The sequence below is a fragment of the Parasteatoda tepidariorum genome, chromosome 2 (assembly GCF_982258835.1).
Source record: "Parasteatoda tepidariorum strain Cologne lab strain chromosome 2, Ptep-v5.0, whole genome shotgun sequence".
Taxonomy (NCBI): Eukaryota; Metazoa; Arthropoda; class Arachnida; order Araneae; family Theridiidae; genus Parasteatoda; species Parasteatoda tepidariorum.
The window spans coordinates 122,843,753-122,915,841 of NC_141756.1; the positions used below are offsets into that span (position 1 = coordinate 122,843,753).

Consider the following 72,089-nt stretch of genomic DNA (forward strand, 5'->3'; position numbering starts at 1 on the left):
CTGCCGAGAAACATTAAGATAATGAATGACAGATACATAAAAATACAAATTTAATCAAAAATATAACTTTTAGAAGTTACAAAACTTTTTAATAAAATATATTTCTTGAGAATCCCACTACCTTATGTTTTTTTAGTTTTATTACCAGCCAGTCATAACATTTATAACAGCAATTCTTAAGACTTAACTAATATCAAGAAACAAGAATAAAATTGGAATAGTTATCAAGTTGTAAAATAAAAAATAAATAAAATGCTACCATTAATGTTCATTGAATTTATCTGACATAGTGTCACAGTGTTGGGTGACAATTTTTTTAATGTCACTAATTTAATTTAATTTAATCTTTCATCGCAGATAGTATATTTGTACTTTTCCAATTTTATTCCTCTTTTCAAGTTTACCCCGTATTCTTCGATGAGAAACGGAAATGCTTCTTTTTCTTTCGCATTAGTAACACATTTTTTTGTCATCTTTTGCAATTCAAGGTCGCCTGACCCCACTGTCCTTCTCAAGGACGACATTCTTTTCCCTCACATTCTAATTTACGTCACAACTTAACCATCTTTTCCCCATCACTTTCATGTAACCTTCAGTTTTGCACATGGTGATTCTGGTTCCAGCCGGATTTTTCGAATTTCCTAGAAATTGGGGTGTTCACGCCTTCTTTGGGGACTTCTTCCCTTTGGTACCCTATTTGGTATGATGTGGGAGTACTAATTTACACTGATTGGTGTTAACGTAACCGTGTGGTAATTCCCCCATCCAATGAGTCGTTCTCTCTCCTGCTTTACAACTCGTACTTTCCCGCGCTGAAGGGACGTGTTGCACACTTCTCTCTGGGATTGCGGCGCGGCTAGTGAACTGACCTCCGTGGTCAGCTAGCCATGCCAAACCGCCCCAAGTAATAGTTTTTTTTTTGCAAACGTAGCCATTTTCTTTGGCACTTTACTTTTCAGTATTTATGACTGAGAGTTACGGTTACATCCCTGACTTGATTTTATACGAAATGGACAATTTTACTAAATAACTCAATTTTATGTTTTGCCCCTTGTTATTTTAATCTGCTGCAAATGCTGGTGGTTAATTTGGTCTTACTCCCCGGCAATCTCTTTCTAACCCACCTGAGGGACCGCCCAGTCCACTCCAACCCCTGTAAAGATGATGAATGTAAATAAAGCAATGTGAATGTGAAAATCTTGTTCTTTTTTTTTCTCGACGTTATTGTCTTTCCTCGAAGACAACTCAAAGACGTCTTCATGTTTGTTCATCGAGGGGAGTAACTCTTTTTTTTTTTGTATTTATTTGACTAGAGGGTAGTTACCACTCATTTATTGTTGTGTATAATTTTATAGATGTTATTCAGTCATCCTTTAACTTTACCTTGACCACGAGCCCTTGCTGTTGGGTTAATTCAAGTGGCACTTTAGCAATGTTTCCCTCCACTATTTTCGATCACTTTTGGCCTTTCTTTACATTAATTAATGATGATCCAAAATTATTATCAAAATTCATTATTTAATTAATCTCTTTTAATTTCTATGTCTGTTTTAAACTTTATCGACTGAATACCACTATCAAATTTTATAACCCATTTCTCTGTATATATTATAATTGTAACAACCCCTTAATTTAATTTAATTTTCACTCATTTCATAATAAACCTTTTTTTTAATTATTTAACTTTGGTACACATAGCAATTAAAACAATAGTTAAATATTAATGTACTAGCAATAAACTTTCCTTTTTTTTTTAACAATTAGACCTATAAGTTAAAAAATATCACTACTGATGTCATCTTTAAAATATTTGAAAATTTTTCATTAAATTTAAAACAATGGGTAATTCTTAACCAATCAGAAAATTCTATTTCATTTTTTTGCTCATTCTGCTTGAACAGTTTGCCATAGATTGTTTGAATAATGACAGTGACCTTCTTCATGCTCCAAATTATTGATATGGCAAATGTCATAGCTTTCAGATGGCTGATTTATGAATCTTTAAAAGACACATAGACATTCATTTATATATAGAGAGAATTTCTTTTTCTAATGATATTAACTATAAGGATCAGACCATAGCTAATGAAATGTAAAATAACTTTTATGTTTGGAAAAATGAGTACTTACATAATATTACCTCGTTTAATCACAAAACAAGGGAACTAGTTAAACTAGGGAACAAAGCTAGGGATCTAGGAACATTCTTTCAAAATAGAAGAACATGAAAATATTTAGAGGAAACCAGTTCATTGTTACAAAATCCGTATTTTAAAGAAAAATGCAGATATTTTAAGTTAGTTTTGCCACTATCTTAAGTTTACAGAAGTCAGAGTAGTGCAAAACTTAAATTTTGCTATCTAGACAAAGTAATTATTGTTTCTAATGAATTCGTTCATGTTAAATTGAAAAAAAGAAATCAAATCCCAATCGATAGAACTAAAAGTTTAGAAGTTAATGTGGTTTATTGAAAAAACAATGCAAATTTAGACTTTTAAATATTTAAGCATCTGACATTGCTGCCTGAGCAAGTGAGGTATTATCTGGTATGTTACATTTATTTTATTCTAAATAGAACATGATCAAAAGAAAATAAATAATTAAAATAGTTGTTCTAAATCCAAACCAAGTTGCTAGAGTTAGACCAAAATTTGAAAATATTCAAAAATTCAATGATGAAATAAAAAAATTCTCAAAAGAAATCCAAACAGTCCAAAATGTGTTCAGCAGAAGACAAGAGTTTTAACGGCTTTATGTTTTGATTTAAACTTTTTAATGCATAGCGGTCTAGGGAAGTGGTTTTGAAAAGCAAAAAAGACAATACCCAAAATACAGATTTTATAATTTAGAATGAAAAACATAATTGTACCAATTTATGAGTTCAAAATTGCAATTTAAACATGTGAGATATTATATTCTGCATATTGCTTTATTCTGAATGTGATTTTTTAAAAAAAGAGCCAAGAATACAAAACTAGGAGATTGACCTGTAAAAATTCTTAAATTACTATTCAAATAAAAAAATTAATTAATATACATCACGCATTGCTATCAAATATGCTGTTGAATTCTGAATGCTTCATAGTTTGGAAGTTAAAAGGGTTTTTATGTGCAAATAAGTTTAACTCATTATTTAAACCTTTTATACATGATAACCCTTATAAATACTAAATTGTTTATCCTATTCATTTAGGTTTTGATTTAATTTGATTTGGCATAAAAAAAAAGCCATAGTTAATTTGCTAGATAATGTTTAAGTTCCCTCCACACCTTCCAGCTTACATATTATGCAACTTTTTATGACTTATTAAGATAATATTTCTTTATAATACAAATTTTTTTTTTTTGATGTTTGGTTTTTACTAAATTTTTTTCAGCAATCTTTACAGTACTATGGTCATTATAAGTACTCAAGGAGCTTTTCTTTTGTGTTCTTTCAAATGCACAAATTTTTCAAAATTATTATTATCATCATCATTACTTTTTCCCATATCTTGTACCACTGTCAAGATAGGAACACAAATCTCCAGCTGGCATTTTAAGTAATATAATCATGTAGTACATAGCTATTTTACAATACATAAACAATCTAACAGCTGCAGGATCCCTTAAATGGCTGCAGCTGTTTGAAAACAAAAGTTAAAAGAGTGCACAGGCACTTGAACTTTACTGAGCACCATGTATTTATACTGTATTAAGTTATTGCTTTATACAGAAACTCCCCTGATTTTGATACACTTCAATTAAAAAAATAAACATATGTAAGATACATGAATAAATAAAAATAACCTATAATTTAAATGGTTTTATAATACCTGGCATAAATCATTATGTAATAAAAACCATCTACTTAAGTTAATGTTTGAATATGGATATTTAAGTTTAGAAGTCTAACAAAAAGTTTTTCTAATAAAAATGAAGGGTTAGTCAATGTTCAAAAAAACTTTAAGAGAGAAAAAAAAAGAAGAAAACTCTGCTTACAAACTCCCATTATTGCACCACATTCTTTTCTTTTAAAGATTGATCTTTTCACAAAATAAGCTTATTTCACGAGTAAAATTTTTTTTTTTACTTGTTATGATGAGCATCTTTATTGTCCTTTTTCCTCAGATCTCTGCAATCAACTCTGCTATCTTCTGAAACGATTATACACTTCCCCTCATTGTTTCTGTCAGCAATTATTCAGTACTGACAATCCAGGTTATAAACCACTGGTTAATTGGTTCTGGCTCCAGCCACAGTCTATAATATTTCAAAACATAAAACACAATTCAATTTAAAAACAAAACAATAATATTTCTAAGTTCTTCATTTACATGTTATGGTTAGAGTTATTGAAATGAAAACTAAGGAGGAAAAAAGAGACAATGATTAACTTAAAAATTAAACTTAACAAATTTATTGAAGAAAGAAAATAAGCATAACAGCGACATCAATAGCACAGAGTTGCAGATCAAAGACTGACTCAAATAGATAGTTCTACAGAAAAAATAGACAGTTAATAAAGAATTTTGGGACTTTTCCCTAAATATGTTAGATATCAAAAATGTAAGCTTACGTGTTTTACCCTTATCACAGCCCCCACCCCACTTTGCATCGCTGTCAGACAATCAAACATACTTTAAGTTCAACTTTGGAAGTTCTCTCATGAACTACTTTTCATTGTTGCCAATAATTTTCAAACAGGAATGAAATGGAGATTATCGGCTAGAAAGTAAAACTGGAAAGTTTGGTACCATTAAAGCTCACTCAGTATCAGAAACTCTAGGACAACTGGTTCCAAGGCAATTCAAACAATCACACAATTAACTTATTATTTTAACTGTGTCAACATTGGAATGGACAAAACAATGCTGAAGGAGTTTCTTATATACACAATTTTTTTATAACTTTCATTAATTTAAAAATTTATTTCTTTTTTAGTACATATTTTATTATGTTTAATCCATTTTTTCATTAATAATTTTTTTTTTTTTTTAAATAGTAACTTTTTAAATAATGTAAACTGCTGTTTGTAGAAAATGCAACACCATGAAAGAATCATCAGAATCAAATGAAATTTAATGCAGAAACGACTTGTACTGATACAAATAAATGATGAAATTTTCAAAACAAAAGAAACAAATTAAGCGTCCGAAATCAGTATTTGGTGCAGCCACCACGCGCTGCAATAAGTGCTGCTATACGACGTGGCATGGAGTCAAACAGATGTTGAATATCTGCTTGAGGAAGAGAATTCCATATCGCTTGTATGCGCAACCAAAGTTCGTCTTTGGAAACTGCAGGACGCGGATCACGAGTGAGACGCCGACCAACCATATCCCACACGTGCTCAATAGGCGACATATCCGGCGAATAAGCAGGCCAAGGAAGAAGTTGCATGCGTTGTGCTGAACAGAAGTCTCTAACAGTCCGCGCAACATGTGGGCGTGCATTATCCTGCTGAAAGATAGCTCCAGGGATGCCTTGAAGGAAAGGAACGACTTCGGGCTGTAGCACTTCACGGACGTATCTGTTGCTATTGAGATTACCCTCAATTCGTATCAAATTGGATCGTCCATGATACGAAATCGCACCCCAGACCATAACTCCGGGTGTTCGACCACTATGTCGTTCAATAATACACTCAGGAAGGCAGCGTTGACCGGCATAACGTCTAACACGAACACGGCCATCATGGGTCCACAAATTGAAGCGTGATTCATCTGAAAAGACAACTTGGTGCCAATCAGCTCGCCAGTCTCTGTGCTCAAGAGCCCACTGCCGACGCAGCCGTCGATGATCCGCCGTGAGGGGAATCCTGTATAATGGCACCCTTGCACGCAATCCACGGCGCAGCAGACGACGAATTGACGAAGCCGACAATTGTACACCTGTAGCAGTAGACCAATGTGCTGCCAGCTGCCTGGAGGAAGCTGTGCGATCATTCACCGCCATGCGGAGCAGGTGTCGATCATCGCGCTCTGACGTCACCTTCTGTCGTCCAGTGCCTGTTTTTCGAGTTGTTCGGTGCTCGTCGGTCCACTGCTTCCAAACTCGCATCACTGTGGAACTGTTCCGCTGCATACGAGCTGCTATTGCGCGATAGGAAAATCCTCCTTCTCGAAGGCCGATTATCCTCCCTCGTTCAAACTCCGTAAGTTGCTTGAATTTCTTATTCTTCCGTCGTGGAGGCATACTCAGGTCTCACTAAACGTTTGCCACTAACAAATAATCATAGACTATTTTCAACGTCCCGCTACAGCACTTTATTTATACGCTTTCAGCATCAATTCAGAGGGCGCTGCGCGCGCCACGCACGCGCGATGGCTCTGAAACTTTATTAATTTGCATAATATCCTATAATTGACATTTGCTGCGAATTTCATTTGATTCTGATGATTCCTTCATGGTGTTGCATTTTCTACAAACAGCAGTTTATAAAATTTTCACACTTAAAATAATACAAAATGCAGCAAGATTATTTCATTACACATGCTTTTAATCCATAACTAATAAACAGAGAGAAATCAACATGCTATTTAGATAGATGTGTTCTTTTAAAGTTAATTAATTGTATTCCAGAAAATTTCATTAGTTTTCTTTTTTTTAATTATATTATCATTGAAAAAGTGAATGAGTACTTTGAAACATTTCGAAAATGCATTTTTGAAATTACAAAATATTTACAATTGTGAATTTAGATATTTTTTTGCCAATAGTGATATCTCTAAATATCTTCAATGAAATTGAAGATATATAGAGATTATGATATATAGATTTGTTTAAAAATGTTTCTTGAGTTATGAAAAATCAATTTATATTTTTTCACACAAAATACCTATATATAAGTATAATTTAAGGAGTTTACTTCTGCAGGTTTTATCACTTTTCTTACAAAATTAAAAAAAAAAAAAAGATTTTTCATAAGGTGCAATATATGAAATAAAAGGAAACATTTTGGAGTAACTAGGGGATTTTCCTTGTTATTTCAAAGTAAACCAAAAATGAGTTTAAAATTCAGAAATTCTAACAGCACTAAGATTTTATATACACAACATACATGCAGACAATTTTCTCTTAGATAGAAGAAACAAAAAATTTGCTTACTCTAATAAAGTGGTATTCTAAATCTTTTGCTTCAAAAATGCATCTGAATGCTTGATTACTAAAACTCAACTGAGTGAAAATGTAATGTAGAATTTGTAGTAATATTTAAAATTAAAATTTATTTTGATATTGTTAAAAAAAATAATTCAGAAGTTTGTAAGGCTTGAATATTTTCTATGAGCATAAAAGATTTCCCCAAAAGTTAGGAATCTTCCAATCTTTTCATAAAAGCTGGCAGCTATGCAGTTTAATTTTTTTTTTACCTAGAGTTATTACGAAACATACAATGACTATTACCATACCTACATACATGGATATCAGAATAGGATTTCTGTTTTTTCCATTCAGCCATTCTTTAGCTGTAAGTGATGGAGTAGGTGCAGCAGTGTCAGGAACAAGTCTTCTTGAAATTGCTCAGACTAATTAAAAATAAGTTTTGAATATAATTTATAAGTAAATATATAAAATCAGTTACGATATATTTCTGATACTTAATGAATAAAATCAAGAAATACCATTACGACAAGCGACAATTACTATAAGACATCATGACATGAATACATTGCCAGGCAAAAGGTGAAACAGTAACTAGAATCAAAAAAGGAATTCTCTGTTTTAAAGTAAAACTTAAGAGAATTTCCAAGGGCAGTTACGAAGTTAGTTATACCTAAATATGTTGATTACAATATTTTTTATTCTTTTGTGTTTATCATTTCCCACATGAACGAAAAACGTAAAAATATCAAAGTTTTTTCATATGAAAAAAAAAGGAAACACTGTCAAACCTCATTAATGCAAATCACTTAGGGTGAAATATTGCTTTACATGAAATATATGTTTGGTTTCGAGAGTCAGCAATAAATTATTATTGCGTTTTACATAATATTTAACAGGAAAATTTCTTGCTGATTATCGCTTTAGATGAAAGGTCACAACACAGATAAGAAGCATGTGCATAATGCGCCAATTATTCATTTTGAGGAATGCTATTTCTATTATCCACGTTTGTTACATAATATTTAACATGAAAATTTCTTGCTGATTATCGCTTTAGATGAAAGGTCACAACACAGATAAGAAGCATGTGCATAATGCGCCAATTATTCATTTTGAGGAATGCTATTTCTATTATCCACGTTTGTTAGGAGTAGCCGATGGGAAAATAAATAAAATAGTCAAATAAAGTTATTAAAATTTTTAAGCTTATTTTAATTTGTTTGGTACACAAGCATAGTATATGATATGTATTAACAGTAAGTAATAAATTGTGTTCATAATATATCGGATAAGATGAAATCTAGTTAACATAAATAATTATGATAGTCTCGCAAATTTCATGTTAATGAGATTCAGAAGGAAATTTCGAGGAAGGAAATCTCAAAGTCAGAGGAAGAAAGTTTTTTCGTTACCAGTTTTTAAAATTATTAAATGTTTTCTTTTAAGAAACAAAAGCATCCTTAGTAGTTAATGCGATATTTTACAAAAGGTATTTCAGCACTTCTACCGTCCAAGCACTACAGCCTGTTGTACATCAACCCTTCATTTTCTTCACCTGACATTAATCGAACACTATGAATCACCATCTGTTTTAGATCTGTCTATCTTGTGGGTAACCTTCGTTTCTTTCCACTGCTTTCCTTACTAAGTAGTTGGAGAAATTTGGTTTAGTAAAGTGATCAACCTTGTGCTAAACTCCAAAGTCATCTTTGTACAGTATCTTCCCTCTGACCTGGGTTACTCTGCCTTAGCTACCCTAAGATAACGCCTCAGCAACCCCAAAAACATTTTATAATGAAATGAAGGCCAAGAAACTTCATTGATTTTATAATATGCAATAAATTAGACATCATATGCATATTTTTTAGTTAAAATTTCTTTTGATTATTATTAAATAAAATAATAAAAATTAATAAATACTCACTAAGTATTATTATTTGAATGTTCTTATCTATGGCTAAAATCGAAAGCATTCTTCATTCTCTCCCTGGTTGTTTCATGATTACTGAAGTTGATTAAGGTTTTCCAGCAGTTGAATTATTGCAAGAAGCAACACAGTGAAGATGAGACCTACAAGTAATTAATATTATGATAAAAAGATTGATAAGTATAAAAGATTTAAAGAAATCAAAATAAATTAGAATAATGAAAATAATGCACAAGCTTCAAAGCTACAATAAAGCATTTATAATTAGGCAGATTTGAATATTTCCCATTATTTCTAACGTACGTTTTTTTTTGTAATGTTTTCTGTATTAAATATGTTCTAATGTAAATGTATACAATTGTGTACTCCCAATGAAATTTATATAATTTGCAATATGTAGTTTGGATTTTTTTATGTTCCATATTTTACTTAGTTATATCATTTACTAGCATGATTCAATGCAAGTTTACAAGGTTAATGAAAAGTTTTACAGTGAAATAAACATGATATTAAATAACTAAATATCCAAACAAATGTAACACAGTTAAAAAATGACATTGAGTTTTTTGTTTGCAGTGTTCACACCCCTCTCCGAAAAGTATTATGAGAAATAAAAATTATAAAAACAAAATAAATAAAAATAAACAACCAAATAAATAATAATCTTTTTAGGATTTTTCAATGACTTTGAAGGACCTACTCAGTAACAGTCAGTATGGTAAAATACATGCCAACAAGATTTTATAACATTGAAGCATTTATTGTAGCATCAATTTTACATTGTTTAATAGTTCTTACAATTTTTTAATATGTGTTGATCACATCTACCAATGCAAATGATTTGACAGTTGCACTGTGGTTTAATTAAGTTTGAAGATTAACAAAAAATCTCTAATTGACATTAGCATATATGCAAACTTTTAAAGACTGGAACCACTAGGACTTTTCATTAAAAATTTATGATGCATATTAGAATATGAATACTAATATTTAGCATATCTGTTTCAATTTTAAAAACACAATACCTTAGAATATCAGTAAAGCATTTTGGACATAGTAAAATTCTTTATAATAGAATATTTTGACAGATAACAAACTTAAGATTTACAAAACTATAGTTTCCTTAAAATAGATCATAAATTGAAAAACGTGATTGCTTAAATTTTTAGATTATAATTCACTATCCCTGGTTTTTTAAAGCATGCATATATAAATTGTATAATATGATGTCTGTAAATAAAATGACTTGAAACATAAAGCAAGTCTTACAGATCATGTAAATTATGAACAACATATGACTTGCAAATTGAAATGCAACGTATGTTCCGTAAATTGAAGCATATATGAATAGCAAATGATAAAGTTTGAAAAATGCACAAAGTAATAAGTCATAAATAGCAATGAAAGATTAATAAATCACCACAGCGAGAACTTTGTCACATGATTCTTTAATTACTTAGAGCAAAACACAATGCGTGATTTGCTAATGATTTTTACGCAAAAGATTGTCTAATAATTTTTACCAGATTATGCAAAAATTTATGCATAATCTGGTAATCATTGCAATTCAATAGGAGATTCATAAATCACTCTGATGAAAATTGCCAACAGTAATTTTTAAATCCCTTTAATGCTATTCGCAATAGGCAAATTTTAAATCCTTCTAACACGAATCTCAGTGTGTGATTCGTAAATCACTTGAATAAGAATTGTGATTCGGAAAACACTTAATAGATGGGCTTCCATACGATACTCTAGTGTCCATGCTCCACGCTTAGAATAAAGTTATTTATTTTTCTTTCTGCTCCTTTTTGAGATGTTAATTTAATAGTTTGCTATACGCTTTTATCTCACCCCGTATGAACTTTGACTTCCAAAAAAATTGAAAAGTCACAGAAAACGAGTAAGCTAAAAGCGTAGAAATATTTTCGTACAAATTGAAAAATATTTTTAGATAATCATTGAACCTCATCTTTAAACAGTCACTAACTTTTATTATTCACTAATGCTCTTTCGGTTATACTTAATTTTTTAGATTTGCTAATTTCTTTTTCTTTAATTCAGTCAATTTCTTTTATTTTGCTCCTTCAATTGAATTGTTTAAAAGTCTGAATTAAAATACTATGAATAATAAACTCTATAACTTCATAAATTGATGTTGCATAAATTCGTGATAAATTAAATTACTTTTATGTTTCATATTTTATGTTCACACATTGAAAGAAAATTAATCGCGATTTTAAAATTTTTAATTTCTTGCTCATGTTCTAATAGCTTGCGTTTCTTTGTTTATTAATGAATCTATTATTCAGGGTATCCGCACTCCTAGAAAGTCATGGATTTCGGTATTGAACAAAATTTGTCTTTATTTGTAACTATTTTTTTAAAAAAAATAATGGAAAGTCACTGGTTTAGGTCGCGGAAAAATCTAATTTTTAAAATGGAATTTACCCCCTACTCTTCCAATATCATAATGTTCTAAATATCTAAATTTGTTGCTAAATCCCCACTCACATTCATATTCTGTTAAAATTTAAAATGTTTTTATCCTGTTCTTTAAAAATTTTGGTATTCTCTCAAAAAAGGAAATATAGAACATCATTTCTTGGGTGAATTATCTTTAAAACTTCTGCAATTTCAGAATTTTTTTATTTTATCAGTTTAAAATTCTAGTTTAGGCTTTTTGTATTACACTAACTTTAAAGATGAAATAATCAGCTTAAAATAACTACATATATATCTGACAGCATTTAGTTTTGTATTTTTTTCAGCTATTTTATTGCTTCAACTCTTTCTTTACTCTGTTTTTTTAAGTTTAAAATCAATAAATATGAAAATGCAGAGTATAACAGTTTTGGTTATATCTGTCATTTCAATAAGGGCTCATGATTTTTTTTTTAAAAATCAGTTTTATTTTTATTTAAATGCACTGTAAGAACTTTGATTTATGATTCAAAAAACTTTATAAATGAACTTATTATTCATGTTTAATCAAAATTAAATTACTATTGAAACTGGATTATAACAATATTTTAGAAGCACTAACTACCTCAAACAATTTTTCACTATAATACATAGTTTTGAATGCATAGCAACCATTTTGAAACAAATGCATGATTGAAATTTAAAGACTAGATGAAATAGAGAATTTAAAGAATTCTTTAACTATTAAAACAAAAATTCAATTAGCAAACCATAATTTTAATTTAAAATTGTGATTTCTTTTTTTTTTCTCTTTATTTTTAAAATGACAAAATAAATGCAACAGATTGTGTTTATAAATGTAGTCATTCATCAAAAAATAAATATTTAATCTATACATTTTTATATTAAAGTATTCATTTTATCATTTTATATTCATTTATCAAATTAGATAAGTTATGCTAAAAAAAATTTTTTTTTTTTAAATCTATGTACTCATTGGAATTTTTTTCACAAAATTTCTTTATAGAAAATCTGATAATGTCAAAGATACTGTAAACGTATTATGAGAAGAAAAAAAGTTATTGATAAGCACAATTCTAATTCTGGGTTATTTATTTTAATAAGAGACATTTTTATTCTGTGATTTGAAATTAATGTACGCATAGCTCATTCTAGGCAAGGTAAACAGGGAGCAGCACCCTGTTGCCCTTTTAGTCAAAAGAATCTACCCTGTTGCCCCTGAAGTAAATTAATGCCCTGATGTAATAGACTTCATACCTTTTTTGCCCTTTCTTTCCTCAACCCTTCTTTATTTGCAACTCTTTTTATTTAGTTTGTCATTACATAAATTTATATGGGAAAGGAAAAATAGCCATCACACCCCCTTGTTGCACTTGTCTTTGAAAGTTTGCAGTTGCTTCACTATCATTAAATCATAATTATTATTAATCATTTTAATTATTAAATCATCACTATACAGACACTTAAAAGCATACATTTATTATTTTATTAATATATGCATGCATTTTATTTGAAATAAATTACTAAGCTAATTAGCTCATTAACTCGATATATATATGTTACTTTATTAATAAAAATTAGTAATTAATTTGCTTTGGTACTTTTAGTAAAGTAAAAAAAAAAAAAAAAATTGACAATGTTTTTTAATAGAATGTGTAAAGCCCATAGAAAGAAATTATTGCCTTTTTAGAATAATAATGCCCTTTTTTTTAAAAACTTTTGCACCCTGCCCTTTTTTCTGCCTAGAATGAGCTCTGATATGTACGCAATATTAAGGATAACATAAATACAATAGTTTGTTATTTGCCACTAAGTTGTTTAAAAAGAAACACAAGTTTTCCAGCTCTCTCATTTCCTACGCGATTGCGCGGTTTAGAGTGTACTAAACCGACACAGCATTAAATGTTTACTTTAATGTGTACTTTCAATCTCAAGAATCAAAAGATTTTTAAAAATGTAATTTAAAATTTGTTGGAATTTAACTCACACCAAGTAAGTTCGTTAACCAAAATTAGTTAATGCAACAATTAATTTAAAATAAATTTCAAAACTGAAAGTATCAATAATTTAAAACACTGTTTTTTTACTTTTTACAAGCTGATTTAAATCAACAAACCCTGATTTCAATTATTGTTGTTATAATGCTTTTTTTAATTTTTTGTTGTGTTTTTGTCTGTGAAAATAGTAACTTCGGTAAGTCCTGAAAAATTCTTGGAATTATTCATGGAAAATGGTGGATTTGAAAATCCAAAATGTAGCAGAATACCCTGAACATACTCATGCTTCTTATTCTATTGAAAGGGTGGAGAAATGGGACGATTGTCTAAGGTAGAAAAGAAGAAGAGAGGATGGAAGCAAGATTTAGAAACTCAAAAAACAAGGCATCGATTTGCAGATACTAAATACAGAACAAAGGTGCAATTTTTATTTGAAAAAGTAGAAGAATTAGTGAATAATAATAAATCGGTGAAAACTAAGAAGGTAAGAAGTTGAGTAATTAAATTTGTGTATTAAATCAAATTTTTAATTAATAAACTGTCTATATTAGTAAATTGCTGATCAGTATTTGATTTGTATTATTACAGTTTTTTGCTAAAATGAATCATTGTGTAATTCACTTTAGCAGTGAATAAAGTGAATGAATCATAAATGAAACTATGTCTGCTTAGAAGAAATTTGGGTCCGTTAACGAAATATCTTTTCATAAAAATGGAAGCTTCACAAAATAATTTGTCTTTTAATCGGACCCTTCGCAAATTTTTTTTAATATTAACCTGATTCATAGATTATTTATTTTAGTTTTATAATTGTAAAAATATTAGAGTAGCACTTGAAATTTTCAAAAGAATTTTTTTTTCTTCCCAATATGTGTTTTCAAAAGTTTCCACTGTTTTGAATTCAATTACTTAAAAATAAAATTTTAGAAATTCACATGAAAATTTTCTTTACCACAAACAGGATGTCCATATTTTACTCTTAAGATAATGAATTTGAACTAATTAATTAATAGAAAATCTGTGTAACAATTTTTCCCTTTCTCACCTTTTTGTATTTAAGTACATATAATTGTAAAGGCAGACCCATTCATTCATCCACAGATCATAGTTTTGACCTGAACCAGAGAGTGATTAATCTCCAATTCAGGACCCCAAGAGGTATGATTTGTTATAGGAACACGGAGGACTTTCGGACCCGATAGATTTAACATGAACCAATCACCATTTACTACAGGGGGAGTAATGGCCTGGCGGAGATCGAATTCACAATCCCTTCCAACTAGGCCAGGGATGGCGAACCAATGGCACGCGTGCCATTCATGACACGCGACACAATATTTTGGGCACGCCACCGATCACAATTGTCATTACACTATGAATTGTTATTACACTATGAAGCATGTGTAACAATTAAATTAAAATTCACAAAAAACAAACAATATAATAAACAATTATTAATTAAAAAATTAACAATTAATGCTAAAAAAACAATTAATAAACACAAAAAACAAGCTAACAATAAATGACTAGCAAAAAAAAATTAACAGTTTTGCTTAAACTGAAATCTTACAACATAATATAAGTTATTTGTCATCTAATTTGCAACAACAGAAAATGTATTTTCTTTCAATGTAAATAAAGAGTTTTGAGTTGATAGTATTTAGTATTATTATTTTCCCAATAATCACGAAGTCAAAATTATTTGACGGCACGCCTATGACCTCATTAAACAATTTTTTAGAAAAAATGGCACGTTGGTGTATTAAGGTTTGCCACCCCTGAACTAGGCTATCCCAGCTAATGGTTAAGTTTTTTCCCTCTAAATGTGTTAATCGAGGCTGGTTAGTAGGGCACTGGACCCACGTCCAAGAGTTCGTGGGTTCGATCCCAGGCCAGCGGAAGACTCCCCGTGTAGTAAATGGTGACTGATGCACGTTAAATCTGTCAAGTCGCAAAGTCCTCCGTGTTTCCATAACAATTCGATGTCTCTGGGCGTACTGATCCAGGAGGTTTCTTGTCTTCTGGATTGGTTCGAAATTACAAGGCTACGGAGTTGAACCTTAGTCAGGGTTGCCACTCCACCGGGGGAACAGGGAAAACCTGGAAAATACAGGGAATTACAAAATCAACTAAAATAACAGGGAAAATTCAGGGAATTTTTTATATTTTCTTATAAACTGAGAAAATACCAGGAATATTTATTTCTTATTTTCTTCTTTTACAAAATGTTGATCTCTCAAGGAACAATCTATAGGATATTTAAATATAGTTCAGCTATACTATACTATTTCATTGGCTGTATTATTTTCTTATGTATGTTGAACTGCTCCTTATTTCTCTAAAATTTTATAGCAATTAAAACTAGTATTAGTTATCCTAATAATAGCTCAGACATTTGCACAGTGATTGTGTGTTTCCTTCTAATATATTGTGTATAATATATATAGGGAAAACGCACAGAATTTTTTTTCCAGATTTGTGTCGCAACCCTGTTAATTGTCGTAAACCCAAAATTGGGTCGGCTGTTCAATAACGGGTATAAAATATAAATGTGTCAATCTACCTAAATCCTAATTTCTCCCTAAATCAATAAATTGCTTTTTCAGGACAAATTTCTACTCAATTCAATAGAATGCATTGTATCTTTGGAAAAGGACATAGTGGCAATTGCAGGTATGTTTAGAATTTAAATAAAGCAAATATTTTTTTATAATTATCTGATGTTGATGTATTTTTCTGTATTTATATGCTCAAACAGGTTTTCATATACCTCAGGGAGATATTAAACCAATTATTATTTTTCTCATGTTTTCTTAACTGATGTACTTATTTGATTGTTGTATGTGTTATTTTTTAGAATTATTGCTCTTTATAATCGGGGAATTTTTTTGCAGGACCAAAGTATGAGCTTTGTTACATTTTAATCTAACCCATTAAATTAACAATAATGTTAAAACTTTATTAACTTAATTTATTTCCATGTGAATTTTTATAGGAAACAGAATTTTTCAAGAAAATATAAACCCTTCGTAAGTTTTAAAATTGACAGACAGAGCCAGGGGTCTGTCCAGGATAAATTTACTACCGTTTAGCAGTGCTTTCACAAATTCAACTTTAGGAAAAATGGTAGTTTCACAAAATATTTTAAAAGAGCAAGTTCTCTTGCAAACCCCATTCTCGTTGCTATCTATGAAAAAGAGGAGCTTTTCTGCCAGCTGTCTTTTACAAAAAGATAGCACATGTTTGCTCATAATGCAATGTGGTAAGCTTAGCCATATCAAAGCAAGTTTTTCGTTTCCCTCTGAGTTTAAAAAATTAAACAACGGGGCTCTCCCTCTATAAACTTTACAGGAAGTCGACATTCAAACATTTTCTTAAACACTGTTGTAAATTTATTCTAATAGACCTTTATTTTTTTATGAAACATTTTTTTCCCTCTGTAAAACTTTTTTCTGTATGACTCAGTTGAAAACAATCTCCCTATGAGGATAACTTTTGTGCTATTACTGTTAAATGTATGTTTTTATTAAATTCAAGTTGAAATTTAACTATGGACAATGATTTTTATGAATTTTAAAATTTGGATAAAATTTTTAGCCTAAACTTTTACAATTGTAAAAATGTTTTTGAATATAAGGGGGAAAATATATAGAAATTTACATGTCATAAATGATTTTTATTTGCAGTGACAAATTTTAAAAATATTTTCTTACTTAATTGTATTTTTGTGTTGACTTTTGAATATAATTTTTAATTTTCGCAAATTATGTTTTAAATTTTCAATAAATAGGTACTTCTTAAAAAAGCCTAGACAGATTCCTGAGAACTTGAACTAATGTGTTTTACTGTATCATAATAAATGCTCATTTTTTAAAAGACCATAAATTACAACAATGATTATTCTGAAAATTGCGTAGGAAATTAAATGAATCAATTAAATCAAACTCAATAGTATGAAATTCAATAATTTTCTGCTTGTTGATCATCCTGGAATAATATGCAGTCTGTGATATCATTGCTGATTCTAAAGCTCTTGTGTTTTATTAGAAAAATAAAGCAATGGAATATTTTTTCGTAATATATTCTTGTGTATAGTCAGGGGTCTGTCCAGGCCAAATTTACTACTGTTCAGCAGTACCTTCACAAATTCAACTTTAGGAAAAACGGTAGTTTCACAAAATACTTTTTCTTAAAATTTTATATTTGTATCCCGTAAGAAACGCTAAATCCATATTTTGTGTTGATGTTTTAATATAATTTTTAATTTTTCACAAATTATGTGAATATTGCCAGTCTAAATTTTTTAAAGAATAGGTACCTCTCAGAAAAACCTAAACAGACCCCTGATAGCAGGATGGTCTTACTCATAAATGCATAAAATATTTTATAGCTGGGAATAGTAAAACAAATCTTCTAAGAGTGCATTCACTTGAAAAGTTTAAGGAACTTCTCATTGTAATGAGGATTATATTGAACTTCTATTTTTATTAGTGATATTATGATTGATTTATTCTAATATTGCCAATATCCAAGTTTCAATCATATTAATGTAGAAACAGTCATAGATAAGTTGCACTGTCTAAAAAAACATACCTGCCAAGTTTCCTGTTTTTTAACAACTGTGTTTTTTTATTATCTTCTGTTTACCCATATATTCTCAAATATCTCCGTATTTATTGAAGAAATTTGTTTAAAAGAACTCGGTGATAAAATATCCGCTGATGGCAAAAATATTTCTCTCATTTCTCAACAGATAGTTACTATTGCCAGTACTGCAGTATGTTGAGTGTTAATAGTTTAAGTAAAAATATCCTAAGTGGTAGACAGGTCATGGGTTAAAGTCCCCTTGCCGTCAGGCTAACCGTGGGAGTTTTTCGTGGTTTTCCTCCCCGTGTAACAGAAATGCGGGTTAGTTCTATCAATAAGTCCTCCATGAGGATACATTTCTCTCAATACTTGATCCAGGAGTTCCCTTGTCTTCTGGATTGGGTTCAAAATTACAAGGTTACGGAGTTTAACATAAGTAGTCATAAACCCCCCCAAAAAATTGGGTCAGCTGTTCAGCACCGATTATGGAATAAAATAGTAATTATAAATAATGATTTTAAAAAATCTTTTTTAGATTAAGATTTATATACATATATTTTTACTTTGCTTAATGTAAGAGCTTTCATTATTTCCTATTTTGAATTTCTCTTTTTGACTTGCATGATGTAAAACTTAACTAGTAGCCTAAGAAATGTCACTAGTAAAATCTCCGTTTTTTTTTATTTTTGCAACATGTAAAATTTTTGACTTTTCTGTAAATCATATCTGTTGAAAAATTACACCTTATCTTTATTATCATTAACAGCTATTAATAAAAAATTTGAAACTAGTGGTTATCTAAAGAAAATATTATTTAATTATAGTTTTCAAAGAAAATATGTAGGTAATTATATAAGTTATAGTATATACTAGTTAATCATGAACAATTTACTAATGCTATTTATTTTGATTTAGGTATTGATTTGAACATTCTGCAAACATATACTAAGGTTAATAAACAGCAGTTAATTAAATAAAAAGAAAAAAAAGTATTTCAGAAGTACTTAACTTTTAAGTGTTGAATTAAAGTTTGTTAATAGATTGTAATTGTGTTAAAAAAATGTTTTTCATTACATTTGTTAATACATTGTAATTATGTTAAAAATGTTTTTCTTTGCATTTATCAATCATAATTGTTGCAAATAAAAAAACTAAAATAATAATAATAAAAAGAATTCTTTATATTTTTCTTTGATAGGGGAACAAATTATGAGAAAATGGAAGCAAGAATTTTTGGAATTTCTTATCCATGAACAAGCTTTTTGGTAAATATTTTGGTTCATTAAAATTAAGTATTGGTTTCTCTCACTTTTAAAATATATGATGTTTTAAATATGAAATTTCAAATTATTGTCCAGTAATATGTTTTATAATTCAATAATTATTATATAATATAAATAAGTATTAATATATTTTATAATCCAATTTAAGCAAATTAATTACATACCTATTTATGATCTTATTTGGCAAAATATTATAGCTTCCTCCCAAAAATATAATTTTGCTGTATCCTTGCCCATGTGTTGCTACAGACTGTCTGTAGAGATAAAATCAATGTTAACAGAAAGGTCCTATTTAAGATTATATTTGGAGAGGCCAATTACCATCATGTGGCATAACGTGGTTTCGAGACTAATATCAATGATAAATTCATTCTTGGACTAGATTTCTCACAAGGAAATAACTTTAGATTGAACTTCAAAAGCAACAACCGCTCGAGAGGAAGAACAGGAATTTAAAAATATAAGGAATGATGCAGGGAATTTTGAGTTTTTCCTTACAAACTGGAAATTCTATTTCTTATTTTCTTCTTTTAAAAGTGGTGACAACTTAAAGCACTTCCTAAAATGATAATGCCCGCAATTGTTTGAATCTTCAATCTTGGGAGCCTAAGAATTTCAGAAGCAATTTTTGCAGAAGGGCTGCTGATCATGCTTTTAGCATGTTTTTGTCCAGGAGAATTGCGCCAAACTTTGTTCATCTCCTGTTTTTCCCATTTTAGGACGGCCTTCTTTGTAGTCTTCATATTGATTCCACAGAAGGGTTCCGTTCCTATTGGATTGAAAGAGGATCCCTGTTTTGCGAGTTCATCAGCTCTTTCATTACCATCAATTCCCATATGCCCTGGTACCCAAATAAGAATGATTTTATTCCTTTTTGCCAGTTCTATTAGGAGATTCTTGCATTCCATAACAATTTTTGATTTAACTTGAAATGAGTAAAGAGCCATCAAGGCTGCTTGACTGTCGCTGAAAATAAGAATCCGCTTACCATGGTAGCCTTTCTTAATATTTATTTGCAGACAGTTTACTATAGCAAGTACCTCCACCTGAAAGACAGTAGCATACTCCCCAAGACCTTCAAAAAGGTTGAATCTTGGTGACAAGCCACAGACACCCAGTCCTGAGAGGTTACCTTTCTTTGATCCATCGGTATACCAGATTAGATCATCATTTTTTGTATCGATCGTGTTGTTATCCCATTCTTCTCTGGTAGGAAAAACTACTTCAAATGGTCTTTTAAACACGTACTTTCTCTCCATGCAGTCAGAAGGCATAAGGAGAGTTGGATGGTAAATTTTCTTAGTAATACTGGTATGACCTCCAGAAGAGGGCCTGTCATACCATTGATATTGCAATTGCATTCTATATGCAGTCATTCTGGCAGAGCTGCACATGAAGATATCTAAAGGAGTCAGGTCCAGAATTGCCTCAAGTGCTCTGGTAGGGGCCGTGGACATTGCACCTGTGATACACAAGCAGGCCAGTCTTTGCAGACTTCCCAGCTTGTCCTTCACAGTTTTCTGTTCCACTTTACACCACCATATCACTGAAGCATATGTGAAAGCAGGCCTGACAATTGCTGTGTACATCCAAAACATCATTTTTGGTTGTAAACCCCAATTTTTACCAAGCCTGCGTCTGCACATCATTATGCATTTTTTTGCTTGATTGATTTTGTAATCAACATGTTTATTCCAGGTGAGTTTTTGGTCAAGAATTAAGCCTAAAAATTTCACCTCAGAGGCAATATTGATTTCAACGTTAAAAAGTTTTGGGATAAAAAAGCCTTCCCTTTTTATTTTACGAGTGAATGGTACTAGATTGGTCTTCTGTGGATTTATGTCCAGATTCCTCTCCCTGCACCATTTGCTTACATAACTTAGGGCGTTTTGCATAAGTTAGCAAGTTATGTGAAAATATTTGCCAAGGATGAGTATGACAATGTCATCCGCATATCCCTGGGTATAGTAGCCTATATTATTTAGATGTTTTATTAGGCTATTTACAACCAGATTCCAAAGTAATGGTGATAGTACACCTCCTTGTGGACAGCCTCTGGTTGTTTTCTTTTCTAATGTCTCGTTGAAGATATTCATTTGAATGGCTCTATCCATAAGTAGGGACTTAATCCATAAACATAAAGTTTGGTCTATCCCTGTTTCCCTTAAGGCATTAAGGATGGATGGGTGAGAGGTATTATCAAAAGCACCCTGAATATCTAGGAAGGTGGCCAATGCAATTTCCTTTCTCTCCAGGGTGTCTTCAATCTTAGATACTAGCTTGTGTAAGGCTGTCTCTGTAGATTTACCAGGTTGGTAGGCAAACTGTAGATTATGCAAGGGGTTATTGCTACCCAGGTAATCCCTAATATGCCTATCAATAATTTTCTCCATAATTTTGAGAAAGAATGAAGATAAGCTAATTGGTCTGAAAGACTTAGCCTGGTCATAGTTACTTTTGCCAGGTTTAGGAATGTAAACAATCCTGGTCTTTTGCCATAGCTTTGGAATATGTCCCAGTGCCAGACTGGCTCTGTAAATTCTGGTTAACACAGGGATGATAGGATCTCCTGCCTTTTGGATCATTACAGGAATGATTCCATCAGGTCCAGGGCTTTTAAGTGGTTTGAAGGTGGAGATAGCCCACCTGACATTGTTTTGATTGATAACGTTCTTAGCATAGGTCCATTGATTTCTTTGTATTCTTTTTACAGATCCAATGAAATGCTGTCCTTCATTGCTATCCATATCAATGGCTCCTGGAAAGTGAGTTTTGGCCATAACTTCCATTATCTCTTTTCCAGTGGTAGCAAAGTTGCCATCCTCATCCTTTAAGGTGCCAACCATCATGGGTTCATCCCTTCTAAGGATTCTCTGCAGTCTAGCTCCTTCAGAGATAGAATTTACCTCTTCACAGAACTTTCTCCAGGATTCTTGTTTGCTTTTTCTGACATTTTTGTTATAGTTGGTGAGGGCTCTTTTATAGTTGTCCCACTCACCATGTTTCTTTGCTTTATTAAAGAGTTTTCTAACATTTGCCCTTTCAGTTTCCAAGGAGTTGTTCCACCAAGGACATTGGGGCTTTGCTCTTTTGGTACATATTGGGCAATTTTTATTGTATGAACCTAGAATTTCGTTCTGCAGAGTTTCTGCTGCAATTTCTAGATCATAATTATCTCTAATATAATTTTCTCCCAGTTGAGTCAGTCCCATGATATCGTCTTGGAATTTCTTCCAATTTGTTCTCATTGGGTCTCTGAAGCAGCGGTCAATATTTATATTGGAGTTTATTTCAAAATGGATGTTTTGATGGTCAGAACCTGATGGTCTCCCATCTACTTTCCATTTTGTGATATTTTTACTAATAGCCGGTGTTGCTATAGTAATGTCAATTACTTCAGAACGATTAGAAGTTATGAAGGTAGGGTCATTGCCTTTGTTCAAAATATCTAAATTGTAATTAAGAATAAATTCTAAAAGACACTCACCTCTTTTATTTGTGTCTGTGCTGCCCCATACAGTATGGTGAGCATTGCAGTCAAGCCCTAGGACTACCTGCAAGCTGTTTTCTGCACAAAACTGCAGGAGTTTGTGCAGTGTTTGATCAGGTGGAGCCTTCTCTTCATAGGGTAGGTAGACTGAGCAAAAAACAATTTCTCGGTCTCTTCCCTCTATATTGAGTCTGACTTTCACTGCTGTTAAATCCCTATGAATAAAATCTGTTAGAGGTAGAACCTTAATATCTTTATCTATTAGGATACATGTTCTAGCTTCACTATTAAGATTATAAATGAGCTTGCCTTTTGTTCCTTTGAGGCCACTGATTTTTCCCCTGACAAGCCAAGGTTCTTGGATCAGGGCCAGGTGAAAATCCTCATCAAGAAATTTCTTGGTGAGGTTTGTGGTGCCACTTCTACTGTGGTGGATGTTGGCTTGAAGAACCTTCACCCCCATTGTTTTTGGAAGGTTTGTCTAGGACTTTGGCTTGAACTTGGTGAAGTCCGATATAAAATTTATATCCCCTTTTGCCAAGTGTTGCCGCGTCCAGTTCAAGCACGCTAAGGACGATGGTCTGTCCTGATGGTTCATTCTTCCGATGAAGTATGTTCCATTCGGTTGGAGTAAGCCCACCATTTTGTGCCTCAATCTTTCTCAGGACCTCTTTGGGCTCCAGTTTACTACAGACTTTCGGCAGTTTAGCAATGATCTTAGTAGTTCTGACAAGTTTCCTTGCCTCTCCTACCAAGAGAGTTTGCTCCTGCCATGGGTTTAACTCAACTACAGTCTGTTCCAGCCTCTTAGAGCTCCCCAGATCTGCACAGTTGATGATAAGTGCCCCATTTTCTAGTCTGCCAGAAAGAAAAGTGGGGACAAAACCCTCTTCATTTCTAGAAATTTTTTCAGTTATCAAGAACTCAAGGTCTAGGGCCTGTTCTTCGGATAAGCGCTCAAGAGGATGTCCTTCAAGAATCACAGCCATTTTGACTGCCGTTAGAGCTTCCTTAAAGGTTATACCTTCAGGTCCTTCTTTCCTGGCAGCCTTTGGGGCTACATCTTGTTCCATCCTTTGGCTTTGTCTTTTCTCGCCTCTCTGCTTTGGTTTGGGTTTTTCTACCCAGGTACCTTCAGCCATCTTCTTTTCTCGGGCAAGTTTCTTTTTCTGTGCACCAGATAGTCTTTTTTTAAGTTTGATCCCATCCATGGAGGCAGTCATGCTATTAATAGCTTCCTGCCCCACTTGAGATGTTGATTGGGTAGAGGTGATTTCTACCTCTTTTGATGAAGGGTTCATTTTTTCTCCTTCAGTTGGTTTTTCCCTGGTTTCCTTTTCTTTTGCAGAAAGGTCTACTTTGGGATTTTCACCTGCAAATGCAGTAATTTGAGTTGTATTTTTGTCATTTTCAGCCATAAATTACCTCAAATAAAAAGCTCAGGTAAAGAAAGTCAGCGCAGCATTGCCTGAGTTACTGGGTAAGGCAATTACTCTAGATGTTCGCCAGTCAAACTAGAGGCTCCGTTAAGACACTATAACTGCAGTGCCATTCACCCAAGACACGGGTCGCGTAACACCTGGGTTACGGGAGTTGGTTCGCGACCTCCTATTTGTTATTCAGAGGCTATCCTGTCAGTGCTACAGGACATTCAGCTATCCACCACCTGCCGTCGCGCCTGGTAACCGCTCAAGCCCCAGGTTTTTTTTAAAAAATTTAATTTAAAATATTTTTTGCTTTCTAACTTAGAGGGTGAAAATGTTGAACATCCTTGAAGTATTTTTGGATACTGAAGATAAAGTATTTTGGATGCTATGAAAGAATTGATGTTGGTATCACTGGCAGTCAAAAACAAAAAGCTATCAGCTGACCTGATGGCTAGTTATTAATTAAACTACCCTTCTATTTTTTTAATTTTATGTTGTTGCATGTGGTTAAATGAAATCATTGCTTCTTTATAATCATGTTTTATGTAAAAAAAAAATCCTTTTAACTGTCAATTTTTCTAAAGTATAAAAGTCAATAAAAAAAACTAAACTTATATATTTTTTTTATTTTCCTTTTGAAAAGACAGCTAGTTTTTTAAAGTGGCCATTAAAAATTTCTCACATTTTCACCAGATATTAACGTAATTTTGTTAACTGAAATACATTAATAAATTAAAAATAAATGTTCATTAAGCGTTTTATTCTTTTCTAGTGAAAGTTCATAACGAAAGATCATAAACAAATCAACCTGTGTACATACAAGATGATTCAACCAAGCAAGCTACCATGCCTGACTACAACTCTGTCTTCACTGTTTCATCTGGTAAGTAAAATTTTTGCTGATAATAAGTGTAATATTTTTAACTTATTGTATTAATCTATATATAATTAAAACATTTTAATTTTAGTAGAAAACATTTATAAATAAGAATTTTTCAAAGTACTTCTTTTTTCAAGAAATAAAAATATTTTTTCTTCATTAAGAAGGATATATATTGTCCTAATTTCTTATGGATCAAGAAATTGTGCAAAGTTATTTTAATTGACAATCACATTTTTTTTATTTATGTTTTTTAATATTCCAAAAAAATCAGTTATCAGTTTTATTACTAATTCAATGGTATATATATTTATTTTTAAAGTCTTACAAAATTATATGCATTTAAGGCACAATTTAGTTTTTCTTACATTGTCAATAGTTAATTCATTATTAACTTTGAAGAAAAATTCAATTATTACAATATACATATAAATTATTAAAATCACAATTTTTTATTTTTCTTTATTTGAGAGTGGTTATGGATTAATAGCCCTTAAATTCACATTTCTCATTATAATTCCCAATATTTGTGACTTAAAAAGTAACACCTAAAGGAGAAGAGATTTGCCTGAACTATATTTTTTAAATGCAAAAGTTTATTTATGTGTTAAGTAATTTTTTTAAAGAATTGATCATACAAATCTGTTTCCGAATATGAATACTACACAATTCTTTATTTAATCCGTATTCTGTTGTGAATTGATGATCTGAATAATAAATAACTGAATAATAAATGTCCAATGTGTTAAATTAGCTGTAATTTTTTTTAAATTTCTATGTCTCTAATACTAATAAATTAATAGAAATATAGCTTAATATTAGTATGATTTTCAAAGGGTTATAAATTATATGCTAACATTAATGTTTTAATATTTCTGCATATTAAGTTTAAAGGAGATCATGAAGTTTGTACTCCAACAGAACAAAACTGCTCTGCAAAACTCTAAACAATGATTTATATATTTTATTATGTAAATAACATAATAATTTTTTTTTTAATATTTAGTATTGTCATTTAATTCCTAATCTTTTAGAGAGTTATTAATTTATAATTCTTACAAGAATGAAGAAAGCATATTATTATTTTTTATTTATTGATTTTCTTTTTTAAAAAAGATGTTTATCATAAATTAAATGCTGAACTTAAGTTTGATTAGGACATAAAAAGGTGAAATTGCTTACAACAAAAGCATTAAAAAAATTATAATTAATTGAAATCAATTTTATTTGCATTAATATCTTTTACTCCTAATTGGTATAGAATAAAATATAAGTATAGAATAATTCTTAATAAATTTAGCTTAATAAAGTTTATCTTCTTTAATTTTTTGTTTTATGAATAATTTTATAAATAAATTTAAACGTGGAATTTATAGTTTTAGTTTTATCTTTTATATTAAATTTACAAATTCAATATAAATGAACAAAACCTGTTTAAAAACTTAGTTTCAACTAATTTCATAAATTTTAATTTTATTCTCTGTGATAATTAAGGATTTCTTCCATTTCATCCAGTTTATTCCATTGCATTCTGAATGTGCAAAAATAGTGTCTTATCCCTGTTAGGATGCAAAGTATGTCATTTATAAAAGTTTAACCCTATTCTAAATTTAAAAATTACAGAAATGTTTCAAGCAAATTTAAGAGGAAATCATTAGGCAGGACTTTTAACTTTCTACTTTACACTGTAGTATATAAATCAGTACAAGAAAAAATACATCCTAATACATTAACATGTTAACTTTATTCATTTAGTTTTTAAAATTACTTACTAATAATTATTTTTTCTATTATGAGACAACATGAATATTAACTGAAGGCAAGTAAACAACTATGTTGACATTAGCATGACTCTGAAATTTTGTACAACTTTTTTATTTCAATAAAATGAAATACATTCAATGACTATACTCTTATGAATGGACACAGAGGAACAAAATTACATTAATTTTTATTTGGTATAAAATAACATAATTTATAAGTATTTCTATGTAAAGTTATTTTTAAAAAAAAAATTTTTTTTTGAAACATTTGTGCCAGATTCTTACAGATTTTCTAAAGTTATTTTTCTATTTTTACTGCACTTTTTCTTCCTACTTGAGGAGAATGCTTCGCAAAAAAAAAGAAGGAAAAAAAACTATTCTCAAGAATTTACAATAGTTAGTTAAAAGTATTTACATAATTGAAAAATAACTTTCAATATTCTCTTTCTTGTATATTTCAAAATTTATGATAACTACTGAAATCAAACAAAAAAAATTATCAATTAATAAAGAATGGTGTCAAGTGCTTACAGTCTAAATTTTTAAATCCTTTGTCATTTATTAATTTATTTTTGTAACATACTAGTCCAGATAATTGTAACTTAGGTACTGGTTTTCAGCTTTGCTGCATAAATGTTTCATTTACTACTTCCTTTAACTACCCTACATTACCTTTTATATATTTAACATCTCATTATGTAAACACTTTTTAAATGGTATAGTTATATATTGATCAATTATTCGTTGCTAAAAGTTTAAAATTAGGCTATGATTAATTTTACTTAGTATAAGATTCTTCTAATCTATTTCTTATAACTGGAATAATAAAAGTACAATCAGTATTGTTGCAAGTAGAGTGTCAGCATTTTAGAGTGCATATTTATCCACTAGCTATAATTTAATAAAATTTCAAGCCATATCTGTTAAATGCGATACTGTAGATAAGATACTCTAAAATTTGTATTTCAAAATTAGTTCCCTATAAATTATGTTTTCTTACATTATTTAGATTTTGTAATTTTTTCAAGAACATAAATATTTAATAAACATACAATGAAATTCATCAACTAGCTTATATAATTAAGTAATTTCAAGCGAGATCTGTATATTGTAAAATTTCTATTTCAAAATTAGTTGCTTATAAGTTATATTTTCCTACATTATTTAGATTTTATATTTTCTTCCCTAACACAACAATTAAAATGCATAGTTGGTTACTAAATTTGCTGCACACAAAATAGTCTTAACTTCTTTTTTAAGCGTATTTTTTCAATCGTCTCCTGTTTTGTAACAAAAACTGTTTCCTGTTTACCCGTATATTCAGTAAGTTTCTTTGTATTTGTTGAAGAAATGTTTTAAAAAAAATATTTTTCCATAAAATATCTATTGATGGCAAAAATAAAATTAAAAAATCTTTAATTTATATATTTTTGCTTATTATTTAAAAATATAAGCAAAAAAAAATCTTCTTTAGATTAAGATTTATATACATATTTTTTACTTAGCATAATGTAAGTGCGTATATTATTTCCAATTTTGAATTTCTCTTTTTGACTTACAGGATTATGCATGATGCATCAAAAATTTACTTGCAGTCTAAAAAATGTCCCTAGTAAAATCTCCGTTATTTTTTTTTCTCCTATGTTGACAGGTATGTGGATGCATTTATTTGTTGATCCTCTTTATATTGATAATTTAAGACGATAAGTCATTATCTAGACATCTTATGTTATTTAGCCTGTTTACACATTTGAGCTGGTCAATAAAAAAAATTTTGCTACACAAAACACATTGTAAAATACAAATAATATTATTATAATGTGTTGTGTGAGAGTCAAATATCTTAAATCTCATCACCATCAAAACAGAATGGGGGGAAAAGACAAGACAGTTTTCTGAAATGCATAGCTTCAGTGTTTTTATTGTGAATAAAAACATTATTCAGTGCTAATATGTCGGAATTAATGGTTACTCAATAATATGTTATCACAGTAATAACGACCTCACTTTTGTATTTTACTTTTAATATCATAATTAGGAACATAACAGTTTAGGAACATATTAACTTTATCATAATTAGGAACATAACAGTTAGGAACAAGATGATTAGATATAGAAATTTAATACAACAATGTTAATGTTAGTTTTTACAAAGTTAAATATAAAACTGCAAGTTCACTGGAAACATCATGCTTATTTTGCTGCTAATGACCATTGGCACTCTTAACAGCAATAAGTTTATATATATTTCTTACTATGTTTATTTATTAATTCAAAATATTTTTGGGAATGTATAGTGTAATGAAAAATAAAATTTTCCTTTATTTAAATACAGAGTGTGTAGCGTTTTTAAAAAATGCTTGAAGGTGCTTATTTTTGATTTATGTTTTTTAAAAGCTCTTAAAGGTGCTTTTTATATTCGGGATTTGAAAAAAGTGTTTAATTCTATCTTTCAAAAAGAGATTTTTTCTTTGCTGTGGCGATTGGGGTTTTAAATTACAAAAAAAGTATGATCTTCACAATTTTCTCTACCATATTTATCAGAAACTAGTTATTTTATCATGTTTATGTTAAGTTCTTAAAAATGTTATTGAATTTTATTGATTTTATGTTTATAAATTAAGAACTTTAAACAAAGAAAAAAATGATTTTTATTACTGCACAGATCCTAATTATGATTTTTTTATAGTGATTAAAAATATTTTTGAGTGCTTGAAAAATACTTAAAGTGTGCTTATTTTTTGTTGAAAAATCTGGCTACCCTAAAATAAAATATTGTTTATGCAGGTTGATGATGACCTTGATCAAAGCTTTTTATGATGGGCATGTGTTGGGTGCAGCAATGTTTTTGATAAAAGTAGGATCACAATCAGTACCCAACAAGCACACGACTTTTGGGCTAGTGAAGGGACAATGTAGTCTCACCTAAAGTGCCATTACGGCAGGCTTTTCGTCGCCGTATTGGTTCCGTTAATAAAGTGAAATGAGGGCCAGTGCATGGCAGTTCAGGCAAACTTCTGGCAATCGTTAAAGGACCGGTACTACTTTGTTGCCTTTGGATTGCTTTGCCATTTTTGCCTGTTATATACCGGAAAACAAATTTCATTTCACAGAATAAAGAGAAAATTGCCATAAAGGCTTTTATTGTACCTTTATGATGTCCCTTTTGCCTTTTTATCAAAAACTGAATACGTTCACTGGCACACGTCGTTGCCTCAATTGCCGTTAAACCACCTTAACTGTAGTTTGATTAGAAAACGTCTTTGCCGCTATCGCACCTTTATTTCAGGAGTTTAAGCGAATTTCTTTGCCGATATACCACCCTTAACTCACCTTACACTTGGGTCAATAGAAAACTTTAATGCCGCCCTTGCTGATATCACATCTTTATTTTAGTTATCGCGGCAATTTTTTTTCATTAACTTGCCTTTAATTTCAAATGTTTTAACAAATTTACTGTATGTTGATAACAATTCATATTTTGGGAACATATATTGTCACGAGCGTTTGTTTTACTCTGCAGATATCAGCAATAGTAATTTCTTGCATTTTAGCTGCTTATATTGTAATAAAACAATAATTATCATTTTATGCAAAAAAATTTATGACGATATAAAAAGCAAAATGATGGGTAAAAAGTTTAATTCATATTCAATTATCATCCAATGAATCTTCTTACATAATAAAACAGATTTTTTTAGATCATTTTAAACAATTATAAATACAATAAGTTAAAAGTCGAATCGTATAAAAACATTGCGTGTTCACATTTTTTTACACATTATGAGGTAAAACTAAATAAAAATTTTATTCTAAGATAAAACATATAGCAACTTAGTGTATAAGTTAAAGTTATGAAAAAAAATTAAAATAATTATATTTATTAAACCTACAATTAGCTTTTCTTGATAGAAACAAAGCCACAACCCAGTCATTATTTTTATTTTCAATATTATTCATATTTAATATTGGATAACTTTCTATTCAATAATATTCATATTCAATAATAGATAAACAAGACATAGGCATAAATAGTTTTTAAAAAAAATACTGGGTACATGTAAATGACACATCAATTTCTATGATTTTAAATAAATAAAGCTAGAATTTTAATAAATGCTTAAAATTTAAAATAAAACATGACCTTAAGAAAAGAATATTATTTTATTTCAATATAACAAATCAAAATACAAACAAGTACATAAAAACTGTAGAATAACTTCTTTATAAGCATCCAATCAGAATGAATCTAGTTTTCCTTCAAAAAAGTAACCAATTTATTTTACTACAGGTATATTAAATAATGTGTACAGAAACAAAATATCTAATTAATTTCTGACACATTTTAATTCTGGGTTAAGTTATACTATCAATTAATTCTAACTATTCAAAATACTTTTATTGATCCCAGGGAAATATTCTAAAAAAAAATTATATCCAATAATTTTTAATAATTTAGTTTTTCTCTTACAAATATTCTACGTTATAGAATTTACTAAAGTTGCTCAAACCACCTGAGTTTTTTTATTATTTACTTTACACAAAAATAAATCTTAACTGATTGTAACAAAAGGTAATAATAGCACAAAATGAATATTCCAGCTTGTATTTAAACTAAGTATTAATTTTATAAAATTCCATTGTACTTTATAATATCTATTGCAAATGTGTAAAATAGCGGATTGTAGCATCAAATATTAAAACAACTATGAATAATATCCTATGAATTAACGAAACAACCTGGTTAAAACTTCTCTTTACAGTATTATGAAACAATTAATTAGTTTAAAAATAGAGAGAACTATGATTGACTTTGAAAAAGTGATAATCAAATTTCCTTACTTTAAACTCATCTATTATAAACTATTAACTTTTAAAATGCTTCCATAAGTTAGAAAACTAACTGAAGCGGTACATATCGCTTAACAATGTTTATATATTGCATTTTGTAACTACAGATCAATCTATTTAATAATTGAACATAAAAATGCATTTTAAATAAAGAATTTGATAGCAAAGCTTTAATATTTTTTAAACTAGAAATAATGCATTCTCACCAAAATAGTTTGTAGCTATTAATATGTTATGTAATGTTAATATTTTTAATATTTACGCAAAATTTTAATTTTTCACTATTAAGAACTATGAACGAATTTTTTACTTTATATTAACATGTGAAAATATTTCAAGTTTATATAAAATTAAATTATTTCTTTCAAAGAAATTTTAACCTCTAGGAAGTAAACAAACTAAAGGTTTTTTAAAAGGAAAAAAATATATAAAAAAAATTTTTTAAGATAGTACTTTTAAAATCTAAAAATATGTTATTTGATTAAAATTTCTATCAATTAAAAGAATATATGATCCTTCAAAATTATACTCCATTAAGTATCAATTACCTAAAGTTAATATTGTGCCAATTATTATAAAAGAAATCATTAAAATATGAATAAAAAAGAATGATTTTCTAAATTCATAATGAATTTACAAACTAACTAAAGAATATAAATTTTATGCCATCAAGGTAGGTTGGTTTATTCTAAACGGTTTTTTAAAATATTTAAATTTTTTTATACATAAAAAATTTAATTTGAATAGAACCAGTTGATAAAAAATACAATTTTCTCTTAAATTTTCTGAATGGGAAGGGTTTGATTCGGAAAGGAAAGGAATCGATTTTCTAAAAATAAATACAAATAAATGATTGGAAGTGCTTAAATATTGTAGCTTCTCTACAAATATGTCTAAAATAAATTTATGTGATGGAATGTTCTACAAATGCTTCATATAACAAACACCAAATTACTTTTCTGATCACTAAAGATAAAATTAGTTAAACAATGTGATTATTGAACAAAATAAAATAAAAAGCCAAAGAAACATCTTGTTTAAAACACATGAAGCTTGTTCATTCATGTTACATTTCTACACATGTTTTCTGTTCGTGCATATTCTGAAATACATCATAGGTTTAAGTATGTAGATTCATGTATTCAGAATTATTTCTGTTTTAGGGGGATTTTAACACCACTCCTGATAGTCACTTGGGGCCTGCGTGGATTGATAAATGCAGGCTAGACCTGCTCATTACAGATGCTGCTACTATTGGAGTCTCAAAACGTTGTAGAGAAGGAGATTTTTTGACCAGAGTATATGCCTGAGTTGAAAAAGGTGGTAAAGTAAGTTTACATCTTCCTATTTTCTTAATTATCTTCAGTGTTGTGAATGTTCGTCATTGAAATTTATCTTATTCTCATATTAATTAGCATGAAATTACAATAACTCTTTGTTATATTGTGCCTTCCAAGGGTCTAAAATGAATCAAAGTTTAAAAGGGCATTAGACAATGCCTGTTAGGCTAAACTTATAAACTGTTTTCTTTTCAGTAAAAACATTTGCCTCAATCTTTATAACCAGCTCAATCAATCAGTTATTACCAGGAAAGAGGTTAAATTGGTTCTATTGAGTAAAAATTTTTGTTTGTTCATTTGCGACATAGAAAATTTCAATCCCTGTCCAGGCACGCAAAGCTGTGTTTTTTTATACAGAATAAGATTGAAGCAAATATTTATATTTTGGGTATAAACTTGAGTAAACTGTTAACTTTGTTGTACTCATCATCATCATTGCTACAGCAATCCACTTTGGCCTTCTCTAGAACATTTTCCCATATTGTGCTTCTTGTTACCAGGTTAGAGATTTCCGGATTTCAGAAGTCCGGATTTTTGAGGTCGTACTGTATTTCAAATAAATTATAATTTTTTTATAGTGCAAGAATATTTTATTTATAATTTTTTTTTTTTTTGAGTTTGATAAAATAATTAAAAATTGTATTTAAATTAGATAATCTGATTTTACTTTTAAATAATTCTAAAACAATTAGTGATAAAAAATGAAATATACAATGCGTTAAAAGTGAAAGCTGTTGCAATTTCACAGGGGACTTTAATATTAGTTTAAAAAAAAGTTTCTATTTTATGACAGTAATGGTAAACATTAAATTGAATTTTGTAACCATACTTTGTAGCTATGGAAATAGTTTAACTTGTGATATTACAAAATGAAAAAAGTTTTTTTTTTTTATGAATTTTGAATTCCATTCCACATATTTCATTCTATGGATATACAGTAAAAGCCTGGCTGCTCAAAATTTGACTAACCAGAAAAATAAAGAAAGTAGAACTTTCAGAAATTTATAGTTTATTCTTTTTAAAAAGGAAGGTTTGAAAATACACTGTAAAATATTGATGGATTCTTAATGAATACCTCCTCTCCTTCAATATCTGTCAATTATAAACAAGTAGTTAGTTTAGAAAGAGCTGTCCTTCAGTTTTTTTTTATTTATCCTTAGTAATTCTTTTGAATAACTTTTTTAGGTTTTTTCCTTTATCATTTTTTTTATAAGTGTCAATTGCAATAATTATTATTATTAAAGTGTATCATTTTTCCAGAAATTAATATAATGTAATATACCAAGATTTTTGGTGCTTAAGTATCCTAAACTTTCCAAATCCAGAATTTGCCGATTGCTGTGCATTCCAGATAATTACATTTTTATTGTATTGCTCTCTTTTGATGCTTTTGGATAGCCTTGCAATTTTTTTTCTTGGGTCTTCTTTTAATGAAGATTAGCCTTATCTATGAATTCTCATTGTATTTTAAAATATAAGAGAACCCCCACATAACTATAACCCTCGTTCATTATTTTTTTATCTGTAGCAATAGAGATTGAGAACCAATTTTGATTCATTTTTCATTTGAAAGGAGCATATGTTGCTATTTTTGAAGAATAGTTTACAATAAGAGTAAGTGTAATTGTTTAGTAGAATTATAATTAGCAAGCTGGAACTAACATACTTATATTTTTTATTGCTTTCATAAGTCTCGTTATAACCTACATTTTCAATGCTACCTATTTCTCCAAATTTTCTGCTAGATTTTATATTTTTATATTTAGAGTGATGGCAAATCTAGTTCGGCAATAGTCCCCTACAATATTTAATTTGAATTCCTAAATTTAATTTAGAATAATTGTAACCATAACTAAGTTTGTAAGTGATTTTTCAATTCTTATTTCTTACAATTTAAGAAAATCAATCTTGCAAAAAGCATAAATTGGCAAAAATTCATTTTAATACGATGAACCTTTTCATTGTACCCAATTGTGGCTAAGTGAAGGGCTACTTTATTTTAAGTGACTTTTTAGAAATTATGTATATGTTAAAAATATTTGTTTAAATCAAAATTGATCATATTTTTTTATAGATAATTATGCCAGGTTATTGTGTTTCCGAAACGATTGGTCATAAAGTCATTAGCAGTGCCAAGAAAATTGAATTTGAAAGCCAGATTGTCAGTTAGTTATTAACTTAGTTGTTAGTTTTAATAAATTTATGATCTGAAGTTCTGTTCATGATATGAGTATTTTAAATAGGTAGAGGTTAAAATGTCTGTGCAGTATATGTTGTCCAGTGCACATGCTGATGCTAAAGGATTCATTAGAACTAATTCAGCATTGTGAGCCATCTAAAGTCTTGCTGGTGCACGGAAAAGCTTCGAAAATGGAGTTTTTGGCAAAGAAAATCACCCAAGAACTTGGTAGAAAATTGCATCTAAGTTCTAAAATACAAAAAAGAAGCATATGAAGCATATATTGAGGCATTTTTGAATAGTTTTGCGAACTGTCCTCCATTCAGATGCTTTATTTAAAAGAATGTGTAAGAAGATTAAGAAAAGTAGTTTCGTCATCGCTTAGATTGATAGCAATGCTATTTAACAGCATGTAGTTTTATTTCGAAAGATAAATTTGTAGTTATCAGCTTTGCCAGATTTTGTTTATTTATCCTGATTCATTAAAAATTCTCCTGATTTTTGTATATTCTATGAAGTTTCCTAAAAATCAGCAATGTATGCTAGGGGAAAAAAAAGGTAAAGAATGTTTGTGCCAGCTTTCCTTTGATACACCAGTATCTGTGCAAGTTGATACTTCATTAAATCTATTGAAGAAGCAGCTCTTTGTAGAATTTGGTAAATTACAAGTTAAATATTTTTCGTAAATGAAATTTTATAAAGGTAAAGCTCTCTTTTATGTGCTTCATATTGGAAATATGAATTTAAATTACTATATTAATGAAGAGAGATTCATGTAAGACTATTTATACTTTTTTGTCCAAAACCTTAAATTTTTTACATTTAATCCTACAAACATAAATAAATTAAAAACATTTTATATTATTGAAATTCTTGTGCATTAAGAATTTTTAATGTAATCATTACAGTATTAAAAAAAATATATTAATATTATTTTTATTTATCTTTTAATAATAAAACTTTTCCCTTTTTTGGTATATATTTTTCAAATACAAATACTTTGGTTTTGTCCAGAAATAGAGAATTCTTGTTTACTCATAAAGGCTTACCCATTCAATTAGAAAAAGTTATATTTCTCAGATCTATACCACATAACTATTCATTTGGATTGCACGCTTACAGACATTGCACTAGTTTAAACCTTTCATAATGGATACATTGAAATATTTATTAGAAAACTGTAAACTTTTTTTCTTGCACATTAATGAATATTGAGTGTAGCTGATTCCTCTGAGTTCTGTTAAAAATACATGACTATTTCTATTATTTTCTATATTTGATCATTTGTGTTCTGACTCAATTTTGACTTAGGGGTTTTGAATTTGCTGAAAGTGTAGTTCTAACATCTGAATGTGAAATGGTTTAACAAAAACCTTGTAAAGAATAATGTTAATTGGACTAATTTGCAGAAATTTTACATTTTTGTTTAACTCCCACAATGCACAATTTTGTTGTTATGTTTAAAAATATTCAAGCTAGTAATTTTTTAATTTGTGGGTTTAAGCCATATTAAAGCCATTTTACATTAAAATAATTAGCAACATCTAGAATTTAAGAACAAAGCAGTTTTGGTTGAACTTTTAATTTATTATAATTTGTGTGTTATATCATTTTTCCCACTTGATTTAACTAGATAGTAATTAATTTAATAAATTAATTTAATATCCTACTAGTAGGAATAAATTTAGCAGATTTAAATTATTTTTCACTAAAAGCAATATTAAAATTTAGTATTTAAAACAAATAGTTTTGTAATCATTCCTTATTGCAGCATGCAGTCTGAGCATTTCACATTTGGTTATGTTTGTGTAGAAAATTTTCCTCAGTTGAATGAACAAAAAATTATCACACAATGAACAAAACATGTTCATTGAATAACAAAACCATAAACTGATTTTTAACTAGCAAAAACAACATGTGATAGGACAACTTTAGACACTGCATGCTTCGGGTGACTATTAATTTTGTCCTATACTCTCAAGGCGCAAAGAATAAAAAAGTTTAAAAAAAAGAAAATTGGAATTTCAAAATTATTGCAATTTTTTAAATGAATTGTCAATACTGAAATTATTCGCAGTGTTTGTTTTTTTAAATTTCTGTAGCATTTAATTATTTTGTTCTTAATGTTATAACTCATTTAAATGAAAATTTTATATTGCAACATAATTATATGTATATATGTATTCATTGAACTTAAGTTTTTATTTGAGTGTGGCTATGGTTTAATCATTCTGAAGTTTACATTTTGATTCATAATTCCTATTATTTTTGGTTTCTGATCTCAGATATATATTTTTAAAATGTAAAATATTTTTCAGAATTGAAGTATTTATTTTAGAAAATTTATCATACAAAACTTTTGCTACTTATGAATATTATTCATTCCTTCGCAGCTCCATATTTAGTTGTGCTGTGATGATATCTGAACAATAATGCTTAATGTGTTAATTTAAATTGGTAGTAAATTTTTTAGTTTTTATTAATTAGTGTTTATTATTAGTGTTTGATTAAAAAGTATACAGATTAATATTAAATAGATTTTCAATAGAGTGACAATATATGCTAATGCTAGCATGCTTGTCAAGTTTAATAGTTTGTTACACTTCTTCCCTTTTTTAAAAAAACCTCTTCTTAAGAACTACTTTTTTTTCTGCGTTTGAAAGATGTTTAATTAACTGCTTAACTCTAAACCAAGATTTACATGTATTATTTATTACATGAAATATTATAAATAAATAAAATATATAGGTTTTTCTATACCTATTGTTTTTGAGAACTGAAATTTATTTATACTTCTAGCAATGAAAATTTATTGTTATTTTCTTTTGTTATTTAAACGTATGTAATTAACTTGGAATTCAATGTTTTAAATACATTAAATGATTAATTATTTAATAAGGCATGATTTTAAATCTGATTAGGATATAGCAAGTGAGATTCATAGCAAAAGCACACATATCTATCTATAATTTATCTGAACCTAATTTTATTTGAAAATATATTTTATTCCTGAATGATATAACTTTTAAATAATATCTGATAGATTAAGAATTCAAAAAGTTTATCTTCTTTACATACAGGGATGAAGTGGGATACTGGGACCTATCCTAGTGTGCCCTCCATCTTGATTACTTTTTGCTGAAATAAATAAAAAAAAATATAAAAATTGGTATTAATTTCCCTTTGGTTTAAAGGGAAAAGCTTACAAATGTATGTTGATTTTTAAAAAAAATTAATTTATTGTTTACCCTTTTCACATTGTTTTTTCTCTGAAAATGTTTTTTTATTTTTGTTCCTTTTAAATTACTCTCTTATACTATTTTATGTATACATTTCAAAAAGTAATTCTTACTCATCTAAATAAGAAAAAAATTTAGTTTATGAAAAATAATTAAAAAACAGTCTCTCTGCATACACATTTCTTTTTTCTTTTTTTTTTTTTAAAGTTAAATAAAAAGACTGTTTTTTAATGAACAGCTTGCAAGCTTTTTTCTATAATTTGAGCAGAAATTTTTTTTTAAAAACTGAGCATTTAACAGTCCATTTTTTAAAGTAAAGTATTTATTTAAAGAATAACCTTAAAATTTCATTGATATACCCCTTTCAGAAAAAGAGACACTTATACAAATTTTACCATGTGAAAATAATCTTAACAAAGTAAATATTTATAATTGTTATCAATATTAAATCAATAAACACAGATAATTTTACCATTGTATAATTCTCATTGAATTTTCTTAAAAATGGAATATGAATAAAAAGGCAGTGTTTTTAAGGGATGGTGGCTATTTTTACAGAAAGGGAAAGGAGGGTGCATTTATAAGGATCAAAAGGTAGACGGGGCAGGTTGCCCTTCTAAAATCACTTAAGGAAAACACTGCATATATTCACATATTGATATATAAATATATACATATCACATGACACCCCCTAAAAAGTGCGTCCTCCAGGGTATTCCTGCTTACATATTTCTATAAACAAACATTGAAGAAAAACTTATATTTAAAAACTCATTAAATTTTTTATTTTGTCCATTACAATGTGTATTTTTCTTACAAATCACAAAAGAGTTTGATTTAAACTGATATTTAATTAAAAATTCAGAGCACAATATTAATAATCAATCTTTCATATGAAACTGAAAGCAAAATACAAGTTCTTAATAAATTTAACTCAGTCAAATTTTATTATTTTTAAACAACAGCTATCTCTTGTTTAATTATCTAAATTATTTTGTATTCTAAAGGTTAAGTTGTGTTTTGCTCATAATTAACAAAATAATTCGTTAATTTAAAAACTAAATTGTATATTTTAATATTTTTCTGTGAAAATGATTTTTTTAAATTTGACTAAAATATCCAGGAATTTTTGAAAAAATCATTTTTATTTTTTCTAATAAGATTCAGAAAAAAACTTTTTAAACAAAATATCAAATAATTTTAAATTTAAAATAAAAAATGTATATTTATATGTTTATTTTAAATAAATTAGTTATATAGTTAATTTTTATAAAAATTTACAAGGGAAATTTCCAGTTTTAGTTTAGTCACTTAATATAAATATTAAATTTATAGAATTAATAGAAATAAACACATTTAGGAAATTTTAAACTCATCCTTTATGCTTATAAATTTATTTTATCTAGTTAATACCATTGTCTTGGGAAAAAAGTGATTTTTTCTTGAAAGGGGCTTAACCTTCACGTAAATCACTTATCATAAAATTTACTTTGTGATGCTACACAACTAAACCTTTTTACGATACTCTCTATTGTGAAAATGTAGCTCCTCTACTGAGTGTCTGAAGTTTTTTTTAAAAAATATTTTTCCTATAATCGATAAAGTTTAAGTATTAATGTTCATTTTTTAAAAATTTAAAATTTTGTTGTTTCCAAAACTATAAGGAAGACAATTGATGGTTTGATAAAAGTTAGTTAGATAATAATGAAAAGTTATGAAACCCCTGATTTAGGGTATTAACCCAAGGCGGGGGTAAATACCCATTTATAAATACAATACTCATTGGGTATTTATCCGACCCACCTCTATACCTATACAGTGTTGGGTTAAATCAGAATAGAAAAACTCTTAATAAATATAAAACAATAACTATAAATTTGCTAAACTTCCTTTAATTGCTGATATTTTGTAGTCTTATAAAATTTGCTTATTTATCTTCATTATCAATGATGGTACATATTTTTTTTTAAATAAAAGTTTGAATTTTTTTTTTTCGTTAATAAAAATAAATAATTATAATAAAGTTTGCATAAAACACTGAAAAATTACAAGTTTTGTACCTTATTATTTTGAATTTTTTTTTTTTTTTTTTAAATTTTTCATCCAACAAGTTTGTCTTAAAAAATCTTACTAAGCAGAGGAATTTTTTTAGAGGAAAAACTCAGAAACAAAGGTTAAGCTCTTGGGCATCAAAAGGAATTAAGCAATTTGCAATCAATCACCTAATTATTCTTTAGTTTAATGAAAACAATCACAAATTTATCTTAAAAATTTAAAAATGGAAAATTAGAGCAAGGTTTATGTGTCAGATTTTTAAAGTAAAAAATTTTTATTAGCTTCACCCATGTTATTTTCTCTTTGCTTAGTCAAATGAAGATATACTGCGAAATAGAAATTTGGAATACATTTTTTGGTAGAATATAGATTAAATCCATTAGATTTTAGAAATACTTTAGTGATTCTAAAATTCTCAATGATTCTTTAAAAAGAATTATTATTAAACTAGCATGGTCTAATAATAATTCTTTTTAATGATATTGAAACAGGTTTGGGTCTTAAAATATCTGTGCTTATTCTAATTCATTATTTTTAATCTAGCAATATACACAAATACAAAATTGAAAAAATCATTATAATGATGTACAAAATGTTATATAGCTATTATAGAATTAATAAAGTTTCTGAATAAAAACTTTTTGTCTTCTATATTTTTATATATTTCTTTTTATTCTTCTCAACTAAATCTTTCTTAATTGAAATCAATTTTTTATTTGATAACAAATAAAACTCGTTTTAGTTAGTTTACTTTGATTTATTTAGTGACTTATTCCTATGAATTTTGTTTATTAATATGAATTTAAAACAAATGAGATCTTAAAAAAAGCTCTTCTAACTCATGTCTATAGAAATAAGAAATATATTGTATTACAGAGTTTTTCTTATGAATAAAATAAAGGCAGCGTATTTCCTCTCTGAAAAAAGCTTTATCAGCAAAATGTTAAAATGTGTATTATTATGTATAACTGAATTTTATCCTACACAATTTTTAAATTACCATCTCATACTATCTTATGAGTATATTTCAAGAAGTAATTCATTTTCGTTATCAAAATATGAGGAAAATTGTAGTTTATAAAAATAATTAAAGCCATGCTAAATGGCAATCTCTGTGCATGTTTTTTTTTTTTTTTTCAATAAAAGAACTAACAAAAAACGATTAATTGATAAACAACTAGAAAGCTTTTCTCAATAATTTTAACTGAAAATTATAAGAAAATAAACTTTTAAAGGTGCATTTTTAAAAAAAAAAATTTAAATCACTTATAAAAAAAATTAATATCCCCCTTCCACCTGCCCCCAAAAAGATACTTATTAGAAATTTGACCAGTTGAGAATAATCCAAGCAAAGTAAATGTTTGTATAAGTAATCTGAATTTAACCTATAAGCACATAATTTTACCAATATAATTATTATTTAAACAGTGAATTAATTTTTTTCAAATTAGAATCTGAATAAAACGACATAGTTTTTAATGAAGGGTGTCTTATTTTTATAAAAAGAGCAAAGAGTGTGCATTTATTGGGATCAAAGGGGCTCGCCCTTCAAAAAACAGTTAAGCAGAACACTGTATTAAAATATACTGTTAATGAATTTCTTATTACTAAATGTTGCCATTTTGGAATGTTTTTCAATGGCCTTGAAAAATTATATTTAATGAAGATAAGATTTTGCCTTTTCTGATCAATGATACAAAGAATGTTGAACTTTTAGTTTACTGTATCTGAAAGAAAATTCTGAAGCTCTTTCAACTCTTTTGTATCTTTGAATTATTAGTTATGTTATGTCATTTATATTTTTGAAATTTTCCTGTTGTTGTATCAATTTAAAATAAAAAAATTTATAATTACCTATTTATTATAATGTAATATTATATATTATAGAGTTATATTGTCTTCATTTCCAAATTATGAAGTTTCTAATAGTGTTCTAAGTGCTAAACCTTGTTTAATTTTATTTTATTTATACTTTTACATTGTTTGGACAAATTAGTTAATGCTTTTCCATACCATTATCATTACTTTAAACTAGAAGCCATTCAAATATTATATAAGAATATTTTGGACAATTTTGAACACCTTATCAGCATAATTAAGTAAATTGCAAACCTTTTTCCATGTGTCAAGATGTTACATCAGCCCCTGGTTTTTACTTTGATTTTTACTGTACTAATTTAATTTAAAGATAAAATTCTAATAAAAGATATTAACTTTATATAAATCAAATTTTATAGCAAGTTAATATGAAATTTAAAAAAAATACTCCTCTTTCCTTTGCCATTTTTTTTTTTACTATAAAAATAGTTCTAGGTCAGTTAAATGAGAGTCTGATTTAAATTTTGCAAAAGACCCTTATCCTTATTTACCCCTCTCCTGTGATTGGATATCAAAATACAAGTAGGGTGTGGGAAAAGTGTAAAGGAAGTAATTAGCGAAACCATGTCTAATAATAGCCTTGTTTTAACAATGCATAGCATGCACTAATTTTAAAATGTGTGGTTTTTGAAACTTTTTATTTTATTTGCTAATGTGTGAAAATTAAAGTTTTATTCAATTCAGAAAATCTGATAATTTGTGATGTATTTAATCTATATAGCTATCAAATATGAAATGGTAAAAAAAAATTGCACCAACATAATTTTTAAAAAGCTACAATGAGTAAATTCTTGAAGGTCAAAAAGGAATACATAATTTTTCCCTTTGGCTTTTTCTTGCCAGATTATTTTTCACTTTGATATTTAGTAAGCTAGAATTTTTAGCAAACAATTTTCATTTCTGTGCATAGCTTTATATAGGTATTTTAATGAGCTTGCCGCTCGGTATGTGGTGTTTTTTCGAAGTTTAAATGTAGTCACTGTGTTAGCTTCATTTCACTTTTTTATCATTTTATATTCAGTTTTATACATTATATATTTATCCCTCATAGGTAAGTAGTAAGTAAAGAATTAAGCATAGTGTTTAATATGAAAGTGATTTACAAATGATGTACCTCATTATGGTGATTTGTAAATAACTCATCAGAGTCTGCATTGAAATGCTTCCTGAATCATGCTAAGTATTACACGCTATTAAGTGTTTTCCGAATCAAGCATCATGATTCTTATTCAAGTGATTTATGAATCACACTCTGAGATTCGTGTTTGAAGGATTTAAAATTTGCCTATTGCAAATAGCGTTAATGGGATTTAATTACTGTTTGCAATTTTTATCAAAGTGATATATGAATCTCCTTTTGCATTTAATAATTACTAGATATGCATCATTTTTTACATAAAAATCATTACCAAATAGCGCGTTGTGTTTTGCATTGAAATAATCAAAGAATCATGTGACAAAGTTTGCATTTTGGGGATTTATTAATCACTCATTGCTATTTATGACTTGTTACTTTGTGCATTTTTCAAACTTTATTGTTTGCTATTCATATATGCTTCGATTTACGGAACATACGTTGCATTTCAATTTGCAAGTCATATCTTGTACATAATTTACGTCATCTTTAAGACTTGCTTCATGTTTCATGTCATTATATCTATGGGCAACATATTGCACTTTATATAAACACGTTTTAAAAAACTAGTCATTGTGAATTATAATAAAAAAATTTGCAATTTATGATTTATTTTAAGGAAACTATAGTTTTGTAAATCTTAAGTTTGTTATCTGTCAAAATATTGTACTACAAAGGATTTTATTGTGCCAAGAATACTTTACTGATATTCTGAGGTGTTGTGTTTTTAAAATTGAAACAGATATGCTAAATATTAGTTTTCAAATTCTTATATGCTTCATAAATTTTTAATGAAAAGTCTTACCAGTTCTAGTCTTTAAAAGTTTGCATGTATGCTAATGTCAATTCGAGGTTTTTTGTTAATTAAACCACAATGCAACTGTTAATTCATTTGCATTGGTAGATATGAGCAACACATATTTAAAAATTGCCAGAACTATTAAACAATATAAAATTGATACAATTAATATATACTCCAATGTTATAAAATCTAGTGGACATGTATTTTAGCATACTAACTGTTATTGAGTAGGTCCTTCAAAGTGATTGAAAAATCCAAAAATCATTGTTATTATTTTTTTACTTTATTTATTTATTAATTTTAAAAAATTGAGTGGGATTTAATTTGAGAGGGGTAAATTTTGAAATTGAGAGAGTAGTAACTTTTAAAAAAAATTGAGATTTTAAGTGAATTCAGTAATGAAACATTCATTATGTAAGCGAGAGAGTTAAGCTAGTTTTTTTTTCATAACCTCATTTTTATTGAATATCTTCATAAAAATAAGTGATAAAAAGCATGTTTTCTTATATATTTAATTTATTATTTTAATTTGTGTTAATTATTTTTGAAATTGCACATTTTTGTAATAGTTTAGATATTCTTAAAAATTTAATCTACAGGTTTTGTTTCTTTAATCAATTCGAATCAAACATGTGTATTTCGTGTTTTGTAACATTTAAGAAATTGGTTTTTTGGCATTTGTGTCAGTCATGTTCTCTTTGTTTTGTTTCATGTCTTATTTTTAATTAAATATTTTTTTACTTTCAGGTCTCTAATCCAAGGGCTGTTAATGATGAAAAAATCTCACTGGCCACATTGATGTCTTCTTTGTTGAATTTGGATATAATATAAAGATTGGAGGATAAGTGATTCTTCCTTTTCCAGAGGTAAGCTGGAAAATAAATCGAATTAATACTAAATGTTTACTTTTGCTGAATGTTACTTTTTTCATTAATGTGCTTTACAACTATGGCACACAAAAATGTCTAATATAGAAAGTTATATCAATTATACAAGGAAATAGCCCCCAAGGGTAAAATATTCCCTATTAAAGTTTCAGTTCATTTACTTTTAAATTAACAAAAACTTCGTAGCTTACCTGCATTTGTGATGTGGCGTTTAGACTTTCCCTTTTTGCTGAAATGTTTGGGTTTTGATAGAATATTTATTATCTCTAACTTTTTTTTCTAAAAATGTTTGCAGCTATTTAATGTTTTATTCAATTTATAAATTATTTTAAAAACAGAAAAATATCAGTAGCTATTGGTGATTGAAATGGGTTGCAGGTGGCGTAGAGCAGAACTCACTACCTATGGCAACACTTCGCATGCTTTCCCCATTAGCGTATGGAGAGTCATATAGTAAGAAAGTACGTTAGTTTCTCTCTTGATTTGTATATAGATTAAAGTCTTTTAAGTTGGAAAACTATGTGGAACTGAAAATTACATTAAACATAGTTCTAAGGAAAGGCATCATGGAAATTTTCAAAAATAATTTTTTTTAAATAAAAAGAAAAAATATTAAGTAAAGGGAAAATATCATAGTACATTCCTATACAACTGAAAAGAGGAGGAGAGGGAAAAAAGAAGGGCCAAAGGCATGAAAGCGGTCTCTCACCAGATGACTTATTTGAGTGTTGCGATATCTTGAAACTTGTAATTTAAAATTTAAGTTTTAAAAAAAAATTTATTTCAAAATTCAGTAAAAAAAATGCTTAAACTATTTTATAACCACAATATTTTAAAATTCACATTTAAATTTTATAATTAGTTGAAGAATAATCCATATATTTCAATTAAAAAATAAATATGAAACATCCATTAATTTTTTATTTTAAAATTTAATTTTTTGAAAAGAATTAATTTTGATTAAAAAAATTATAATTTATAAATGAAATAAGACTTATTAAATAGTTATTAATCTTTTTAGATGAGGAAATTTGAATTGAACTCTGGATCTCTCTGGTAGAAGGTGAACAACTTAACGGTCACACCACAGTGCAAAAGTAATGAAGTTATATATCTTGAAATTGAAATAAAATCAATTATAAATTATTAAATAAAAATAAAGAAAATCATAGAAATAACTTGTTTTAAGGAAAAAATTTCAGCACTTTTTCAAAATCGCATCAGGCAATACATACCATCTCCTTTCTCACAAATTGTGATGTCATTTTCGACCAATAGCGTGTCCCAGCTATTCTGAAATTTAATCGCTTGTTTAATTTGATCCCTATCTTAGCTACATGTTCTTTAATTCAAGCTTAACTTTGTTTTAATTGGAGTTTTCAAGATGTGTTCTACCCTGGCTAGAAACAAACTTTTTTGCATGCATTGATAATATTTTTAATTCATGAAAGCCATTTTTTCAATTATAATTTGCATCATCACATTCTTGTAAGTAATTGTTTAGTTTGTCTTATATAGTTTGCTGTAGAAAACACGAGGTTGAAATATAAATTTTTAAATAAGCTGAATCTATATTTTTTTTTTAACTATACACTTTAGATTCCCCCCCCCCCCAATATTCTGCTCAGGTTTTAGCCACTATTAAAATATTTACTTCTATTAACTACCATCAAAATAATTATTTCTATTTACTATAAGTTAGACCATGAATAAATTTTATAAGAAATTGAATATTCTAATGTTTTGATATTTAACAATAAATCATTTTATTAAAAAATGAGCAAATTTTAAGTTAGTGAATTTGTATGTTTTAAAAGAAATTCCTCTCAAAAATATTGTTTGCATATATGCATTATATAATGCTTAAAAATTAAATGGTTTTTTTTTATCTGATAAAAACTTGAATTATTCTTATACTTTCATTTTAGAGTTGTACATATTTGATCTCAAACGTTTTAAGAATCGTCCTATGTTCCATTAATAAAGTGTGTTGAAATATATCAGCTACTGCTATGTACTTTCTGTTTTTAAGTAATTTGGAAAATAAAAAGAGTATATTTTATAATTCTTCTTTGAAAACTTTTAATACATTTGAATAGACCAAATTATATGTTTCTTAGTTTACCATATGTCTATTTTAAAATTAGTCTTTCATATGTTTGCTGTTCCAGAATATGTCGTTTTTTTTTTTTAAATTTGTCATTGGCCCACTACAAAACCTCTATTGTATTATATATTCTGTTTCCCTATGTTTCAATTTATTTTTTCTCGGGTGCAGTCTGTTATTTTTAAGTCAAGATAATCGTTCATATTATTTTATATATAATATTAAGAAAATCCAATATAAAATTACAATAACTGTTATTTTACTCGTAAAATAAGTTTATTTTGCGAAAAGATCAACCTTTAAAAGAAAAGAATGTGGTGCAATTGTGGGAGTTTGTAAGAGCCACCAAGTTTTTGTTTGAACATTGACTAATCCTACATTTTTATTAGAAAAACTTTTTGTTAGACTTCTAAATTTAAATATCGGTATTCAAGCACTAACTTATGTGGATAGTTTTTATTCTGTAAGGATTTATGTTAGATATTATAAAACCATTTGAATGATTGGTTATTTTTATTTTTTTCATGTATGTTACATATGTTTATTTTTTTAATTAAAGTACATCAAAATCAGGGGAGTTTCTATATAAAGCAATAGCTTAATACAGTATATATGCATGGTGCTAAGTAAAGTTCAGTCCCTGTGCACTCTTTTAACTTTTGTTTTCAAACAACTATACAGCTATTTAAAGGTGTCTGCAGCTGTTAGAGTGTCTATGTATTGTAAAATATCTATGTACTACATGATCATATTACTTTTAATGCCAACTGGAGATTTGCTTTCCTGTCTTGACAGCAGTACAAGATGTGGGGAAAAGTAATGATGATGATAATAATTTTGAAAAATTTGTTCATTTAAAAGAACACAAAAGAAAAGCTTTTTGAGTACTTAAAATGATCATAGTACTGTAAAGATTGCTAAAAAAAATGTAGTAAAAACCAAACAACTACGAAAAATGTTTTATTAGAAAGAAACATTATCTTAATAAGTCATAAAAAGCTGAATAACGTTAAGCTGGAAGGTGTGGAGGGAATTTAAACATTATCTAACACATTAAGTATGGCTTAATAATTTTTTATGCCTTATAGAATTAAATCAAAACCTAAATAAATGGGATAAAAAATTTAATAGTTTTAAGAGTTATCATACATAAAAGGTATAGATAATGAGTTAAACCTATTTGGACATTAAAACCCTTATAACTTCCAAACAATGAAGCATTCTGAATTCAACTAGATATTTGATAGCAATGCCTCATGTATATTAATTTTTTTTTATTTAAAGGGTAATTTAAAAGTTTTTACAGGTAAAACTTCTAGTTTTGTATTTTTGGCTTTTTTTTAAAATCACATTCAGAATAAAACAATATGCAGATAATAATATCTCACATGTTTAAATAGCAATTTTAAACACACAAATAGGTAAAATTGTATTTTTATTCTAAATTTTAAAATTTTTATTTTGGGTATTGTCTTTTTTGATTTTCAAAATCACTTCTCTTGACTGCGTTAAAAAGTGTAAATCAAAACATAAAACCACTAAAACTCTTGTCTTCTGCTAAACACATTTTGGACTGTCTGGGTTTCTTTTGCGAAAATGTTTCTTTCTTCTTTTTTATTTCATCATTTCTTTTTGAATATCTTCTAATTTCGGTCTTACTCTAACAACTTGGTTTGGATTTAGAGCAACTATTTTAATTAGTTCCTTTTGATCGTGTTCAATTTAGACTAAATGTTATGTACGAGACAATACCTCACTTGCTCAGGCAGCAATGTCAGATGCTTAAATATTTATAAGTCTAAATTTGCATTGTTTTTTCATTAAACCACATTAACTTCTAAACTTTTAGTTCTATTGATTGGGATTTGATTTCTATTTTTCGATTTAGCATGAACAAATTCATCAGAAACAATACCTCCTTTGTCTAGACAGCAAAATTTAAGTTTTCCACCACTCTGACTTCTTCTGTAAATTTAAGATAGTAGCAAAGCTAACTTAAAATATCTGCATTTTGTTTTAAAATACGATTCACCTATTTTGAAAGAATGTTCCTAGATCCCTAGTTTTACTAGTTCTCTAGTTTTGTGATTATACAAGTTAATATTATGTAAGTACTTATTTTTCCAAATATGAAAGAAATTTTAAATTTCATTAGTTATGGTCTGATCCTTATAATTAATATCACTAGACAAAGAAATTCTATATATATATATATATATATATATATATATATATATATATATATATATATATATATATATATATATATATATATATATATATATATATGAATGCCTACAATGAATGAGATTCATAAATCAGCCGTCCGAAAGCAAATGACATTTGGCATATCAATAATCTGTAGCACGAAGAAGGTCACTGTTATTGTTCAAACAACATATGACAATCTGTTCAAGCAGAATGAGCAAAAAAAAATGGAATTTTCTGCTTGATTAAGCATAACCCATTGTTTTAAATTTAACTTTTGATAATTCATATTTTCAAATATTTTATAGATGACATCAGCAGTGATATTTGTTAGCATATAGGTCTAATTGTTAAAAAAAAAAAGTTAATTTCTAGTACATTAATATTTAATTATTTTTAATTGCTTTGTCAGATAAATTTAATGAACTTTAATGGTATCATTTTATTTATTTTTTATTTTACAACGTGATTACTATTCCAATTTTATTCTTCTTTCTTGATATTAGTTAAGTTTCTTGTCTTAAGGTAGAAAAAAAACTACCACTATTAAATACAAATTTCATGTTAAATTTTATCTCCAAGGCCTATGAACAGTTCTTTCTTGGTTTGAGTGCTGTGCGAAGCATTGGATAAAGCTTTGTTGGCTGATAAAAGGCCGGCAAATGGTTAAAATTTTGTAATAAAATTTTTATATAAAAATTAGTCTTACCAGCTACTTCAAAAATTGCAGTTATAAATGTTTGACTGCCTGGTAATAAAAATAAAAGAACATGATATAGTGGGATTCTCAAGAAATATGTTTTATCCAAAAGTTTTTTACTTTTGAAAGTTATATTTATTTTTTGTTTAGATTTCTATTTTTATGTATCATTATCTTATGTTTCTCGGCAGGTGTCGCTTCCAGGATTTGAATCCCAACCCTTCATCTTCTCTTCTGTCTTCTACCAGTTCATCCTGTAAGTCAATGTCTTCCTCTGTATCCACACCTCCAGCCAGAGTCAGAAGTAAGATATTTATTTGTCTGTTTTTTTTTTTTTATTTTTTTTTTTTTTTTTTTTTTTTTTTTTTTTTTTTTTTATTCTAAAGGCCTTCTCTTGTCCTAATTTTTAAAAAAATTGTTTGTACTTGATTAATTCATACATTCTGAAAGATATTAATCATTAATTTTAATAGCAAAGAAAAGCAACCACTTTCTTTTTGAAGTAACAAACTTTTTATATTCTTTATTGTTTTATGACACATTTTCAGTTAATTTTTACATTAAAGATTTTAACTATGTTGCCCTATGTATAGTGGACCTTATCCTCATCTGACCCTTTGTATAAAAAATATTGACAAAACAATGAATGCTAATTTAACTAAAAACAACAAGTTATAATTGCTTCGAAATCACTGAAAGCTAAATTTATAATCATTTTTTGCGCAGAATCTTTTAGTGGAAATTAAAATTTTTCAATTAACTATTTGAAAGATTTTCAATGCTTACCTTAACTTATAAAATTTTGTTGTTTTATTGTTGACAATTCTGTTTAAAAAGTTTCCTGACCTACAAGTTATTTTTCTCATTCTGATTTCTAAACAATTTTATTCAAATTTTCTGTGTTACCATTGTGTAATGCTTTTTAAATTTTTGCTGAAAGTTAGGTGAAATTTTTTTGTTGTAGATCTCAAGTTAATATTTACATAAAAAACATACAATTTTAAAGCGTTTTTATAGTAAATGCTCTTTAAATAGAATATTGCTCAATACCGTATGAAAACTATTTTTTTTTCTTGCTCTTTAAATGTTGGAAAGTCTGTGCCAGTCCTCCGTGAATTTTTGTAAGTTTTCTTATTACTTACTGCATCTGTTATTCTTAATTGGTTTATCGCTTTTATGTTTGTAACAATCGTAACTTGCGATTGAAATTAATATTACTATCCGGCTAGTTCGAGTACTAAAATCTGTACTGTAGCTCTGTGCTTGTCAACTTAGCTTACCAAGTAACTGAAATGCTCCAAATTCAGCTCTTACTCTATTGACAAAACAAGTTATGATTACTTCCAAACAAATCACTGAAAGCTAAGTTTATAGTCATTTTGTCCCTAAAAACTTTTTTTCGTTACACTAAACATCAAATCCTTATATTGAGTTTTATATAAAAGTGATAGACTGATATAATGACTAGTTTGTTACACACAATGTTCTTTTATTGCATTGAACTCTAATTTAATAGTAAATTTACAAGTAGTCTGAAACTGAGCTTAACGAAAAAATCTGGCAGCTTTATTTCTTGATAATTTTCTTATTTTGTTTACATAATCTGTTGGTTGGAGCAAAATGGTTGCTGTCAATCTTACTGCAGCACAGTGAGGGTTCAAATGCAAATTTTTAATGATGATTGTAATAGGTGGCATACCATATATAAAAGATAAATATTTAATTATAATCAATTGGAAGAGTTTTCTTCAAAATCAATTATAAATTTAAAAAACAGCTTTTATGTGAAACTGTTCTATTTTAAATCAATTAAATTAAGAAAAACAACTGTTATCAACCAATTCCACTGATACAGACTAATTTTTAAATTCATTAGTCGATGATTAACTATTTAACTTATAGTTTTTATCGTCTTCAGAATCTTTGATGTGCATAAGCAATTTAATATTATTTTGAGAAATTTTATTTATTATTTTAATTATGATTTTAAAGAAGGATTAGGGGCACTTTAATATATTCAGAGAATTCATTAATAGAATACCGTAAATGCTCACTTCTGCACCTGTCTTTGGGACCAAGAGAAAAAGTGCATAAGATTTCAGAAACAGTAAGTTTATACAAATAAGAAAAGTTTCAATAGCTGAATTAAACTATAAATAGTTATGAGTAGTGGCTAATCCTTCTAACTCTTTTTTATGACTTTGAGAAACTTTTTCGCCATCTCTGTTTTCTCTGAAACTGAATAATAGTAATCACTATAACATTCATTTACCAAAAACTAATGTTTTAATCAGTGGTGGGAAAGAAACTGTACATGATACATTTTCAAAGCATATGGGTGGTATATATATGGTGGTTTCAATATGGTTGTTGTACAGATGAGACACCTTATTCAAGTTCATAGAAAAAGTGTCTTCCTAGAAACAATAGGCATGAAAAGTCACAAGGGGAAGAAAAATGAACTATTTCACTAGATCCAGTAGCATATTTCATTTTATCTGTTAGGAAAATTGTTAATTTGCTTTAATTTAAATGTAAACACTTTTTTCTAAAAAAAAATGTGATTATTTTTTTCCTATTTAAAGAGAACAAATTAAAATTTTTGTCTATTTTTATAAAAAATTGTCCGCATAATTGAAATATTTATTTTCTGAACCACACATAAACAAATGATAATTAACATTATTTTCCTATATAATGATCCTTTGAAAAGTTTTGTATATGTGCAAAAGGCACATAAAAGTGCAGAAGTGAGAGTATGTTGTTTTATATTTTAATAATGGTTTTTCATTTTCATAGTTCTCTTCCCTATTCAATGAAAAAAAAGTTATATTTCCAAATTTTATATTCATGTTTGTAAAATATTTTTTTCATATTAAGCACAATAAAATTTTAATTGAGTTTAGGTTAGAGAAGAAAAAGTTATGATAAAGTACCGATTTGAAGCATCTTGAAACTAACATGTACAGTATTGAATGCCTTCAAAGACATTATTTGGCAGAACAATTTTTTTCCGATAAGAAAACCTATTTTTAGTCTAAGCACGTGAAATGTCTCATAAAAGTTAAAAATTCTTAAAAAAATTTATTAAATGTGTAGGTAAATTTAATTTATCATAACTAAAAAGCAGTGTTAATAACACCTACATTTCACTTATTTATCTATTCGTAAATAGAAGGAAATCTTTTTATTTAAGGCAAAATTCACCTTTTCAAAAAAAAAAGTTTTCTTGAAACAGAAGTTTAAAAATCAAACACATTTGGAGTCTCAAAACTAACATTTAAGTAAGCAAACAAATTATAGATATCTTACGATTCTCTTATGAGTTAGGGGAGATGAAAAACATCAGAACCAATTTAATTCCATATTGAAATGTTGATTGTTTTTTAACTTTTCTGGCCTTTTGGCAATCAAACAGGTTAAATACTTTCAGTCCAGCTATCCTCCAAATTATTCATTAGATTTCAATAAGTTTTGTTTCTTTTGGTTTGTGCCCCTTAATGCATGTATATTTTTACAAAATGTTTTAGTGAAATTTGAAAAGTATATATTGTAAGTGGCTCATATGTAGCACCTGCTACACCTATATACAGAAAATGGCAACTAATTTTTTTGTATCAAATGAAAATGCATGTAGTATGCAGTGTACTTCCTGGGGAAGGGCCACCCGCCCTCACTGCCCTTTGATGACAATGTCTTTTTGTTCATATTCCATTAAAAAAATTTAATGTTTAAATGATAATTACACACTTTTAAAATTAACTGTGTTGATAGGTTTGATTCTGATACCAGTATAAATATTTACTTTGTTAGGATTAATTAATTTATTAAGGGATTTTTAAATTATTTTTTTAATAAATATTTTTGTATATTTATTTATTTATTTATTTGAAAAAATGTGTGCACAGTGATTCTCTTTTAGCATGTCTTTTTTTTTTTTTTCTATAAACTACAAATTTTTCTCTCATTTTGATAATGAGTAAAAATTCTTTTTTGAAATATGAGGGTAATTTAACAATCGTTGAAGATCAAATTCAGCTATTACACATTTTGTTAAATATTTACGGTGTTAAGTAAGAGCCCTTTCAAAACTCAATGTACTCTTTTGTGTGAGGAAGCACCCTGCCCTTTTTTATTCTAAAGGAGAACTCTGTAGTTGGCATGGTAATGGAGTATGTAACAAAAATTTTTAGTTAAAAAAGTAACTAAATAAATAAAATGAAAATTGAAGAAAATAAATTTCTTCAGAGATGTAAATAATGTTATGTATAATATTTATGTAAACTTGTCCATTTTTGTCTTACATCTATACCAGTTGCATAGAGACATTATTGAAATTGTGATTTAGTCAAATCTGTCATTGATAGTTTGTTTTTTTTAATTACAACTGTTCTTATCTAATTCTCTTTCTTTTTATGTACGGAAAACATATAAATTTCAGAAAGCATCACCGTTGAAGTAATTTAAAAATTTATTAAAATATAAAGTTATTAGAGTATTGGAAGATTATCTGCTTTTTCAACTAGCAAATTTTGAGCAAAATTTTTTCATTTATTGCTGAACTGGTTTCAATTTTATTACATATTATCATTTTGATGTATATTTTAATTCGAAAAATATTGTAAATTTTGAAATTTTTTTTGTCAAAGGAATACAATTAAAAATTTAATCATGAAAGTAAAGCGAAAAGGAAATATGATTGATAAATTCGTATCAGTATGTAAGTTGTATATATTTAAAAGTAATTTTTCTTCTATACCTTTCTTTGAAACAATAATTTACATTAGAATAATCATTTTATCAATCTTCATAATCATTTTTAATATTAAAAGCAATAAAATTGAGCACCATAAAATAAAGAAGGGAAAAAAAACAGTAAGTTTTTGAAAATTAATTAAATATTTTCTGATAAAAGGTGTGCACAAAATAAAAAAAGTGAGCACCCTGAATAACTTTTAATTTAACAGCCAGATTTTCATGTACTAGGTGTCAATCTTAATGGGTTTGTGTTTCACTATTCGATAATTTCATTCAAAAAGGATTTTTATGTTCAAAATCTTTCTAAATTATAAGGCAAGTGTATATCTGCATGGTGTTACAATAGGTATTTTAATGAATCAAAATGTATTGATGAAATGACGTATGCAAGAACTTTTCAAGATAAAATTTTGGTTTTAAAAGCCCATTTTCACAAAAATACTTATGTTGCTTAAAATCTATGATTTGCATAATTTTTATTTTATCCTCTCTTTCAGGATTTTGAATAATGTCAAGCATTGTTTGTTGTAGTTGATTTATTGAAGTTCTTCAGAACTCTTCTATTGTTAAGCCCAAGTGATTCTATGTGGACAAAAATATTTAAATTCTCTGTTGTCCTTATTATTTTTATATTGAATATGAAATATAAATAGAAATTTGTGTAATTTTTGTGTTGTTTATAGATATGTCTTTGTATTTAAATAAAATGTATGAAATAAACTGTGTTAATTATGTATTTAGCTAATTCCAGGGTACATTCAATTTATTACATTATATTAGCAGCTGGCTACATTTGTACATTTTTGTACAATACACTTATTTTTTGCAAAATTTGCTGCAAGACTTAATATAATCAGCAGAACACGACTTCATGATCAATACCGCACTAAATCATCATCTGTAGGCAGCTTCTTAATATTATCAGCTGTAGGTTGTATTTATTTCTGTATAGGATACAATAGTATAACTTAAAAACACAGCTTTCATTTTAAGGCTCTATATTTTTAGCTTTATTATATATTTATTATGTTTTATAATTTATATACATATATATGGACTACAAGTTAAAATTTGCACAATTACTTGTGAGATACATTATTTTTATAAATTTGGACAGCAATTTTATTATTCTGCTTTTAAGTAGTACAGCACAGTAAAGGAAAAACTATTAGAGATTATTATTAGAAAAATTACCTAGTTTGAAAATGTATTAATAAGTGGAAACATGGCTTATGCTTGGCACATATTCTAGACTAAGGGATTGCACTGTGTAAAAAATACTTTTTTTTACAAAAAATAATTTAAATGTAAAAAATACATTAAAATTTTCTTAGTTCATTTATTAATAATTTATTCAAATATGTATTAACTACCTAGATAGCTAAATATTCATTTAGCTAATTGTTAATTAATTGAATTAATATTCTTCATAAGATTAAATAAAAATAATTAGATTTGCGGCTGTCAATTAGGGGTAACTAGGTCTATGACCTCTAGTTACCCTCAATAAACTGAATATAGTAAACTGATACGTTATTCAATTAAAATATTATGGGTCAATATTAAGGTCTGATATGGGGTCTTAAGTTAAAATTGAAAAATGACTTCGTATCGGCTCGTTTTAAAGATTTTTAGAAGACGAATTTCCACATTTTAAGGCAATTGAACACACTATTTTAGATATGCGAACATAGTAAACTACAGGTCCATATTGTTATTATTAGAAATGAGGTCTATAAATATTTGCTCAGCAAATAATTATAGACCCTGAGCAAATAATTATAGACCCTATGAGGTCTATAATTATTTGCTCAGGTAGGGTGCACTATTACCCAGTAATATAATACGTGGTCCAATTAAAATATGGGTCAATATTAAGGTCTGATATCGGGTCTTGCATTAGTTAATATTGTAAAATGACTTCGAATGTTTAAAGCTCCTTAGAAGACGAATTTCTTCATTTAAACGCTATTCAACACACTATTACATTTATGCATACATAGGAAATTAAAGAGCCACATTGTGTATCCCCATGAGGTCTATAATTATTTCCTCTGGTAGGGTACGCTATCACCCAGTAATATAATACGTGGTCCAATTAATATATTATGCGTCAATATTAAGGTCTGATATCGGGCCTTGCGTTATTATTGAAAAATGATTTCGAATTTCCTCGTTTTAAAGCTCTTAAGAACACGAATTTCCTCGTTTTAAAGTTCTTTCAAACATGAATTTCATCATTTTAAAGCGATTGAACACACTATTTTAGATATACATACATAGTAAACTGCAGGGCCACATTGTGTACCCCCTATGAGGTCTCTAATTTTTTCCTCTGATAGGGTACACTATTACCCGGCAATACAATACGTGGTCCAATTAAAATATTATAGGTCACTATTAAGGTGTGACATCGGGCCAGTTTTTTCCCAATAAAAAAAATTATTTCCTACATGCAGGACCCTCCAGAATATCGAAAAACACATTAAAAAAATAATATAATTGAAAAGAAAAAAAAAATTTGAAAATTTGTCCGTCCCTGGGATTCGAACCCAGGACCCCTCCCTCCAGCAGCGAACTTGTTTGTCTGGTGGCCTACCATCCAGTCTACGGTTAAACGTGAAGCCTACCACAGTTTCGCTTCAAAAGCTCTCTCCTCTCATCTTCGCAATATATCTTTAGGGGCCCACTGTCTCCCCCATATTTGGCCTATAAAAATTCTCTTCGGCAGCCATGTTTGGACCATAGACCCCTACATAGGATCTGAGTTTGAAAATTATACCTTGATATTAAAGAGAGCTAGGGCGTCTCAAAATTTGAACCTTTCTCGAGCCATTTTATTTTTTTATTATTCCATTACGCTTTCTTTGCTGGATTTCACTCACAGAAAACACCCCATGCATGCTTGAATATCCAAAATGTTACAAAAGAAGTCGAAAAAGAGCAAATAAATTGATTTTCCTGGATTTTTCCAGTAAAAAAGCATTTTTTCCTACTTACAGGACCCTCCAGAATGTCGAAAAACACATTTAAAAAATAATATAATTTAAAAGAAACAAAAAAAATATTTTTTTTGAAAATTTGTCCGTCCCTGGGATTTGAACCCAGGACCCCACCCCCCAGCAGCGAACTTGCTTGTCTGGTGGTCTACCATCCAGTCCACGGAGATAGAAAATTAGTTTATTTTTATTATATTATTTTTTTAAACTCCTTTTACAATACTTTCATGATAGTTTAACAGGTGAAATATGATGTTCTAAGTATAAAATCAAGGGTGTCTCTTTGTGAAAGAAAGCATAATGGAATAAAAAATAAAATAAAATAAAATAAAATGGCGGGAAAAAGGATCAAATTTCAAGCCAACCTACTTCCCTTTAATAATTTTCAACCTCAGATCGAATACAGGCCACTATGTGCCGGACCCCTCTACCAAAGCAAAATTTTATAGCCCAATTAGGGGGGCCGCAATGGCCCCTTAAGTCTTCTGTTTAGCAAACCGGGAGAGGGTACTTGAAGCTATGATGTAGCGCGATCCTCGTATAAGCGTGGTCCAACGGCTAACATCATGTGCTAGTGATTTACGCATGGAGCGAGGGGGCGTTGGTTCAAACCCCAGCTGTGGTCAATTTTTAATTTTTTTTTCTTATTTTGTTTATTTCACATTTTATTATTTTTTTTAATGTTTTTTTCGATACATTAAAGGATCCTATAAGGAAAAAAAATTTTTATTCGGGAAATTTCAAATAATGCATAAAACTGGTAAAATCCCGGAAAATTAGTTTATTTTTATTATGTTATTTTTTTAAACTCCTTTTACAATACTTTCATGATAGTTTAACAGGGGAAATATGATGTTCTAAGTATAAAATCAAGGGTGTCTCTTTGTAAAAGAAGGCATAATGGAATAAAAAATAAAATAAACTAAAATGGCGGGAAAAAGGATCAAATTTCAGGCCAATCTACTTCCCTTTAATATTAAGTTATAATTTTCAAACTCGGACCGAATATAGGCCACTATGTGCCGGACCCCTCTACCAAAGCAAAATTTTATATCCCAAATAGGGGGGCCGCAATGGCCCCTTAAGTCTTCTGTTTAGCAAACCGGGAGAGGGTACTTGAAGCTATGTTGTAGCGCGATCCTCGTATAAGCGTGGTCCAGCGGCTAACACCATGTGGTAGTGATTTACGCATGGAACGAGGGGGCGTTGGTTCAAACCCCAGCTGTGGTCAATTTTTAATTTTTTTTTCTTATTTTGTTTATTTTACATTCTATTATTTTTTTAATGTTTTTTTCGATACATTAAAGGATCCTATAAGGAAAAAAAATTTTTATTCGGGAAATTTCAAATAATGCTTAAAAACTGGTATAATTCCGGAAAATTAGTTTATTTTTATTATATTATTTTTTTAAACTCCTTTTACATTACTTTCATGATAGTTTAACAGGTGAAATATGATGTTCTAAGTATAAAACCAAGGGTGTCTCTTTGTGAAAGAAGGCATAATGGAATAAAAAATAAAATAAAATAAAATGGCGGAAAAAAGTATCACATTTCAAGCCAACCTACTTCCCTAATTTTCCAACTCGGACCGAATATAGGCCACTATGTGCCGGACCCCTCTACCAAAGCAAAATTTTATATCCCAATTAGGGGGGCCGCAATGGTCCCTTAAGTCTTCTGTGTAGCAAACCGAGAGAGGGTATTTGAATCTATGTTGTAGCGCGATCCGCGTAAAAGCGTGGTCCAACGGCTAACACCATGTGCTAGTGATTTACGCATGGAACGAGGGAGAGTTGGTTCAAACCCCAGCTGTGGTCAATTTTTAATTTTTTTTATTTTTTTCTTATTTTGTTTATTTTACATTCTATTATTTTTTTAATGTGTTTTTCGATACATTAAAGGATCCTATAAGGAAAAAAAAATTTTTATTCGGGAAATTTCAAATAATGCTTAAAAACAGGTAAAATCCCGGAAAATTAGTTTATTTTTATTATATTATTTTTTTAAACTCCTTTTACAATACTTTCATGATAGTTTAACAGGTGAAATATGATGTTCTAAGTATAAAATCAAGGGTGTCTCTTTGTGAAAGAAGGCATAATGGAATAAAAAATAAAATAAAATAAAATGGCGGGAAAAAGTATCAAATTTCAAGCCCACCTTCTTCCCTTTAATATTAATTTATAATTTTCCAACTCGGACCGAATATAGGCCACTATGTGCCGGACCCCTCTACCAAAGCAAAATTTTATATCCTAATTAGGGGGGCCGCAATGGCCCCTTAAGTCTTCTGTTTAGCAAACCGGGAGAGGGTACTTGAAGCTATGTTGTAGCGCGATCCTCGTATAAGCGTGGTCCAACGGCAAACAACATGTGCTAGGCATTTACGCATGGAACGAGGGGGCGTTGGTTCAAACCCCAGCTGTGGTAAATTTTTAATTATTTTATTTTTTTCTTAATTTGTTTATTTTTCATTATATTATTTTTTAATGTGTTTTTCGATACATTAAAGGATCCTATAAGGAAAAAAAATTTTTATTCGGGAAATTTCAAATAATGCTTAAAAACTGGTAAAATCCCGGAAAATTAGTTTATTTTTATTATATTATTTTTTTAAACACCTTTTACAATACTTTCATGATAGTTTAACAGGTGAAATATGATGTTCTATGTATAAAATCATGGGTGTCTCTTTGTGATAGAAGGCATAATAGAATAAAAAATAAAATAAAATAAAATGGCGGGAAAAAGGATCAAATTTCAAGATAGCCTACTTCCCTTTAATATTAAGTTATAATTTTCAAACTCGGATCGAATATAGGCCACTATGTGCCGGACCCCTCAACCAAAGCAAAATTTTATATCCCCATTAGGGGGGCCGCATTGGCCCCTTAAGTCTTCTGTTTAGCAAACCGGGAGAGGGTACTTGAAACAATGTTGTAGCGCGATCCTCGTATAAGCGTGGTCCAACGGCTAACACCGTGTGCTAGTGATTTACGCATGGAACGAGGGGGCGTTGGTTCAAATCCCAGCTGTGGTCAATTTTTAATTTTTTTTTCTTATTTTGTTTATTTTACATTCTATTATTTTTTTAATGTTTTTTTCGATACATTAAAGGATCCTATAAGGAAAAAAAAAGTTTTATTCGGGAAATTTCAAATAATTCTTAAAAACTGGTATAATTTCGGAAAATTAGTTTATTTTTATTATATTATTTTTTTAAACTCCTTTTACAATACTTTCATGATAGTTTAACAGGTAAAAAATGATGTTCTAAGTATAAAATCAAGGGTGTCTCTTTGTGAAAGAAGGCATAATGGAATAAAAAATAAAATAAAATAAAATAAAATGGCTGGAAAAAGGAGATAAAATTTCAAGCCAGCCTACTTCCCTTTAATATTAAGTTATAATTTTCAAACTCGGATCGAATATAGGCCACTATGTGCCGGACCCATCTACCAAAGCAAAATTTTATATCCCAACTAGGGGGGCCGCAATGGCGCCTTAAGTCTTCTGTTTAGCAAACCGGGAGAGGGTATTTGAAGCTATGTTGTAGCGCGACCCGCGTATAAGCGTGGTTTAACGGCTAACACCATGTGCTAGTGATTTACGCATGGAACGAGGGAGAGTTGGTTCAAACCCCAGCTGTGGTCAATTTTTAATTTTTTTTATTTTTTTCTTATTTTGTTTATTTTACATTCTATTATTTTTTTAATGTTTTTTTCGATACATTAAAGGATCCTATATGGAAAAAAAATTTTTATTCGGGAAATTTCAAATAATGCTTAAAAACTGGTAAAATCCGGGAAAATTAGTTTATTTTTATTATATTATTTTTTTAAACTCCTTTTACAATACTTTCATGATAGTTTAACAGGTGAAATATGATGTTCTAAGTATAAAATCAAGGGTGTCTCTTTGTGAAAGAAGGCATTTGGAATAAAAAATAAAATAAAATAAAATGGCTGGAAAAAGGATCAAATTTCAAGCCAACCTACTTCCCTTTAATATTAAGTTATAATTTTCAAACTCGGATCGAATATAGGCCACTATGTGCCGGACCCCTCTACCAAAGCAAAATTTTATATCCCAATTAGGGGGGCCGCAATGGCCTCTTAAGTCTTCTGCTTAGCAAACCGGGAGAGGGTATTTGAAGCTATGTTGTAGCGCGATCCGCGTATAAGCGTGGTCCAACGGCTAACACCATGTGCTAGTGATTTACGCATGGAACGAGGGGGCGTTGGTTCAAACCCCAGCTGTGGTCAATTTTTATTTTTTTTTCTTATTTTGTTTATTTTACATTTTATTATTTTTTAATGTGTTTTTCGATACATTAAAGCAGTGTTTCCCAAACTTATGACTATTGTGTACCCTTTCTAAATTTTTCCTAGCGCTGTGTACCACAAATATAAAATTAATGTATTTTTTACTATAAAAATTTCCACAAATGTTAAAAATCACAACTGGCTGTTGACACCACAAATTATGAACTGTTAACTCTGCAAAAAATAGTCAGTAGAAAAATACGTAATCGTTAATTTTCACTGCTAGCTTTGTTTTTAAAAATTTTTTTTTGAAATTTTCGTTTTTTGAAAGATATAAGAGCGAGTTCCCCCGCTAAACTGTTCCCGTACCCCTAGGGGTACGCGTACCACACTTTGGGAAACACTGCATTAAAGGATCCTATAAGGAAAAAAAAAATTTATTCGGGAAATTTCAAATAATGCTTAAAAACAGGTAAAATCCCGGAAAATTAGCTTATTTTTATTATATTATTTTTTTAAACTCCTTTTACAATACTTTCATGATAGTTTAACAGGTGAAATATGATGTTCTAAGTATAAAACCAAGGGTGTCTCTTTGTAAAAGAAGGCATAATGGAATAAAAAATATAATAAAATAAAATGGCGGGAAAAAGTATCAAATTTCAAGCCAACCTACTTCCCTTTAATATTAAGTTATAATTTTCCAACTCGGACCGAATATAGGCCACTATGTGCCGGACCCCTCTCCCAAAGCAAAATTTTATATCCCAATTAGGGGGGCCGCAATGGCCCCTTAAGTCTTCTGTTTAGCAAACCGGGAGAGGGTACTTGAAGCTATGTTGTAGCGCGATCCTCGTATAAGCGTGGTCCAACGGATAACACCGTGTGCTAGTGATTTACGCATGGAACGAGGGAGAGTTGGTTCAAACCCCAGCTGTGGTCAATTTTTTATTTTTTTTTCTTATTTTGTTTATTTTACATTTTATTATTTTTTAATGTGTTTTTCGATACATTAAAGGATCCCATAAGGAAAAAAAAATTTTATTCGGGAAATTTCAAATAATGCTTAAAAACTGGTAAAATCCCGGAAAATTAGCTTATTTTTATTGTATTATTTTTTTTAACTCCTTTTACAATACTTTCATGATAGTTTAACAGGTGAAATATGATGTTCTATGTATAAAATCAAGGGTGTCTCTTTGTGAAAGAAGGCATAATGGAATAAAAAATAAAATAAAATAAAATGGCGGGAAAAAGGATCAAATTTCAAGCCTACCTACCTCCCTTTAATATTAAGTTATAATTTTCAAACTCTGACCGAATATAGGCCACTATGTGCTGGACCCCTCTACAAAAGCAAAATTTTATATCCCAATTAGGGGGGCCGCAATGGCCCCTTAAGTCTTCTGTTTATCAAACCGGGAGAGGGTACTTGAAGCTATATTGTAGCGCGATCCTCGTATAAGCGTGGTCCAACGGCTAACACCATGTGCTAATTATTTACGCATGGAGCGAGGGGGCGTTGGTTCAAACCCCAGCTGTCGTCAATTTTTAATTTTTTTTTCTTATTTTGTTTATTTTACATTCTATTATTTTTTTAATGTTTTTTTCGATACATTAAAGTATCCTATAAGGAAAAAAAAATTTTTATTCGGGAAATTTCAAATAATGCTTAAAAACTGGTAAAATCCGGGAAAATTAGTTTATTTTTATTATATTATTTTTTTAAACTCCTTTTACAATACTTTCATGACAGTTTAACAGGTGAAATATGATGTTCTAAGTATAAAATCAAGGGTGTCTCTTTGTGAAAGAAGGCATTTGAAATAAAAAATAAAATAAAATAAAATGGCTGGAAAAAGGATCAAATTTCAAGCCAACCTACTTCCCTTTAATATTAAGTTATCATTTTCAAACTCGGATCGAATATAGGCCACTATGTGCCGGACCCCTCTACCAAAGCAAAATTTTATATCCCAATTAGGGGGGCCGCAATGTCTTCTGTTTAGCAAACCGGGAGAGGGTATTTGAAGCTATGTTGTAGCGCGATCCGCGTATAAGCGTGGTCCAACGGCTAACACCATATGTTAGTGATTTACGCATGGAACGAGGGGGCGTTGGTTCAAACCCCAGCTGTGGTCAATTTTTTTTTCTTATTTTGTTTATTTTACATTTTATTATTTTTTAATGTGTTTTTCGATACATTAAAGGATCCTATAAGGAAAAAAAATTTTATTCGGGAAATTTCAAATAATGCTTAAAAACTGGTAAAATCCCGGAAAATTAGCTTATTTTTATTATATTATTTTTTTAAACTCCTTTTACAATACTTTCATGATAGTTTAACAGGTGAAATATGATGTTCTAAGTATAAAATCATGGGTGTCTCTTTGTGATAGAAGGCATAATGGAATAAAAAATAAAATAAAATAAAATGGCGGGAAAAAGGATCAAATTTCAAGATAGCCTACTTCCCTTTAATATTAAGTTATAATTTTCAAACTCGGATCGAATATAGGCCACTATGTGCCGGACCCCTCAACCAAAGCAAAATTTTATATCCCCATTAAGGGGGCCGCATTGGCCCCTTAAGTCTTCTGTTTAGCAAACCGGGAGAGGGTACTTGAAACAATGTTGTAGCGCGATCCTCGTATAAGCGTGGTCCAACGGCTAACACCGTGTGCTAGTGATTTACGCATGGAACGAGGGGGCGTTGGTTCAAACCCCAGCTGTGGTCAATTTTTAATTTTTTTTTCTTATTTTGTTTATTTTACATTCTATTATTTTTTTAATGTTTTTTTCGATACATTAAAGGATCCTATAAGGAAAAAAAATTTTTATTCGGGAAATTTCAAATAATGCTTAAAAACTGGTATAATTTCGGAAAATTAGTTTATTTTTATTATATTATTTTTTTAAACTCCTTTTACAATACTTTCATGATAGTTTAACAGGTGAAATATGATGTTCTAAGTATAAAATAAAGGGTGTCTCTTTGTGAAAGAAGGCATAATGGAATAAAAAATAAAATAAAATAAAATAAAATGGCTGGAAAAAGGATAAAATTTCAAGCCAGCCTACTTCCCTTTAATATTAAGTTATAATTTTCAAACTCGGATCGAATATAGGCCACTATGTGCTGGACCCCTCTACCAAAGCAAAATTTTATATCCCAATTAGGGGGGCCGCAATGGCGCCTTAAGTCTTCTGTTTAGCAAACCGGGAGAGGGTATTTGAAGCTATGTTGTAGCACGACCCGCGTATAAGCGTGGTTTAACGGCTAACACCATGTGCTAGTGATTTACGCATGGAACGAGGGAGAGTTGGTTCAAACCCCAGCTGTGGTCAATTTTTAATTTTTTTTATTTTTTTCTTATTTTGTTTGTTTTACATTCTATTATTTTTTTAATGTGTTTTTCGATACATTAAAGGATCCTATAAGGAAAAAAAAATTTTTATTCGGGAAATTTCAAATAATGCTTAAAAACTGGTAAAATCCTGGAAAATTAGTTTATTTTTATTATATTATTTTTTTAAACTCCTTTTAATTTACTTTCATGATAGTTTAACAGGTGAAATATGATGTTCTAAGTATAAAATCAAGGGTGTCTCTTTATGAAAGAAGGCATAATGGAATAAAAAATAAAATAAAATAAAATGGCGGGAAAAAGGATCAAATTTCAAGCCAACCTACTTCCCTTTAATATTAAGTTATAATTTTCCAACTCGGACCGAATATAGGCCACTATGTGCCGGACCCCTCTACCAAAGCAAAATTTTATATCCCAATTAGGGGGGCCGCAATGGCCCCTTAAGTCTTCTGTTTAGCAAACCGGGAGAGGGTACTTGAAGCTATGTTGTAGCGCGATCCTCGTATAAGCGTGGTCCAACGGATAACACCGTGTGCTAGTGATTTACGCATGGAACGAGGGAGAGTTGGTTCAAACCCCAGCTGTGGTCAATTTTTTATTTTTTTTTCTTATTTTGTTTATTTTACATTTTATTATTTTTTAATGTGTTTTTCGATACATTAAAGGATCCCATAAGGAAAAAAAAATTTTATTCGGGAAATTTCAAATAATGCTTAAAAACTGGTAAAATTCCGGAAAATTAGCTTATTTTTAATGTATTATTTTTTTTAACTCCTTTTACAATACTTTCATGATAGTTTAACAGGTGAAATATGATGTTCTATGTATAAAATCAAGGGTGTCTCTTTGTGAAAGAAGGCATAATGGAATAAAAAATAAAATAAAATAAAATGGCGGGAAAAAGGATCAAATTTCAAGCCTACCTACCTCCCTTTAATATTGAGTTATAATTTTCAAACTCGGACCGAATATAGGCCACTATGTGCTGGACCCCTCTACAAAAGCAAAATTTTATATCCCAATTAGGGGGGCCGCAATGGCCCCTTAAGTCTTCTGTTTATCAAACCGGGAGAGGGTACTTGAAGCTATATTGTAGCGCGATCCTCGTATAAGCGTGGTCCAACGGCTAACACCATGTGCTAATTATTTACGCATGGAGCGAGGGGGCGTTGGTTCAAACCCCAGCTGTCGTCAATTTTTAATTTTTTTTTCTTATTTTGTTTATTTTACATTCTATTATTTTTTTAATGTTTTTTTCGATACATTAAAGTATCCTATAAGGAAAAAAAAAATTTTTATTCGGGAAATTTCAAATAATGCTTAAAAACTGGTAAAATCCGGGAAAATTAGTTTATTTTTATTATATTATTTTTTTAAACTCCTTTTACAATACTTTCATGACAGTTTAACAGGTGAAATATGATGTTCTAAGTATAAAATCAAGGGTGTCTCTTTGTGAAAGAAGGCATTTGAAATAAAAAATAAAATCAAATAAAATGGCTGGAAAAAGGATCAAATTTCAAGCCAACCTACTTCCCTTTAATATTAAGTTATCATTTTCAAACTCGGATCGAATATAGGCCACTATGTGCCGGACCCCTCAACCAAAGCAAAATTTTATATCCCAATTAGGGGGGCCGCAATGGCCCCTTAAGTCTTCTGTTTAGCAAACCGGGAGAGGGTACTTGAAGCTATATTGTAGCGCGATCCTCGTATAAGCGTTGTCCAACGGCTAACACCATGTGCTAGTGATTTACGCATGGAACGAGGGGGCGTTGGTTCAAACCCCAGCTGTGGTCAATTTTTATTTTTTTTTTCTAATTTTGTTTATTTTACTTTTTATTATTTTTTAATGTGTTTTTCGATACATTAAAGGATCCTATAAGGGAAAAAAAATTTTATTCGGGAAATTTCAAATAATGCTTAAGAACTGGTAAAATCCCGGGAAATTAGCTTATTTTTATTATATTATTTTTTTAAACTCCTTTTAATTTACTTTCATGATAGTTTAACAGGTGAAATATGATGTTCTAAGTATAAAATCAAGGGTGTCTCTTTGTGAAAGGAGGCATTTGGAATAAAAAATAAAATAAAATAAAATGGCTGGAAAAAGGATCAAATTTCAAGCTAACCTACTTCCCTTTAATATTAAGTTATAATTTTCAAACTCGGATCGAATATAGGCCACTATGTGCCGGACCCCTCTACCAAAGCAAAATTTTATATCCCAATTAGGGGGGCAGCAATGTCTTCTGTTTAGCAAACCGGGAGAGGGTATTTGAAGCTATGTTGTAGCGCGATCCGCGTATAAGCGTGGTCCAACGGCTAACACCATGTGTTAGTGATTTACGCATGGAACGAGGGGGCGTTGGTTCAAACCCCAGCTGTGGTCAATTTTTTTTTCTTATTTTGTTTATTTTACATTTTATTATTTTTTAATGTGTTTTTCGATACATTAAAGGATCCTATAAGGAAAAAAAAATTTATTCGGGAAATTTCAAATAATGCTTAAAAACTGGTAAAATCCCGGAAAATTAGCTTATTTTTATTATATTATTTTTTTAAACTCCTTTTACAATACTTTCATGATAGTTTAACAGGTGAAATATGATGTTCTAAGTATAAAATCATGGGTGTCTCTTTGTGATAGAAGGCATAATGGAATAAAAAATAAAATAAAATAAAATGGCGGGAAAAAGGATCAAATTTCAAGATAGCCTACTTCCCTTTAATATTAAGTTATAATTTTCAAACTCGGATCGAATATAGGCCACTATGTGCCGGACCCCTCAACCAAAGCAAAATTTTATATCCCCATTAAGGGGGCCGCATTGGCCCCTTAAGTCTTCTGTTTAGCAAACCGGGAGAGGGTACTTGAAACAATGTTGTAGCGCGATCCTCGTATAAGCGTGGTCCAACGGCTAACACCGTGTGCTAGTGATTTACGCATGGAACGAGGGGGCGTTGGTTCAAACCCCAGCTGTGGTCAATTTTTAATTTTTTTTTCTTATTTTGTTTATTTTACATTCTATTATTTTTTTAATGTTTTTTTCGATACGTTAAAGGATCCTATAAGGAAAAAAAAATTTTTATTCGGGAAATTTCAAATAATGCTTAAAAACTGGTATAATTTCGGAAAATTAGTTTATTTTTATTATATTATTTTTTTAAACTCCTTTTACAATACTTTCATGATAGTTTAACAGGTGAAATATGATGTTCTAAGTATAAAATAAAGGGTGTCTCTTTGTGAAAGAAGGCATAATGGAATAAAAAATAAAATAAAATAAAATAAAATGGCTGGAAAAAGGATAAAATTTCAAGCCAGCCTACTTCCCTTTAATATTAAGTTATAATTTTCAAACTCGGATCGAATATAGGCCACTATGTGCTGGACCCCTCTACCAAAGCAAAATTTTATATCCCAATTAGGGGGGCCGCAATGGCGCCTTAAGTCTTCTGTTTAGCAAACCGGGAGAGGGTATTTGAAGCTATGTTGTAGCGCGACCCGCGTATAAGCGTGGTTTAACGGCTAACACCATGTGCTAGTGATTTACGCATGGAACGAGGGAGAGTTGGTTCAAACCCCAGCTGTGGTCAATTTTTAATTTTTTTTATTTTTTTCTTATTTTGTTTGTTTTACATTCTATTATTTTTTTAATGTGTTTTTCGATACATTAAAGGATCCTATAAGGAAAAAAAAATTTTTATTCGGGAAATTTCAAATAATGCTTAAAAACTGGTAAAATCCTGGAAAATTAGTTTATTTTTGTTATATTATTTTTTTAAACTCCTTTTAATTTACTTTCATGATAGTTTAACAGGTGAAATATGATGTTCTAAGTATAAAATCAAGGGTGTCTCTTTATGAAAGAAGGCATAATGGAATAAAAAATAAAATAAAATAAAATGGCGGGAAAAAGGATCAAATTTCAAGCCAACCTACTTCCCTTTAATATTAAGTTATAATTTTCAAACTCGGATCGAATGTAGGCCACTATGTGCCGGACCCCTCTACCAAAGCAAAATTTTATATCCCAATTAGGGGGGCCGCAATGGCCCCTTAAGTCTTCTGTTTAGCAAACCGGAAGAGGGTACTTGAAGCTATGTTGTAGCGCGATCCTCGTATAAGCGTGGTCCAACGGCTAACACCATGTGATAGTGATTTACGAATGGAACGAGGGGGCGTTGGTTCAAACCTCAGCTGTGGTCAATTTTTATTTTTTTTTCTTATTTTGTTTATTTTACATTTTATTATTTTTTAATGTGTTTTTCGATACATTAAAGGATCCTATAAGGAAAAAAAAATTTTATTCGGGAAATTTCAAATAATGCTTAAAAACTGGTAAAATCCCGGAAAATTAGCTTATTTTTATTATATTATTTTTTTAAACTCCTTTTACAATACTTTCATGATAGTTTAACAGGTGAAATATGATGTTCTAAGTATAAAACCAAGGGTGTCTCTTTGTAAAAGAAGGCATAATGGAATAAAAAATATAATAAAATAAAATGGCGGGAAAAAGTATCAAATTTCAAGCCAACCTACTTCCCTTTAATATTAAGTTATAATTTTCCAACTCGGACCGAATATAGGCCACTATGTGCCGGACCCCTCTACCAAAGCAAAATTTTATATCCCAATTAGGGGGGCCGCAATGGCCCCTTAAGTCTTCTGTTTAGCAAACCGGGAGAGGGTACTTGAAGCTATGTTGTAGCGCGATCCTCGTATAAGCGTGGTCCAACGGATAACACCGTGTGCTAGTGATTTACGCATGGAACGAGGGAGAGTTGGTTCAAACCCCAGCTGGGGTCAATTTTTTATTTTTTTTTCTTATTTTGTTTATTTTACATTTTATTATTTTTTAATGTGTTTTTCGATACATTAAAGGATCCCATAAGGAAAAAAAAATTTTATTCGGGAAATTTCAAATAATGCTTAAAAACTGGTAAAATCCCGGAAAATTAGCTTATTTTTATTGTATTATTTTTTTTAACTCCTTTTACAATACTTTCATGATAGTTTAACAGGTGAAATATGATGTTCTATGTATAAAATCAAGGGTGTCTCTTTGTGAAAGAAGGCATAATGGAATAAAAAATAAAATAAAATAAAATGGCTGGAAAAAGGATCAAATTTCAAGCCAACCTACTTCCCTTTAATATTAAGTTATCATTTTCAAACTCGGATCGAATATAGGCCACTATGTGCCGGACCCCTCAACCAAAGCAAAATTTTATATCCCAATTAGGGGGGCCGCAATGGCCCCTTAAGTCTTCTGTTTAGCAAACCGGGAGAGGGTACTTGAAGCTATATTGTAGCGCGATCCTCGTATAAGCGTGGTCCAACGGCTAACACCATGTGCTAGTGATTTACGCATGGAACGAGGGGGCGTTGGTTCAAACCCCAGCTGTGGTCAATTTTTATTTTTTTTTCTAATTTTGTTTATTTTACTTTTTATTATTTTTTAATGTGTTTTTCGATACATTAAAGGATCCTATAAGGGAAAAAAAATTTTATTCGGGAAATTTCAAATAATGCTTAAGAACTGGTAAAATCCCGGGAAATTAGCTTATTTTTATTATATTATTTTTTTAAACTCCTTTTAATTTACTTTTATGATAGTTTAACAGGTGAAATATGATGTTCTAAGTATAAAATCAAGGGTGTCTCTTTGTGAAAGAAGGCATTTGGAATAAAAAATAAAATAAAATAAAATGGCTGGAAAAAGGATCAAATTTCAAGCCAACCTACTTCCCTTTAATATTAAGTTATAATTTTCAAACTCGGATCGAATATAGGCCACTATGTGCCGGACCCCTCTACCAAAGCAAAATTTTATATCCCAATTAGGGGGGCCGCAATGTCTTCTGTTTAGCAAACCGGGAGAGGGTACTTGAAACAATGTTGTAGCGCGATCCTCGTATAAGCGTGGTCCAACGGCTAACACCGTGTGCTAGTGATTTACGCATGGAACGAGGGGGCGTTGGTTCAAACCCCAGCTGTGGTCAATTTTTAATTTTTTTTTCTTATTTTGTTTATTTTACATTCTATTATTTTTTTAATGTTTTTTTCGATACATTAAAGGATCCTATAAGGAAAAAAAATTTTTATTCGGGAAATTTCAAATAATGCTTAAAAACTGGTATAATTTCGGAAAATTAGTTTATTTTTATTATATTATTTTTTTAAACTCCTTTTACAATACCTTCATGATAGTTTAACAGGTGAAATATGATGTTCTAAGTATAAAATAAAGGGTGTCTCTTTGTGAAAGAAGGCATAATGGAATAAAAAATAAAATAAAATAAAATAAAATGGCTGGAAAAAGGATAAAATTTCAAGCCAGCCTACTTCCCTTTAATATTAAGTTATAATTTTCAAACTCGGATCGAATATAGGCCACTATGTGCTGGACCCCTCTAC

At 29.1% G+C, this 72,089-nt stretch overlaps 1 protein-coding gene across 10 annotated transcripts; it reads left to right on the plus strand.

Annotated features, from left to right (window-relative positions):
* Positions 1-10,978: 10,978 nt before the first annotated feature.
* On the plus strand, positions 10,979-55,744 carry LOC147816142 (uncharacterized). Of its 10 annotated transcripts, XR_015431788.1 has the most exons (12): positions 11,043-11,358; positions 13,760-13,939; positions 16,062-16,128; positions 19,241-19,307; positions 25,015-25,125; positions 28,447-28,536; positions 32,900-33,064; positions 35,151-35,237; positions 45,112-45,230; positions 46,273-46,348; positions 50,458-50,570; positions 55,522-55,744. XR_015431788.1 is itself a non-coding variant. In XM_087158258.1 (5 exons), the coding sequence occupies exons 2-5, from the start codon at positions 13,769-13,771 to the stop codon at positions 25,025-25,027; spliced, it is 318 nt and encodes a 105-aa protein (XP_087014384.1). In that variant the 5' UTR covers positions 10,979-11,358; positions 13,760-13,768; the 3' UTR covers positions 25,028-25,074. The 10 variants fall into 10 exon arrangements, 1 of the variants encoding a protein (XP_087014384.1); XR_015431794.1 differs by lacking the exons at positions 11,043-11,358; positions 35,151-35,237 and adding an exon at positions 22,039-22,090 and having other exon boundaries at positions 13,515-13,939; XR_015431796.1 differs by lacking the exons at positions 11,043-11,358; positions 28,447-28,536 and adding an exon at positions 22,039-22,090 and having other exon boundaries at positions 13,515-13,939.
* Positions 55,745-72,089: the final 16,345 nt, after the last annotated feature.

Excerpts from the sequence above, each read along its gene's own strand:
- LOC147816142 (XM_087158258.1), top strand. The coding sequence starts at position 13,769 with ATGGGACGATTGTCTAAGGTAGAAAAGAAGAAGAGAGGATGGAAGCAA. Across the intron at positions 13,940-16,061 it reads AATCGGTGAAAACTAAGAAG|GACAAATTTCTACTCAATTC; the intron begins GTAAGAAGTTGA and ends TTGCTTTTTCAG. Across the intron at positions 16,129-19,240 it reads GGACATAGTGGCAATTGCAG|GGGAACAAATTATGAGAAAA; the intron begins GTATGTTTAGAA and ends TTTCTTTGATAG.